General features: G+C 38.0%; 4 protein-coding genes across 4 annotated transcripts; all 4 read right to left on the minus strand.

The window, feature by feature from the left end:
- Positions 1 to 8,957: 8,957 nt before the first annotated feature.
- LOC146390103 (uncharacterized) lies at positions 8,958 to 12,398 on the minus strand. Its single transcript, XM_084920468.1, has 8 exons — positions 12,368 to 12,398; positions 12,086 to 12,130; positions 11,699 to 11,959; positions 11,372 to 11,617; positions 10,685 to 10,837; positions 10,471 to 10,510; positions 9,305 to 9,403; positions 8,958 to 9,003 (listed from the first exon to the last, which is right to left on the minus strand). Exons 1-8 carry the CDS (start codon positions 12,396 to 12,398, stop codon positions 8,958 to 8,960), a joined length of 921 nt encoding a protein of 306 aa, XP_084776594.1.
- A 12,708-nt stretch (positions 12,399 to 25,106) lies between these two features.
- On the minus strand, positions 25,107 to 28,418 carry LOC146390104 (uncharacterized). Its single transcript, XM_084918069.1, has 6 exons — positions 28,376 to 28,418; positions 27,908 to 28,168; positions 27,575 to 27,820; positions 27,013 to 27,162; positions 26,785 to 26,825; positions 25,107 to 25,172 (listed from the first exon to the last, which is right to left on the minus strand). The coding sequence occupies exons 1-6, from the start codon at positions 28,416 to 28,418 to the stop codon at positions 25,107 to 25,109; spliced, it is 807 nt and encodes a 268-aa protein (XP_084774195.1).
- Positions 28,419 to 40,733: 12,315 nt separating this feature from the next.
- LOC146390105 (uncharacterized) lies at positions 40,734 to 42,552 on the minus strand. The gene is made up of 6 exons (XM_084920483.1): positions 42,522 to 42,552; positions 42,246 to 42,290; positions 41,752 to 42,012; positions 41,419 to 41,664; positions 40,986 to 41,135; positions 40,734 to 40,783 (listed from the first exon to the last, which is right to left on the minus strand). The coding sequence occupies exons 1-6, from the start codon at positions 42,550 to 42,552 to the stop codon at positions 40,734 to 40,736; spliced, it is 783 nt and encodes a 260-aa protein (XP_084776609.1).
- A 3,706-nt stretch (positions 42,553 to 46,258) lies between these two features.
- LOC146390106 (uncharacterized) lies at positions 46,259 to 49,601 on the minus strand. The gene is made up of 7 exons (XM_084920493.1): positions 49,571 to 49,601; positions 49,314 to 49,358; positions 48,845 to 49,105; positions 48,491 to 48,736; positions 48,048 to 48,152; positions 47,827 to 47,883; positions 46,259 to 46,263 (listed from the first exon to the last, which is right to left on the minus strand). Exons 1-7 carry the CDS (start codon positions 49,599 to 49,601, stop codon positions 46,259 to 46,261), a joined length of 750 nt encoding a protein of 249 aa, XP_084776619.1.
- Positions 49,602 to 60,044: the final 10,443 nt, after the last annotated feature.

Consider the following 60,044-nt stretch of genomic DNA (forward strand, 5'->3'; position numbering starts at 1 on the left):
TTTTATGAAGAATGTTTAGCTGACATAGTCCATGTTACGGTGGCCCTGAGAGGCCAAACGGACTGCAACTTCAGAAAACACTTGCAAAAAGAAAAACACTTGCAAAAAGAAAAATGCTGCAAAAAGAAAAAAATGCTGCAAAAAGAAAAACACTTGCAAAAAGAAAAATGCTGCAAAAAGAAAAATTCTACAAAAAGAAAAACACTTGCAATAAGAAATATGCTGCAAAAAGAAAAATGCTGCAAAAGCACACACAACACAACGGAAATGTTTCTGGGGAGACAATAACCGGACGGACCAGTTGCACGAACCAAAACATGTATGTATGGCTGTATCCCAATTCAGGGGGTGTGTCCCAATTCAGGGTCTGCAGCCTTAAAGTACGCAGCCTTAACGGTCCTCAAGGGCCGCGTACTCAAAGACCGCTGAGGCCGGAAGTGCGAGGCTTGTAGGCTTGTGAAAGGGACGGTCTAGCCTCCTTCGCGCTGCCCAGGTTGCCTAGCAACCATGATACTAACAGCTGGAAACATTTCATACAGCTTTGTTTGACAGAAATGAAGGAGAACATATTTTGTACATTTGTTTCTACATGAGCTTTGTGTGATTTAATAAGTATCTGAGGCTGAGACCACAGGACTGTAAAACATGATTATTGGGCTTCATTTCTGTACTGAACAGTCATTTAAGATTAGCTAGTAAATAACAATTAGCTAATGTTGTTCATGAGACTAAAGTAATCTCACTTTGGTAATGTAAATATAATATGGCCAGTATTATATTATTCATTATTAGTTATTACAGCACTGAACATGAACTCTGTGCCAAACGCTGAGCTTCAGTAAAGATTCAAGTTGCATTTATTTATATTTCCTATCACCTTAAATCTTCACTTAAAGTATCTGTGACAGTGTATCTATAGATGTATTATACATAAGAGACAAATATTGTTCTTTTAATATGTTGGCATTACTAAGTTTGGCTCAATGCTTATATATGTGTGGAAAAAGCAAATGTACGAGCTGTGATAACTGTTTCTGATAGAATGAAGAGTAGACTGATATATTAAATATTCCTTTATTGGGTGAGAAAATCAGACCATGTCATAACTGCTTTAAGTCATACAGAATAGATATCAGAGCCTTAAACAGGCTGACTTCTGCTAAATGGGTCAAACTGGGCAGAAAGTATACAAACACATAACATCCTTATAGAATATGATGTAACACTATAGATCAACTTACCTCAGGATATATAAAGCATATAAACAATTACAGCAATATGATGCAACAAACACAGCAGTGCTACTAATCCAAAATACTCAAAGCTTCATAGAACTGAAACAAACATTTATTTTTAGCTCCATTCTGCTGCTGATACATACTTTAGGTTTCTGAATATTAAACTTGTTGCTGCCTTTCATAGTGTGTAACTTGAAGGCCCTGAGTACTTTCTCCCACACTGAAAACACTGGAATGATAACATTATTTGAACATTACCTAATAAGACTGATTCAGGACAGACAATTAGTTATGTTAAACGTTCCTAGCAGTCCTTCACAAACAGGGAACAGTCTGTCTATTCTCTCCATCTGTCAGCTGCTGCTGGCTCTTCCTCCTCCTCTTCCTCACACACTGCTGAGTTTGTCCTGGTGGATCATCAGGGGTGCAAAGCCTCACAGATGATGTGCAGCAGTGGGTCCCTCAGTCTGTCCTCACTCTGGACACTTGCAGTTGTCACACATGGAAATCAAATGTGTGATAAGCTGCAGGATTCAAACACAAGTGTAACTTATAAATACATGTTCATACTTTTATTCCACAATCAGAGAGAAAGAAACAGAGAGAGAGTGCAGGACAGACAGACAGGTGACAGTCTCAGGTGTATACACTGCTACAAACAGCACAAGAGAAGGAGGATTTAGTGTTTGTGTTATTACGAGTGCTAAACAAGAAGAGTTCCCAGATGGTACAGTGGACACATGTGTGACTCCTGTGATTAAAGCATCTTTCTTTCAGCTTAACGAGTGAACCGTCAGCTCGTTCAAACACACGTTAAAGTCCGTTTGGCTCGACACCACCGAACAGAGGCAGCAATATAACATAGCTAACATTAACAGTGCAGTGAATCTTGCTTGTGCCGTGATATTCAGGACTGCAAACCGAGCAGCATCACTGACTTTCAGCTTGTTGTGTTTGTGGATATATGACTGACTTTAATTATCCACAAAATCATCAGATTCTCTGTAAGATTAAGGTCAACTATCGAACAGCGTATAAAGTAAAGGCTTTAAAACAAAGTAAACGCTGAAAGTACAAACATCGCTAATGTCACATAACTTTGTCGACATGTGGCCAACAGTAATGTTTTAATGTTCTTCGTTATTAAACATTTGCACATAAATAAGTGACATAATATTCAGAACTTACTTTTGAAAGTTTACTCTTTGGCCGCTCCGCTTCCACTTCTTTGAAGTGTCTCCCAGTCCCAGTGCTTGTTAGCATGTTTTGGTTTGTGCAACTGGTCCGTCCGGTTATTGTCTCCCCAGAAACATTTCCGTTGTGTTGTGTGTGCTTTTGCAGCGTTTTTCTTTTTGCAGCATTTTTCTTTTGCAAGTGTTTTTCTTTTTGCAGCATTTTTCTTTTTGCAGCATTTTTCTTTTGCAAGTGTTTTTCTTTTTGCAGCATTTTTCTTTTTGCAAGTGTTTTCTGAATTTGCAGTCCGTTTGGCCTCTCAGGGCCACTGTACCATGTACATTATTCTCTGTGCAATTGAAGAATCAAAGCAATTTTTCTGATGAAATACAAAAAGTGCAACATTAAGACACCTTTCACATGCATATCTAGTTTTTTGTAGAAATTTGTGGGTTTTTTTTGTCAACTACTTCAAATTCAAATTTTTTGATGAAATTTGAATATGCAGCATAACAATTTACTTTCCATATTGTCATTCATGACAAAACATGATGAAGCTTCATAATGTCATAAAAAGACATGCAAACAGTGCAACAAAGGACTGAACAGAATTATGCAGACACAAGACAGTGCCTGCAATAGAAAATATCAATAATGACAGTGGGCTGTGCAACAATGACTGTAAAAAAGGCATTTGAGGTAATTGGAATGTATAAAGGTGTTTGTGTGTGTGTGTGCGCGCGTGCGCGCATGCACGCGCGTGTGTCAATTCAATCACTGAGTATTCAGGAGTCTGAAAGCTTGGGAGAGGAAACTGTTTCGCAGGCTAGCAGTGAGGGCCCAAATGCTCCAGTGCTCCAGAAGGCAGCAGGGTGAAGAGTGTGTGTGAGGGATGTGTTGGGTCCTCCACAATGCTGGTGGCTTTGTGGACCAAATTAGAGTCCAAAAGTTCGCAAAACTACAGATAACAATCCAGCTGAAGAGCAAAAACAATTAATCTTTCAACTTTGTTGGGTTTGCCGCTAGAGGTAGGCTACTATATTTGTTAAAGAAGGGTTGTTCATAACTTTAAGCAGCGAAGAAGGGGAGAAACTCCCATGAGCATCTTTAGCAGTGCCACGTTCAATTAACCCTATGTTTGGACTTGTCACTGTTGGCCATAACCAGTTGCGGAGCGGGGAGGTGGCTTACTGGGCTTAAGCCCGGGTTGTTTCTTTAGAAGCTTGGGGTCTTTTGGAGTGTAATTTTTTCATAGTTAGATGCCTGGCTGACAGAGTATAAAACAAAAACTACACACAATATTCGAAGCACATAGTGCACACTGTGGGAATTTAAGACTGTGCGTAAATCCCCCCCTAATATTGGTATAATCCGAGCTCAGGCACTAAGTTACTGAGCGAGGGGGCGGGGCAGCTGCTGCCTGCGAGTGCACTGTTGGAGAAGCGCAGCCAGGCAGACAGAGGAGAACTGAAGTTTGACCAGTTCAATACACAGCAGTATATTCAGTTTAAACCAGATACTTACATACACTTTATGGAAAACACAATAAAAAATTTTTTACTGTACAACACCATTTTAAAGTAAACTTGTTTTGTTTTGGTTAAATAAATATTGAAATATCTTTTGAATTAGTTAAATGTCAGAATAAAGAGAGACAGAGCTGTCTATTTTTTTTTATCACTTTCATCAAATTTAGGAGCACATATACACTAAGTTTATTGTTAATTAATAAGAAAACTCCAGACGATTCCATTCTGAGCTGAAGAAGCTTCTGATAGGTTAGTAGAGTCCATGTGAGTAAATTGGTGGCACACCTGTGGATGCATATAAGGCAAAACACAGAGCCTGTTTCTTTGAAATGGGAAAATCAAGAGATGTCAACCAAAACACCAGGAAAAGAACTGTGGAGCTCCATAAGTGTGGCTGAATTTTGAATACAATTTGGTGCCATTTATAATTCAGAAATACAGATAGTTTCTCTCTTTACTCTTAAAGTTAACAAATATGTTTTTTATATTTATCAACCTAAAAAAAATAAACATTTAGTCTGATTTGATGTAACAATTAAAAAAACGTTTGTGTTTTGATCTGAAGAGTGTGTAAATATCTGGTTTCAACTGTATATTTGAAGATGTCGGTGTTTGGCTTGATTGTCAGCACAAAGAGGGAGAGAGAGGAACAGAGAGGGAGGGAGGAACAGAGAGGGGACAAGAGCAGGTGAGACACACATGTTAGTCAAATGGTTGTTTACCAAAAGTATCACCGTATCATAGGTCCTCATGTATCTCGTACCTAGTGTTTCTTTTTAGGTTTGTTATTTTTCAAATTTCAAATTTCATACTAAGTTATGCAGGCTTGTTTGCACAACGAGGCTAAATAATTATATAAACTTTTCTGAATCTAAATAGTGTTCTTTGGTAGAATTAAAAAATAAGTGTAGTGCAGGTCTATGATGATTTTTAGTGCTACTATCATCTAGTCCTGATTCTGGTTCTGTCTTGGTAAAATCCTAAGTAGTCCTGATTTTGAACTGTTGTAGTCCTGTTTTAATTCCGGATCAGTTCTGGGTCTGGTTGAATTGGGGTTTAGTCCGCATGCCTTGATACTGCCCCGACTTTGTTCTGCCTTTCTACTTAATTAAAAAACTAGTTTAAGGTGTCCTGCATATGTGATACATATTTTTCCCTATATGAAGTCATTCTCTTTTGAACAAAACTCCAAACAGAGCCTATTAATCATTCAGTCATTTACACCCCCCCACCCCCAATCCCACATGCATACTACCCTTTAGGGCTAAGCCCCGGGTGTATCAAATGTCTGCCTCCGCCTCTGCCCATAACCCTAACCCTAACACATCAAAGGTTATTTATTGATCCTAATTACTACATTTCAAACAGTTTGGATCAACAGGTGCTCATACAACAAGTGGCACAGATTTCATTAATTTAATGTTACATAATATTTGACCAAAATATGTGGGTCTTGTGATTTGAATGTGTAGGTTAATTGCTTGACACAGTGATTCCATTATATAAAAAACTGAGGTGTAGGTTTATGTAGTGTATGTACAGTGGAACCCCGACTAACGAATTCCCCATTTAACGAAAGATTCAAGTTATGAAGGCACTTAACGGCAATATTTCTGTCCGTGTTACGGCAAAATGCCCGCGTAACGAAATCTGCTGGCTCTGATTGGCTGAGCCCAGAATGCCCACAATGCCTTCCGAATCATGTGACAACCCCTTGGCTTTCGTACTTTCGCTTCGCTGTTCCACTTGAACGATGTATTGTCGTTGCAGTTAGCAATTAGCCTATAGCCTATCGTTCACTCAAAAGGTGCGATGGGTGTTTCGACTTACGAAAAATTTCGACTTATGAAAGACCCTCGGGAACGAATTCATTTCGTAAATCGGGGTTCCACCGTATATATGATTACTAGGGGTGCAACGATACACAAAATTCACGGTTCGGTTCGATTTGATACTTTGGTGTCACGGTTCAATATTTTTTCGATACACAAAATTGTTCATGCCTTTTTAATTTGTCATTTATTAAAATTATAAATATATATTTTAACTCAAAAGTACAGTTTTTAAATTTAATGTTGCTGAAACAACAAAGTAATAAAAAAATAAATCTCTCTGATCGAGAAATCACTCATCTTTGGAAAAGAGAGTTTATTACAGAGAAATGTCTCTTTCCAAAATAAAAGCTATACTATAAGCTTCTTCTGGGCTATATTCTCAGCAGCATATTAAACATATCAGGTCCCCATAAGGAGAATCATGTGCTAACGGCTGTCTAAATGACTCGGGTAAAGTTTGTAGCATGCGTGGTTGTTGTTTTTGTCTGCTTCCACTTGTCTTTGCACTAGGATGCTGTCGGAGTAAATGTGCAGTCATATTCATTTTGTTCCCACTAGTGCTGTCAGCTTTAATCTCGTTGAAATGACGTTAACGCCACAACACGGCAAATCTCCGTTAACGAGCTGCCGCGGATCGGCCCCCGTGCGTGGGGCTGGACGGCCAACACGTTAACGAGCTAACTACGCTAACGCAGTAGTTCCCACCAATGTAATTGAGCATTGCGTGGCACATCCAGCATACTGTTTTACTTTTGTCCATGACGCGCTTACCTTCAGGGTCATACGTCACATGAAAACCAAAATAGTTCCAAAGGCCAGATCTGAATGAGGGTGGGGGAGGTTCAATTTGCCATGTTGCAAGGAGAGCTTAACTTCTGTCTCGCTAGCTTGCCCTGCGCTCAGTGAATCTGCGTTCGACTACTCCGCCTAGGCTGCACTGTCGAGCGCAGATCCACTGAGCGCTCAAAACAGACAGCATCGTCAGAAGGAAAGTTGATAAAATAAATTAAAAATTTTGTATTGTTCGATACATATGCGTACCGAACCGAAAGTACTGTATCGAACGGTTCAATGTCGATACGAGTATTGTTGCACCCCTAATGATATGTGAGTATATGTCCAGTGTATATAGGTTTATATGTAATAAAAAAATCCCCAAGAAATTACTTTTGATCAGTGGTTATGAGTGGCATTCACAGAGAGTTGGGGAATGGCTGCAGTCACAGCATTGTAAGATGGTGAAAGATGTACCCTTAGGCCCCCTCCTCGATTCAGAGATGGTCTTTCCCTTTTCATGTAAATGGCCTTCTCGACTCCGCGCTTAAACCAGTGTTCCTCCCTGTCCTCATCATTGAAAGAGTGTCGACTGGCCTGTATACAGGCCACTACAGGGTCCTGGCCTGACGAGTTAGCTCTTCTGCATTGTGCCATCTGCTTATCCAGAGGTTGTTTGATTTCCCTGATGTATCACGAATCATGGCAATGCTACTCTGTTTTTGTCAGGGGACCCAATCCTTGGAGTGGAACAGTTTTTGACGCAGCGTGTTTTGGGGTTTGAAAGTCAAACAGACATTGTGTTTAGAGAAAAGGATTCTTAACTGTTCTGATAGTCCTGACAGACAAGGGATCATTAAGGGTTTTTGAAGCAGTTGTCCTTCTTCTCTCCTGGATCACCTGGAGCTTTCTTTAGGTGCCTTCCCAGCTTTGACAAAAGTCCAGCTGGGATAACCACATTTACTCAGGGCCTTCTTGAGGTGATGTTCTTCTGCTTCCCTGGCTGCTGTGTCTGTGGGGATGGTGTCCGGGTTTATTATTGTAGCGTCCTGATGACACCCGGATTATGCTCCAGTGGATGATGAGAATCAGACCTTAAATACTGATCTGTATGCTTTGATTCCTGTAATCAACATTTAAATGTCCCCCATTACTGATGGAAATCACACAGTCTACGAAGGCTAACCTGACACTTTTCATATCTTCACTGGAGAATGTTGTGTTGGTCCACCGAGTTAATGTGATCAGCAAATTGTGGTACGTCCTGAGATTTGATTTTCACCGAGGTGTCATCCACATCTGAATCAATAAATCGTGGTGTTCCAGGGTAGATAACACAGCCGTCTTTCCCACACACGTTTCTGTCTTTAGTACTGACCCTTGTATGTAAAATATGTTGAATGAAAAGACATTCTCCGTATTTTGCTGTGTTTTCCAAAGCACAACAAGTAATTCAAACTATCATACAGTTCTAGCTGGACCACACTTAAAGTCAGTTAAAGTCATGCTCTGTTACAGTTCTTGGTCATTTTGACCCAGTATTTTGAGTTGGCTGTTTTGGTTTCTGTTTGTTTTTTTGAGCCCCTTTGTTCTGTGCCTACCCTGGACCCTCCTGTGGGTCCCCTCTGTCATGTCAGTCATAGTGTCTCCTCATGAGTCTGTTCAGCATACTTCCTGTTTTACTTTAGTAGTCTTCAGTCTGTGTGCGTAATGTTCTGTTTGCTCTCTCCGTCTCATCTATGTAATTAGTGCCATCCATGTCTCCCAGGTGTTTGCTCTTTACCCTGTTCCCCTTTTGTATTTAGTGTCTGCGTATGTTCCTGTTTGTTGTCACGTAGTCCCTCATACTAGTCTGTGTGTTATGTTTCATGCACCGATTCTAGCCATCAGTTTAGGTTTGTTTTGTCTAGTGTCCAGCAATAAAGCTGCCATTTCGAGTTTAAGTTTTGCCTCTTTGTTTGAGTCAGCATATTGGGTCCTTTTCCTGCCTGCCCAAAAACAGACCATAACATGCTCAGTATCTAACTTTGTAGTTATATTTCATTGCTGACCACAAACTCAGTGCGCCTGTTTTGGAAAAATGTAATGTGACACTTTGAAATTAGCGGTTGACCACAGTGGGCCCTTATAAAAGCTGCAGTACCTCTTTTATTGTAACAGCATTCATACATGTCTAAAAACGGAAAGAAGATCGACCAAGTTGGTTAAAGATAAACTTCTAATTATCAGGCAGGTGCCTTTGCTTGTATTCAAACTTGTAACAACATGGGATAGGCAACTAGCCGGATCTGATTGAACAAGAAAATAAGCTAAAACAGTTTATGGACTTGAACACCAAACTAAGATGATAATGTACAACTTTCTTAGCAACAAAAACAATATGTTAAAATGCTTCTTTGTTTTTGCTCTCATTCAGATGTGACTATTTTTTTCAGGTGGCTCTCTCTCAGCAACCTGTAAGACACAAAAAAGTGTAGAAGACACAATTAAAAACACGGAACAGACAAAAAATGACTATGGTGCATATTACACACCAATATTCACTTCTTTGGGTAGTTCCCAAACAAGCATGTTCAGTGTAACAAATTACTTTTCTTATTCTATGTAGTGAAATCAGCATTTTTACATATATACATCACCATAAATTGAATATTATGAAGTTGTCAGTTTTACCAATCCCAGACTTATACATCTCTATTATCCAACACATATTGTGTGAATGCATCACATAAGTTATCCCTGTTCCCAGTCTTACCTGTGGTTTAGTGGAAATGAGGGGATCCTCTGCTTTGGGTTTGCAGGGACCTGCTGAGGACATCTCTGTGCTGGTTCCAGCTTCTGCTTTGACACATGATGGAAATAAATGAATTGATAGCAAAAATACTTTACATAATTAAAAGAAGCACTTATTTGTCATTTCAAATTATTTTTCTGATGTCTCATTGCTATAAAGGAAATGGCTTTAAATCACAACCTTGTGGCTGAGTATCACCAAGGCCTACGCTGTGGCAACTAGGTTTAGAGGGCAATGTATCTTCAACTTGTAAGAAGGACAGTGGGATGAGGGAAATAATAACCACAGCAATATTAGTGATGATCCCTGTCTGTTATCCAATGTATTCATTAGGTTTACAATTTTTTGAAAATTGGAAATTCAGGGTTGGAAAGAAAATCAGTGTCGTTTCTACATGGGCCCACCATTATGCAAGGTAAGAAGTACTGAGTTAACTAAAAATTTAAATTTCTATTTGAATTTCTGATGTTTGTCTGGTAATTCCACTTTGAACACAAGAATATCAGATGCTCATAACAGCTTCTTGGTTTTTTAATGCTGCCTATGTACAAAACAAAGATATTACACTTTACACTTCTGAGTGATTTGTATTAGATTTAATGTACAAAATATACTCTTTCCCCCAAAAAGTCTGATATTTTTTAATGTCTTTTATTTTTATTTTGTTTTAAATTTATAACTACTCCATCATATATTTTTTGGTTTAATTGGTTGTCAAATGGTAAAATTCTTGGTTGTATTCTGCATTTTTTTTTTCTCCTGCAGTACAACACAGTGCAATGCTAGTCACTGAATGGTATCGTCGAATAGAGAAAGTAATATGATTCAACTCAATTTTGAAGCTGAATTCAAAACTGAAGTTGTCATTTATGTCACATGTAACTATTTTGAACTGTATGAAATACAGCATGTGTCTAAAAGAAGAGCTTTAAAATTATATTCTATGTGGTTTTCATTTGAGGCGTAAGTTTTGGAAGCTCAAATTATCACTCACATTTATACATAATACATATGCGTTGAATAAAGGTACAGACAACACCACATGAGAAAAGAAGGGTGAAACTTTTCTTCACAGAAGTAATTTTGTGATATTGTTTCTCAGTAAAATACCTCCTGTCTTTCTTACAGCAGCATATGTTTCTCTGTCTGCATCCACTGTGCCCGTCTCTATCAAGATACATAAAAAAAAGAAAAAGTTTTGTGTTTTGTTTTTTAAACACGATAAAAAATATAAGGATTTCTTGCTTCAAGTCTTTTAGTCCATGACATTCACTTTTATGTAAAAAGTTTCCACTTAATAATAAAAACAATAATGATAATAATAATAATAATTTTCATTACCTCTCTTCCAGTAACCTTTGCCAAAGTGATGCAGTCCCACTGCCACCAACAGAGCACTGACTAAAACGGTGGTAATGATGCAAGGTGTGGCAGCAGAGGAGGAATGGCACACGTTCTTGTCTAGATTACGTGTGTATTTTAAACTTTGAGAATCTAAATGATGGTTAGAACAGATAGGAAGGCTTAAATGAGACAAGAATGGTAAACGATCAAATGTTAATTTTAGCTTCTTCATAATGACGTTAAAAACCTTTCAAAACAACTTAAAGCTTCTAAAAACCTATGGAAAGTTTGGCACACCTGTTTTAGTTGTTTAAATTTGCAATTTAGATGTGCACACTGGAAACTTCAAAGTATTTCAAAAATTATCATACAAACAGATTTAACCTCTTTGTTTAAAGAGGTAATTCTTATACAGAGCTTTTCTACTCTTCTGGAGCTTTATACAATATGCCACATTCACTCTTTCACAATAGCAATTCCTCCTATGCTTTAAAGCTAACATTCACATTCAGTTTGATGCATCGGAGAGTTATCTTAAGCTTATGCAGACTGGGGGAGCCAGAAATTGAACCAACAACATTCTGATCAACAGATAACCTGCTCTACCTACTGTGCAACAGCCTCCCCCAAATCATATGTTATTTATGTAGAAACACATTATTTTAAAACATCTCAGTGTCTCACCTGTGACTTTCAGCCAGCTCTCTGGTGATTCTCCAACTCCTGAGATAATACATTTGTAAAATCCTTCATCTGATTTGAAAATCCTGTGGATGGTCATGTTTCCTGTGAAGCTTGTATGGATGAGACGTCCATTTTTGTAGAAATCAGTTTTGAAGTTGGAGGAAGAAATTTTCTTTCTGCAGCTCAGAGTCACAGTTTCTTCCATTAATACAGGAACAGCAGGACTCTCCAGGATCACAGGACCAGCTAAATGAGATGCATTTGACAATTAAATACATGAAATTAAATTCTATTAAAATAAATTTCATAAAATGTTTGTTTAAGTACCAGTAACAGAGAGGTTGATAATATTACTCCTTCTCCCTGCTTCAGGCTCATACCAGTACTCTCCACTGTTGTCTGTATAAACAATTTTAACACGGCAGGATGATCCTGTTGGTCTTGTCTCAGTAACTTCACTACATGATTTTATTGTCCCTCTGAATTTATGCACAACTTCACAGTAATCGACTCCTTCACAGTGAAATGTTAGTGATTCATATACAAAGAACTGCAATCTGTTTGGAATGATGTGAAGAGAAACTGCATCTGAAGAAAAAGAAAAAAGTAAAAAACTATCAGTTTAGAGTTTTACTAAACTCTACTACTAAAACCACCATAATGCATCTAAACAATGAATGAACTGATATAGATGATCAAACAGCTGGTACTCACCAACTTTCTGATCCTGTACAAACAGCAGAATCATGATGCTCATCACTGAAGTGAGAACAAAAAGAGCTACATAGTAACTATACACATACTGTATTATTTGCTAAATGTACTAAAAGCTTAAAAGTTAAATTAAAATAATAATTATTATTACATCTCATACATAGTCCACAAAATGCAAAACCCTTCTTAGTATAGTATAAAACAAAACAATCATATTTTTTATCAGCATGAATAACCCTAATTTTATTATTAGAATAACGTAGAAATAGAGAAAGTACTCACACAGTGTGAGGCAGAGAGCACTGACCTTCATGTCGTATTGCTGTATACAGAAGATTGAAGCTTAACTGAAATGAACAGGGGTGTCTCTTTCCTGATAAAAATATTTTAATTTTAATTAGTTTTTTGTCTGAATGCAATTATCTAGCATTACAAAAGCCGTTCTAAAGAAGCTGAGTTGCTTTTGTGTCAAGTCAAGCCTCACTGTTTCAGTTCACTGTCAGTGGGCAGAACAACAAACCAGTTCAGACTAATGCTGTGTTTGATGCAGCTTATAGACTGGTTCTTGTTTCCTGTGCTCAATTTGGTGGACGCTGCTGGGATATGGAACATTTGAAACCTCTTCTAGGGGTCCTCCGCCCCACTCAGGGAATCACCAGAGACACTGAAGATATTTTCAGTCAGTAACAGTAAATGTTACTATACACAAAGTAATGGTACTGGCAATAAGCAATAAAAACATCACTTTAATGGTAGTGTAACATTTCAACATTTATTTAATCTTTGTCACTGAAGTGTACTCAGTGGTGATGCTATTTGATAAGAGAAACTCATGTGTATGCCCCACAAAAACAGTCTTGAAAAAATATAGAATTTGCTTTTGTGTTACAAATACTAGCAAAAAATAATAGTGAGGAAAATATTGAAAGTCTTTTTTTAGTATCTTTTTGCAAAAGAGAAGAAAGTTAAGAAGATCAAAATGTAGGGAAAACAAATTCTGTTAGTCATAGTAACACAACAACTGAAAATATTGTGATTTAAAAAATGAAAAGTTAAAAAACAATAACTCAATTTGAAATTATTTAAATTGATCATATACAGTGACTGCTTTATTTGATACTTTAAATCTTGATAGTGTCATCTTGGACCAATTTTTGCCTCCAGAGCAGTTTTATACCTCGTGGTTCATGGTTCAAGAAACATTCCTCTGTTTTAGTATATGTTTCTATGTTTTAGTCCATATTGACATGATCAGTTAGGCACTGCTTGGGTTTTCAAGACTTAAACAAAAGATTTAAACAAGGGATTATGGCAGAATTCCATGTCAAAAAATGGCCTCCCTGTGGTTCATATCAATTTGCCACACATCTGTTCAGTTTGTTCAGAGCCCTGAACATTCCTGCATCTCGTGAACAGGGTGCTATATTCACGTGCTTCACATGCTGCTGCACACCTGGATGGATAAAACAGCAACCATTGCATCCTGCCTGTGTCCCAAAGCTAAAACAAAAAAAAAAAAAAACGGGAGATGAGGTCGTTCTTGGGGCTAGTTGTTACTACTCCTTTTTCATTCCTGCCTTTGACCAGTCCTTTAATTGGTCACAACCAAAAGGGTGCCCCAGATCTGGTCCAATGGATGGTACAGTGCCAGGTGGCATTAGTGTCAAGTCAAGTGGCTTTATTTTCATTCCAACCATGTCTTCACAGTGAAACAAGACAGTGTTCCTCCAAGACCATGGTGCTACATATGACATATAACATATGAAGGTATGCGTGAGTGTGTGTGTGAGTACAGCCACTGAGTGTTCAGGAGTCTGATGGCCTGGGTGACTAAACTGTTTCGCAGTCTGGTAGTGAGGGCCCGAATGTTCCGGTAGCACTTGCCAGAAGGCAGTGGGGTGAAGAGCGTGTGTTAGGGGTGTGTGGGGTTCTCCACAATGCTGGTGGCTTTGCGGATTCAGTGGGTTTCATTAAGGGTCTGGGATGGAGATGCTCCAATTATGTTCTCAGCTGTTCCTACTATCAGTTCTACGGTTTTGCAATCCGTTGTGGTGCAGTTACCTTACCAGACAGTGATGCGGCTGCTCAGGACACTCTCAATATTCCCTCCATAGAAGGTAGTGAGAATGGATGGTGAGCGATGGGCTTCCCTCAGTCTCTGCAGTCAGTAGAGATGCTGTTGGGTGTTCTTAGTTATGGAACTGGTGTTCAGGGACCAGGAGAGATTCTCCGCCAGGTGGAATCCAAAGAATTTGGTGCTCTTGATGACCTCCACAGAGGATACATCAATGCTAAGTAGACAGTGCTCTCTCCATGCTCTCCTGAAGTCAACAATAATCTCCTTTGTTTAGTCCACATTTATAGACAGGTTGCTGACTCTAAAATAGTCCGTTAGCTGTTGCATCTCCCCTTTGTATTCTGACTCATCATCCTTGCTGATGAGACCCACCACAGTTGTGTCAAACTTAATGAGGTGGTTCAAACTGGGCATTGCTGCACAGTTGTGAGTCAACAGAGTGAACAGCAGTGGGATGAGCACACAGACCTGAGGGGCTCCAGTGCTCAGTGTGGTGGTGTTGGAGATGCTGTTACTGATCCGGACTAAAGTGTCTCAGTCATAAAGTCCGGGATCCAATTGTAGAGAGAGGTGTTCAGGCCCAGTAGGCTCAGTTTTCTCATCAGATGCTGAGGAATGATTGCACTGAGTGCTCAATTGAAGTCTGTGAACAGCATTCATACATATGTGTCTTTATTGTCCAGGTGGGTGAGGGCAAAATGTAGGGTGGTGGCGATGGCATCATCTGCTGACCGGTTTGGGCGATAGGCGAACTGCAGTTGGTCCAGTGTGGGTGGCAGCCAGGTCTTAATGTGCTTCATGATGAGCCTCTCAAAGCACTTCATCATGATCGGTGTGAGTGCAAAGGATGGTAGTCGCCTCAGGCAGGACACTGAGGACTTCTTTGGTACAGGAATGATAGTGGTGACCGTGAGGCATGTTGGGACGACAGCAGTGCTCACGGAGAGGCTGAAGATGTCAGTGAGGACATCAGTCAGCTGGTCTGCGCGTTCTCTGAACAGTCTTCCAGGGATGTTATCTGGACCAGCAGCTTTCTGTGGGGTAACGAAGAGTTTTCCTTACATTAGCCGAGGTCAGACACAGAACCTGGTTGTTGTGAGACGGGGTGGACCTTCTCACCAAGGTCATTCTGAGCGTCAAACCATGCATTGAAGTTGTTCAACACATCTAGTAGGAAAGAGTCACCCTTGCAGGCAGGTGTCGTCTTCCTGTAGTTGGTGATGGCCTGGATGCCCTGCCACATGTGCCACGTATCACTGCTGTCCTGGAAGTTAATGTACATTCTTCTGCAATGTGTGCGCTTTGCTGCTCTGATGGCTCAAGATAGTTTGGCACTCGCTGTTCCCAGCCGCCTTGTTGCCTGCCAAAAAATGGCCATCATGCTACCCTTGAAATGATCTATGCACTGACTGAGGCATGTGTGTGGGAATGTATGTAAATGTTTGTACATACAGTAAGATTATTCTTATTAGTACTTTAAATATTTTATTTTATTGATTGCATTGACATTTTAAAAATTGTAAAAATTAAAATCATAGATTTTCAAAATCATTTTAAAACACATTTTAAAAAGATAAATAACTCAATGATTTTAAAAAGTCAAAGATTTAGTTCTGACATTAAAATTATATTAGCTATTGGATTAACTACTGGTTTAGCTATCTCATTTCTGAAATCCCAAAGCAATACAAACTAGCCATGTAGTGCGATGTAAAGAGCTCTCTGATTGGTTGCTCAGACACTGAGTAGCTGCCTGGATTTTCTACGCTGCCGTTTGTGGGCATAGCTTTGCCCTGAAGGGTGTGTGCTTGTACAATACACATTAAGCTCCTGAATTTACACTCAGGTCGATACAGATATGTTAAGAATGAAGGGACCCTACAGTGAAAAGGAGAACTGAACCACACCAACTTGGTAGGAGTACAGATCATCTGTGACCAGCTGCATCAGGGAGCGCATCGATGATTCTTTCAAGTTGCTAGCTAATGTGTCTCCTGTTGCTTAATCTCAATGCCACCGTTAAATAGCTTTTAATCACAATCAGGCTCACCCTGTGGGTGAGTATCAGCCTGGGCTGAGCAGTAGTAAATGGGTCTAGAAGAAAGTCTATATTCATTGGATGAATGAAAAACAGTGGGAGTGAAGGGACAGATAACCAAAGTAATATCAGAGTTTTCTTTACCTCTGTCACACTAACCTAAAATAATACTATTGTATATATATATATATACATATATATATATATATATATATATATATATATATATATATATATATATATATATATATATATATATATATATATATATATAATATAGTCACTGTTGGATACTGTAGTCACTGTCACTACCAACAGAGCACTACATAAAATAACGTTTGTGATCCAAGGTGTGGCAGCAGAGGAGGAATGGCTCACCATTTGTGACTGTCTGGATGTGAATTCACATTTTGAGTGTCTAAATGGACAGTTTGAAAAGAGAGAAGAGTTGATCTTCTCAAATCTTTGACTATACTGAAAGTAACTGAAATTTTACTGCTTCATATTCAAAGAACTGCAGTCTTTTTGAAACAGTATTACGAGAACCTGCATCTTTAGCAAAAGAAAAAAGTTTCTGACACTGTCTTTTTTTTTTAACAGAACAGTCCCAGTGGCAGCAGCAGCAAAGCAAGCATGCAACTAGAAGGACCTAAACCCCCTCAGGCGAGGTCTTATGTCAGTGTGAAAATAGCTGATTGAACAATAAATAAGCTCGTAGGTTTTTGAGATGTTTAATATCTTATGTAATCATGAAATATAAACCTTTACCTTTCTGACACTGTCAATGAAAACTGAAAATGTGTGAGCTTTATAAAGAGTTGAAGTATGATTGATGAGCTATGCACATACCAGTGATTTGGTCTGAGGGCCACTTCATGCTTTACATCTCTGCAAGGGTTAAAAAGTTATAAATTAATTAAATGTGCAATTAATTAAAAAAGGCCACATGCTCTACATACATTAATGCAAGTAGGCAAATAGAGTTGATTTTTTTTTAAGCTTTAATCTCAGCTGTTGGCAGTAGTCAAAAATAAAAATGTCCTTACAGCTAAGGGGTAACTTGTAATTATGTCTTAATGCATGCTCAATCATCCAGGTAAGTAGATCCCAAAAGGTGGACTCAGTTTATCTGGATGTAGCGTTTTCAGTGGGAGAAATGTTTCTTCACTCATCCAAGCAACTTCTTCAGTCTCAGCTGACTGCAGGTTTCCACCAAAATTATAAACAGTACAATGCACAATGCCTGAAACTAGCACCACTGGCAAACAATAGGCTGTGATGCCAGTTTCTTGATCATTAATATGTACATTTTCTTAACTACTGATCAACAATCACTGCTCAACGACCATTGGTCAGTGGCCATTTGTATCATTCACAGGGAGTTGGGGAATCCACAAAAATACATAGAACCAGCTGCTTAATGAACGGGTGAGACAAAAAATGTTTCCATCGATGTGCAGAGAGGAGCGTATCTCACAGAGACTTAAACTTCTAGATGAGAATATTTTTCAAAAGGTATTTGAATTGAGTGAGGAGGCTCATTTAGCAGTGCAGTCTAAGACCAGGCATCAAAGGATAGTTTGAATTACTTGTTGTGCTTTGGAAACCACAGCAAAATACAGAAAATGTCTCCTCATTCCACATATTTCACAAACAAGGGTCAGTACTAAAGGCAGAAACGTGTGTGCCACGGCTCCCAGTTTCACCCCTTCCGCCCACCTTTACATGGAAGAAGTGAAAAATACGGCTCTTTTAGCTACCCTGGAACACCACCAAGTCATCAGTTCAGGCATGTGGATGACACCTGGGTGAAAATCAAATCTTAGGACATACCACAATTTGCTGATCACATTAACTCGGTGGACCAACACAGCAAATTCTCCAGTGAAGATATGAAAAGTGGCAAGTTAGCCTTTGTAGATTTTAGAGTTATAATTACAAGTTACCCCTTAGCTGTAGAGACATTTTTATTTTTGACTACTGCCAACAGCTGAGATTAAAGCTTAAAAAAAATCAACTCTATTTGCCTACTTGCATTAATGTATGTAGAGCATGTGGCTTTTTTTTTAAAACTAATTATGCATTAATTAATTTATAAATGCATTAATTATATCTTTAAATTGAAGACACATTATATTTGCACAAAATTGCAAATATAGAGCTCCTGTTTTATGCTTTTCACAAATGAACAAATGTAAGGTAGAAATTCAGATCGTTTTCTTTGGCTTTATTTAAGATAAGTTTTAGAATGAAATAAGACACCACTTATTTTGTCTGTGTATACCCAGACAAAATAAGTGGTGTCTCTAATAGACTTTAACTTGAAGTCAGTTAAAGTCGTGCTCAGTATCAGACTTGGCAGTTATATTTCATTGCTGACCACAACCTCGGTGGGTCTGTTGTGTAATAAGTAATGTGACACTTTGGCATTAGCAGTTGACCACAATGGGTGCTTTTAAAAGCTGCAGCAGCACTTTTCTTTTAACAGCATACATACTTATTCATACATACATGTGTAAAAATGGAATGATCGAACACTTTGTTTAAACTTCAACTTCTAAATATCACGCTGGTACCTTTGCTTGTATTCAAGCAAAGGCTTACATATACTTATGACCACACAGTAATGGCAAATAGCTGTATCTGACAGAAAAAAAGAAAACATATAACAATTTATAGACATGTAGACAAACCTGAGATGACAATGTACAGCTTGGTTAATTACTAGAACAATATGTGATAAAACTGAGTTATATTTTTGTTTTCACTCTCCTTCAGATGTGATTATTTCTTCAGCTCTCTCTCTCTGCAACCTGTGAGACACACAAAAGAAGTGTAGAAGAAAAAATGTAAGATAGATGACAAGAAAACTCTTTATTGTCATTGCACAATCATACATAGTAGAATAGTACAATGAAACTGGAATACTGTCCCAAGTTGGCACTACATACAACATGGCACAACATGACACAACACAACGCAACACAACACAACACAACACAGTAACTTTATTTAAAAGAAGAAGAAGTGCATGTGTATTGTTGTGTATTATTATTGTTATTGTTGTTTCCTCCCCAAAACGTCCAGGGAGGTAGACAATCAGGTCAGCTGTTTGCATTGATTAGGAGTATTGCCCTGTTGTAAAAGCTGTACTTGAGTCTCTTCGTCTGAGACCTCAGCAGCCTTAATCTCCTGCCAGACAGCAGCAGCTTAAACCCGGTGTCCTGGGTGTGTACAGTCCAGTAGGATGCTGCGTGCCCTCTTGAGACAATTAGTGCTGTACAGGTCCTTCAGGTAGGGAAGAGGATTTCCAATTATTTTTGGGGGCCATATTAATGACTGTCTCAAGTGCTTTTTTGTGTGCTGGAGAACCACACACCGATGCAATATGTCAGCACACTTTCCATGGAGCAGCGGTAGAAGACGATCAGCAGCTCCTTCTTCAGGTCCATTTTTCTGAGGATTCTCAGAAAGTGGAGACACTGTTGGGCCTTCTTTAAAACCACTGAGGTGTTTGAGCTCCTTTGGAGGTCTGTGTCTATGTGCACACCCAGGAACTTAAAACTGGACACCCTTAACACACACTCTCTGTTGATGCTTAAAAGCTGCAGTGAATACTTCCACCTTCTGAAGTCGACTACCAGTTTTTTTTTCTTGGTGATATTGAGGTCCAGGTTGTTGTCTACACAACAGTCTGACAGTGTCTAACCTTCAGCTCTGTTTGCTGTCTCGTCTCCCCCAGAGATGATCCCCACCATGGTGGTATCAATTTAACGACTGTGTTGTCTGGGTGGGAATTAACACAGTCATGTGTGTACAGAGCATACAGTAGGGGACTTAGCCTTAACCCTGACTCTCCACAAGGTGGTGTACTGAGGGCTGGGGAAAGATGGGGCTCCTCTCTAACTCTCTCTACATAGTCTGAGAGGAAGTCTCTGAACCAGCGGCAGGTGGTAGAAGGTAAGACCAATATCCAGCAGTTTCACTATTAGTCTGTTCGGGAGTATCGTTTAAAAGCAGAGCTAAAGTCATCAAAGAGCAGCCTGGTGTAATGCCCCTGTTGTTTCAGGTGAGAGATGGTGGTGTACAATGGCATCTTCAGTTTATCTGTTAGCTTTGTATGCAAACTGGAGTGGGTCGAGTGTGGGTGGCAGGCAGGACGTGATGTGACGTCAGACCAGTTTCTCGAAACACTCTCGAAACTGGTAGGTAGTTGTTGAGGCTGCTAATGTTGGTCCTCTTTGGCTGCCTCTGGTCCCTTCACCGCAAAGTGTGCAAAGAATGGTTCAGCTCCTCCGCAAGCTTAGCGTTGCCATTTAGTCAACGTGGTATTGCAAGGTTTGTAGTTGGCAAAGTGCTGAAATCCCTGCCATACCTGTTGTGAGTTGTTGTTGCGGAAGTGGTCTTCAATACTCCTCTTGCACGCTGCCTTGGCCTCTCTGATACCTCTGTTCAGCTCAGATCTGGCTGCACTGAACTGCATACCATCACCCGATCTAAAAGCGGCGCCACGTTGCTTCAGCAGGACCTGGACCTTTTTATGAATATTATGTTCTGGCTGATCCCACTTGTGGTCAGACGCTTTAGGGGGCACTAATATGAATAGTAGCGGCCATCTGAGCATCCCTGAATCTAGTACCTGTTGTCATCTCCTTTTGGTCACCTGACCTCCCCCGGTGTTGCAGGTAGGAGCTGCATACATGTCAGGGCTGCCTTAGCCTGAGTTGGGAGTTCTGGTGTTGACCCACGGATTACCTTCCTTAAGCCCCCATCGTGGCTGATATGTGTTGATTTGGTGCAATGTGTACACTATCCTGCTCGGTGGTAAACCAATGTTGTTTATAGGTCGTAGCTGCAGAAGCCTCCTATGAGCAACTCTGTTCATAAACCGAGTGATTCAGATTAATTGGTACGTAACTCTGATCTGTCACAATCTGTCTTTTATTGCTTGTTTTTTTTATTTATGTATTGCAGGGAATGTGGACCTTAGCGGGCAGCCAGTAGCTTTACAGCGGGGCCGCTTTGGCTTTTCTAAGCTACGTTGACAGAGGTGCTGCTGCTTTGCCTTTCCCTGTCTGTTTCCGTTTGCGAGGCTTCTTTTTCTCTGCTGCTGCCAGCCTATTAGGAGGGGATGTCAGCTACATACACACCTCTCACGGGAGCTGGCTGGCGTGCATGTTAATGGACTTAATTATTCAATTAGAGTAATCAGGTGGACGACCATTTGGAGTAACTCCGTCTGCTCCACATCCAAGGTTTAATTTAGTTTGTTGTATGCCTGGCTCTCTTTTGTCTTGATTTGTAATTTTGTTTTTTTTGACACCACTGGTAGGATGCCCTTTTTCTAGCTGCGGATCACCAGTTTATTCCCGCAGTTGGGCTAACCCAAGTGTTTGCATATTAGTTTTTTTGGTTTTATTATAATTTTCTTTGTTTCTTTTATTCCGATGCAGAGGGCCTGACATGGAGGAGACTGAGGTGCCTTGGTGGTGGGATCCTTTGAGTATTACCATTGAGTTTCCATTGTTTTTTTTTATTGTTTCTCTGTGTGGCATCCCTGTCTCCACCACACTGGTAAGCATCCACTCTGAATACTTTTTAGAATACTTGTATATTGATATGTCTGCTTGTTCTTTTATAAGTTGTTTTACATAATTATTAATAAATTGTCAATCTGTTTTATCATTGAACCATGTCTCTGTAGTGAGTATAACGGGTCTGAGTGTCTTCCTGGTAACTAGTCTTACTTCTGTCCAGTATTCTCTGGGTGAAATTCCCAGGGTGGCGTTGTCTGTTAAACTGTGAAGAGTATTTATTCCATCTCCACCTCCTGCTGCCACAAACTTGGAGTTTGTCGACAGGATATACTCTTTAAAAACAGAGATTTTATTGTTTTATTGTTATCTGGTGTAAAATAAACTGTTTCTTTTAATTTGTTCTGTACAGGATAAAGGCAAAGCAGCAGCTAATTTGGTGTGGGATTCCACAGCTGTCTTACAGAGATGGAGGAAGAGTTGCAGGAACTCAGGGATTTGATTGCACAACTTAAAGCAGACAATGAGAGGCTGTGTCAGGAGAGGGCTGTTGGGTTAGGTACTAGTGCTACACCTTCTACTTCCACTATGTCATCTGTTAACCCTCCAATTGCTAGTGTATCTGTTGCAGAGAGACTAGTTTTTGTGCCCCATGACAGGAAATGCCCTATGTTTAGAGGAAAGTCAGGTAAAGGATTGAATGAATGGCTGGAGGAAATAGAAGCTTGTGCTAGGGCACATCATTTGTCTGTGGCTAATAAGAAGCATAGACACAAGCAATTCTGTCCTTCTGTCTATGGCATTCAGTATGGGATCCATAGCGGTCCTTCTGGAACAGCCCAGTCCACCCATCTGTCTGAGATGAGTAAGAGATGAAGGAATTGTTAAAGTGCCAGCAGGAGCAGCTTAATCACCTCACTCAGAGCATTGCTTGATTGCAGGCCCCCCATCAAACGACTTGTTCAGGACAGAGCGTTTCCATTATATGCAGATGCTGTCAGCAACCTGGACACTTTGCTTGAGAGTGTGATGGGGAATGTGTTCCTCGCACCCGACCTCCTTCACAGGCCCCTCTGCATAATCGCAGGCACTCGCAGGTGAGGTGTCTGTTGGCTCAAGGGACGTTTCCAATGGTCCAGAGGCAGGCTCCAAATTAGTTTCATCCTGTCCGCATATAGATGTGGATATGGGCGGTATAAAAGTACCTTGTTTGGTTGATACGGGGTCCATGGTGTCTACCATTACTGAAAGCTTTTTCCGCCAGCATTTTGAGTCCTGTGGTCAAGAGCGTCTCCAAGCTTGTTATTGGTTGCGGCTTAAAGCGGCTAATGGCTTGTCTCTTCCCTACCTTGGCTATATAGAGCTAGGTGTAGAGCTCTGTGGTAAGTTTATTCCACAGTATGGCATGTTGATCGTTAAAGATCCTCCAGGTGCATTAGGGATGAATGTTATTTGGAAATGTTACCACAAGCTTTTTGGGAAACATGGTGAAGCATTGTTTAGTCTGGGCTCTGTCACAGAGGCCCCTAAACCCCATGTCCATGCACTACAAAAGTGCCATGATGTTAGTAATAATAATAATAAATAATAATAAGATCAGTGATAATAGGATCAGATGGAAGGAATTGATTTGTCTAAACTGTCAGCAGAGGAACAGGAGTAGGTGAGGTCTCTCCTTAAGAAATACAGCTCGGTCTTTTCTGCTTACGAGACTGACTTGGGTTGCACTAACTTGATCTCCCATGACATGACTGCTTGGGGTGGCTGTGTCAGTGCACCCCCAGGCAGCTGTGGCTACAATGTAGCTTGCCATCACCAGTGTGTGAATGTGTGTGTGACTGAATGTAGTGTAACGCGCTTTGGGGTCCTTAGGGAGTAAGTAAAGCGCTACACAAATGCAGGAAATTTACCATTTGGAGATGATGTCCCCGTGAGGCAGCGTTATAGGCGCATCCCCCCTTCTGAATGTGAGGTTGTGAAAGAGCATATTAACCAGTTACTAGGGGCGCAGGTGATTAGAGAGAGTAGCAGCCCCTATGCTTCTCCCATTGTGCTCGTTAAGAAAAAGGATGGCAGCCCGCGCAAAACAAGGAAAGATGCATTCCACCTGCTGCACATTGAGGAATCCCTAGATGCTCTGACTGGTGCCTGTTGATTTTCCACCATGGATTTAGCCAGTGGCTACAATCAGGTCCCAGTTACAGAAGAGGATAGGCCCAAGACTGCGTTCTGCACTCCCTTTGGGTTATTTGAATGGAACCAAATGCCGTTTGGGCTCTTTAATGCGCCTAGCACCTTCCAGAGACTAATGCTATGCATTTTTGGTGATCAACAATGCCAGTCTCTGCTTCTCTATCTTGATGACATTGTAATCTTCTCATCAACAGTACAGCAATGTCTTGAGCGACTGTATGTAGTGCTAGGTCAGCTCCAGCTGGAGGTTTAAAAGTTTAAAAGCAAAGCTTGGTAAATCTGCCTTTTTCTAGCGGGCGGTTTGCTACTTGGGCCACGTCATCTCTGATCAGGGTGTTTCCACAGACCCTAGCAAGGTAGAAGCAGTGGCTAACTGCACCCCCCCTAAGACTGTTTCGGAACTGGAACTGCAAGCTCAATAGCCGAATCCAGAATTAATGACTGCCGCCAAGTCTCTGTACAATGCTGCTGTCCTGTACATACTTTTGTTGGTTATGGACCTGACGTTTGAGAGGAAGATACTTGGAAGCAGTGGCTTAAATCGTTGTTTTGTTAGCCATACTAGCAGGCTTACCCTGCAGACAAACTTTTGCCTTCTTTGTTTACATTTCTTCTTTGGCTTGCCGCTGGGAAGAACCAATCACGGAGACCCTGGAGTTCTTATTACTTCCTCCGGAATGCCGTGGAATTGGTGATATGCTATGCAATGAATATTACTTCAGACTAATTCCAAATTCAGAAGGTCTTGATGACTGTAAGTTGACTCTACTCAATGTATAGTAATAGAAAACACATGCACCCACACATATATCGGTATAAAAAGTAAAAAACAAAGCACCAAACGTGAGGAGCAGTGAGCCGCTGCATCTGTGCGCGCCACCATCTTTGCTCATACATGTAAAATATAGAATAGGAAAAAAAATGACTATGGTGCATATTCCACACCAATATTCACTTCTTTGAGGAGTTCCCAAAAAATATGTTCAGTGTGAAACATTAGTGAAATCAGAGTTTTACATATGCAAATCTAGGAGTGAGTGATATGTGTGAAAAAGTATAAATATTCCATGTATGAAGTTGTCAATTTTACCAATCCTTAACGGATGCCTTAATGCAGCACATAAGGCATCCATGTCCATAGTTTTACCTTTTGTTTAGTAGAATAGAAGGAATCCACTGCTACGGGTTGCTGGGGACCTGCTGAAGACATTGCTCTGCTGGTTCCTGCTTCTGCTTGGACGAATGCTACAATTAAATAAATTGGTAGACAAGAAATTTTACATAAAAAAAAACAATTTTTTTTTAGTTCATTAACAATTACTTGGTGATGTTTCTGATTGTCACGTTCCTAGGTCTGTGACCCAGTTTTTGATTTTGTAGTATTATATTTCTTAGTCTGTGGTTTCTTCTTGGTTCACGTTTGTTAGTATTTTGGTTTGGTTTGGTTTCTGTTTCTAGTTCTTAGGTTTTGGTTTCCTCTGCTCCTCATGTCACTCTGGTCCCTGTGCTCCCTCTGTTTTGTGTCGCTGAGTCTGTGTCTGTAAGTTCAGTCTGTGGGTTTCCTGTTTTACTTTAAAGGTCTGTGTCCTTTGCCCAAGTAGGTTCACCTGCGTCTATATTGTGTATTTGCCTTTGCTTCCTGTCGGTCCGTCTGTGTATTCATGCATTTCATTCTCCATGTTGCCCTGCATCTCTGCTCTCTGTCTCCTGCATTTCAGGTTTGTTAGTTTGGTTTGTTGTTCCTTAGTTTTTCCAGTTCAGGTTTCCCTTAGTTTCTGTTTATGCCATGCCCACTTCTGTTTGTGTCCTCACCTTTGTAAATAAACACTCACTCGCATCAAGCCGGTGCCTGCATTTTGGGTCCATCTCTCATCTCCGCACGGTTTGCATTGCAACCCATGACACTGATGTCTCAGTGCTATCATGGGCATGCCTTTTTATCACAATTAATATTACCTTGTAGTTGAGCGTCACCAAGGCCTAATTGTTAGTAAATACAGGTCAATGCATCTTCATATAGTAAGGAAGTAATAGTAATATGTTGCTATATTATTCATATAGTAATATAGTAATGAAGCAGGATAGTGGGGATAATAAGCACAGCAATATTAGTGATGATGATCCCTGTTTGTTTTTTAATGTATTCATTAACATTTTGGGAAAAACTGAAATTCAATTTTAGAAAGAAAATCGATGTCATTCCTAGATGGGCCCATTATGTAAGGCGATGGCATACGGAACACTGAGCTAACTAAAAACTTCCTTTACGAATTGAATTTTTGCTGCTTGCCTGATAATTTGACAACAATATCAGTTGTGCTAGTTTTGATCCTGCCTTTGCACAAAACCAAGATTTTACACTTTACAGTTCTGAACATTTTTTGTTAGATTTTTTAATGTCTTGTACTATACTACTCCATTATATATTACTTTGTTGTTTGTGTTGTCCAATGGTAAAATTCTTATTTTGCATTTTCTTCTCCTGCAGTAGTGTACTTTATGAGACAGTTAATGCTAGTCACTGAATGTTATTGTTAAAAAAAACAATTGGGTTACATTTAAAGTTAATTTTGAAACAGAATGCATGTCTGAAGATGAACTTCACATTTTGAGACGTATGAGACACAGTTCGTGTCTAAAAGAAGAGGTTTAAAATTGTATCTAAGTGGTTTCCATTTGGGGCGTAAGTTTTGGATGCTCAAATTATCACTCGCATCTATATATTACATACAAAAATATTACATACACGTCTAACAAAGATACAAACAACACCACAAGAGAAAACAAAAAAAAATCCTTTCGACAGAAGTAATTTTGTGCTACTGTTGTTGAGTAAAGAACCCTCCGTCTCTCTTACAGCAGCATATGTTGCTCTGCCTGCATCCACTGTGTCGGCCTCTATGAAGATTAAAGAAATAAATGACAAAATAATTTTTAATTTGCTTTTTAAACACATATAAAAGGTATAAATGGTTTTTTTTTGGTTCAAGCCAATTAGTTTATGACATTCACTTTTATTTTTTAAAAAGTTGTTTAAAGTTTTTTTAAAAAAAATAATAATAGAAATAATAATAATTGTCATTACCTCTCTTACAGCAAGCTTTACAAATGTGATATAGTCCCACTACCACCAACAGGGCACTAACTAAAATGGTAGAAATGATCCGTGTGGCAGCAGAGGAAAAATGGCACGCCTCTTCGTCTGGATTAGATTTCGAATTTTTATTTTGAGACTCTAAATGGTGGTTAGAAAAAACAGGAAGGTTTAAATGAGACAAGAATGGTAAACCATCAAAAGTTAATTTTCGCTTCTTCATAATGACATTAAAAATCTTTCCAATGAAATTAAAGCTTCTAAAACACCACACACCTGTTTTAGTTATTGAAATCTGCAATTTAGGTTTGGAAGCTGGAAAGTTATCAGTATTCAAAAAATTTACACACACACATTCACACCCATTCATACTCCGAAGCATGCATTGAAGATCTACTTAAAAACAGACTGTGGAAGGGAGGAATGAAACCACCAACCTTCCGACCAGCAGATAACCTGCTCTTACCTCCAGAGCAACAGCCCCCCCAAAATCAACTGTCATTCATATAATATGTATGTCTAAATCTTATCTTAAAACATCTCAGTGTCTCACCTGTGATGTTCAGCCAGCTCTCTGGTGATTCTCCAACTCCTGAGATGCTACACTTGTAATGTCCTTCATCTGACTTGGAAACTCTCTGGATGGTCATGTTTCCTGTGGAGGTTTTATGGATGGAACGTCTATTTTTGTAGAACTCAGCTTTGAAGTTGGAGGAAGGAATTTTGTTTCTACAGCTCAGAGTCACAGTTTCTTCCATCAACGCAGGAACAGCAGGACTCTCCAGGATCACAGGACCAGCTAAATGAGGTGCATTTGATAATTAAATACATGAAATTAAATTCTATTAAAATGAATGTCATAAAAGTTTTGTTTATTCAAATATACCAGTGACAGAGAGGCTGATAATGTTGCTTCTTCTCCGTCCTTCAGTCTCATACCAGTACTCTCCACTGTTGTCTGCATAAACAATTTGAATGGAGCAGGATGATCCTGTTGGTGTCCTCTTGTTAGTTTTACTACATGATTTTATTTTTCCTTTGAATTTATGCAAAACTTCACAATAATCGACTCCTTCACAGTGAAATGTTACTGATTCATATTCAAAGAACTGCAATCTGTTTGGAACAACACGAAGAGAAACTGCATCTGAAACAAAGAAAAAAGAAAGACTCAGTTTACTAAGTTTTACTACTAAAACTGCCATACTGCACTTAATCAGTGAACAAATAAAACAGTAAATAAAACAATAACAAATATCACAGAAACAGTTCTTTCTCTCAGTTTTTCTGCTAAATTCCTTATTTATCAAAAATGTGAACTTTGATATCAAAAAATCAAACCGTTAGTACTCACCAACTTTCTGATCCTGCACATCCAGATGAATCATGATGGCCATCACTGAAGAGAGATTAAAGAGGTACAGATTAACTAAAACATGTACTGTAAAATTTTTAAATGAACTAAAAGTTCAAAAGTATTATTACATCTTATAAGTCCACAAAAATACAATAGCCTACTTTTCTAACCTAAAATATAAAACAAAGTAAACTGTCATATTTTTAATCAGAATGAATAACCTATATTTTATAATAATGTAGAAATAGAGAAAGTACTCACACAGTTTGATGCGGAGAGCGCTGATCCCCATGTCGTCTTGATGTAGACTGAAGGCTTAACAGTCGTGAGCAGTGGTGTCTGTTTGCCACTAAAAGTATTTTAATATCAATTAAAAAGCATCTAGTTTTAGAAAAGCTGTTTCCAAAGAAGCTGAGTGTCTTTTGTGTCAAGTCAAGCCTCACTGTTTCAGTTCCCCGTCAGTGGGCGGAACAACAACCAGTTCAGACAAATGCTGTGTTTGATGCAGCTTGTAGACTGGTTCCTGTTTCCTGTGCTTGGTGAACTGTGCTTATTTATGTCACAGAACTACTGAACATTTAATCCTCTTCTAGGGGTACTAAGCCCACTCAGGGAAAGGCATTAAAGCTATTTTCTCTTACAGGACAGTAAATGGCATATATAATAATGCCACTCTGACATAATTCATTCTTATATTGATCTGCCCAGTGATTTGTTCATGTGTGATATTTGCCATATCTGCTTAAAATGTGTTGATCTAGTGTCAACAAGCAATAAAAACATCACTTTAATGGTAGTGTAAAACATGAACATTTATTTAGTCTTTGTCACTGAAGGGTACTCCATTGTGATGCTATATGATAAGAGAAAGTAATGACTATGGACTACATAAACAGTCTTAAAGAGATATAGAGTTGGTTGTGTGTTGCAAATGCTAATAAAAACTTGTAAAAAATGTTGAATGTTTTTATCTTTTTTAACACAAAAGAAAGTTAATCAGATAAAATGTGGGGGAAAGAAATTCTATTGAAGTATGTAATGCTGAAAATATTGTGATTTAAAAAAAATAAAAAAGTAAAAAATCATTAAATTTGAAATAACATCTATAAAACAATGCCTTTTTATGCCTAAATTTACTTTAAATGTTAATAGAGCCCTTTCCTCTTTAAAATATCTGCAATCTCCTCAGAAAACCAATGTATCTGAGAACAATACAGTTTGTCTATATAGAAGCTGAAACAAATGGCTTCATCATGCAACACACAGTGAGACTATCACATGGTGGCTTCTTCATTAGGTACTATACACTTTTCTAGTTACATGTTTGACCCACTTTTGCCAACAGAACAGTTTTATTCCATTCTGATTCTGTCACGAACAGGTTGCGCAGCAGGCGTAATTGGGGTCAAATGCAGACTTATAGGTAGGACATTAACAAAAAAGCACAGCTTTGTCTGCTAAATGGAAAAAAACAATAAAAAACTAGACTCGGAAATATAGGAACCAAACACACGGGGAGGCACACAGAGAAAAATACTGCCATGAAGGAGAATGTGACACAGGACAGAGGTAGACTCAGACCTAAATACACAAAAAGGTAACGAGGAAGGTAGAAACACACGGGCAACACAGCTGACACAAATTAGACCTGAGACGGTAAGGAAAGCAAAACTGAAAACACAAACCCAGGACACGGACTGTCAAAGTAAAACAGGAAACATGGTGAGACACAGACTGTGACAACCAGACATGCAGACATGAAACACATGACCGACTGGGGAGAACACAAGAGGGACACATGAACAGGGGAATAAAACATAGACACTCCTAAGAGGGCAAGGGAAAGTGAGAGGAGAACAGAAAGAAGAGGGAAAGGGCGAGGGAACCCGAGAGAGCATGAGAGGGAGAGAGAGACCTGACATGCTGGGAAATATGGACACACAAGATAGGCAGGGGGAACATGGAATGTCACACATGGGAAACCAGACAAAAGAACTCACACAAACACCTGCAAACACAGACGCACAGGAAGGGACACAGAAGACAAAGAGACAAGGGGAGCATTAGGGTTTTTTTTTCATATAAAGCAAACATCATTCTTTATCATTTTTTATATAACAACATCAAGTAAAACTTGCTTAACAGCGCCTACCCGGTACAAAGATAACAGCACACAGTTGTCATCAACAGTTTGTTATGCAACTGCAACATTCAGTTCTGTTACAAGGATTACAACAGTTAGAATCTCATAGAGAAACATAGCTGAGTGCATGCCAGAAAGCACTCAAATAGCTAACTAGTATTAGCTTAGCATGCTAACCAAAAATGCTACTCATGAATAAAGTTACTATTGATGCACGAAAATGCCTGTAACTTTCAGGGCACATGTTAGTACTGCTTACAATAAAAATACATATTGACAATTACCACTGTGAGAATGTTTTCACTAATATAGATACAAAATTGACAACAGCATTGCTCACGTGCACCTAACTCCAGTTTGGGATTATTTTCCTTTGCTCAGGAATGCACTGTGCAGCGATTTGGAACCTTAACAATGCAGTTGCGTTATTTGTCCTCCAGGTGGCTCTAACTATTCATAAAGCACATCAATTATGTAGAAATTCATTAAGCTTTTTTGTAACTCTGTTATACCTGCAGTGTTAGAGCTCTAATGGGTTGATATGGTACTATAAGGTTATTAATAATAATAATGGATTGGATTTATATAGCGCTTTTCAAGGCACCCAAAGTGCTTTACAATGCCACTATTCATTCACTCTCGCATTCACACACTGGTGGAGGCAAGCTACGGTTGTAGCCACAGCTGCCCTGGGGCAGACTGACAGAAGCGAGGCTGCCATATCGCGCCATCGGCCCCTCTGGCCAACACCAGTAGGGTAAAGAGTCTTGCCCAAGGACACAACAACCAGGACTGAGAGCCCGGGTATCGAACCGGCGACCTTCCGGTTATAGATACGCTTCCCAACCCCCTGAGCCACGGTCGATAAGATGGGGCCTGATTATTTAAGACCTCTAATGTGAGGAGCAGGATTTTGAATTCAATTCTCGATTTAACAGGGAGCCAATGAAGGGAACCCAATATAGGAGAAATATGCTCTTTCTTTCTAGTCCCTGTCAGTACTCTTTCTGCAGCATTTTGGATTAACTGAAGGCTTTTCAGGGAGTTTTTATAATATAATAATAATAATATTGTGTAAGTGTTAGACCCTGTAGGTAAATTACTCCTAAAGTTTTGTCTTTGGGATGAACCAGTTTTTGCCTTAGTGTACACATTCTCATTCTACTAAGACAGTTCTTCCTAGAGTGTCCACTGACATTTCGATACAAAGCGATGCAAGTGAATGTTGCATTTTGCTGATGTTGAACCTGACCTCTGTTAATCAACACATCTTGCTTGATAGGCTGAATATTTCAGTCCATTAAGAAAAAGTGTCTTCGGATCTGCTTTAGGGTGGTTTGCATGTTGTCTGCCTGAACAATGGTTTTCTGTTTATGAATGCAGGTCCTTATCCTCTTCTCATAGCTATGCCCAGAGGAGTTGAGCACTGCCTCCCTCACTCCTGACTTAGCTCCTGACTTCTGCTTTCACACAGTCTGATCAAACACAATTAGAAACTCAGATCATGTTCTTTGACTTTATTGAGGTTAAGTTTTAGAATGAAATAAGACACCACTTAATTTACTGTATGTTGGTAACAGACCACACTTAAAGTCAGTTAATGTCACGCTCACTACCAAACATGGCAGTAAACATGGCATTTCATTGCTGACCACAAAGTCGTCTGTTTTGGAAAAAAGTAATGTGACACTTTGGCATTAGCAGTTGACCTCAGTGGGTGCTTTTGAAAGCTGCAGCAGCTCTTTTATTGTAACAACATTCAAACATGTGTAAAAACAGAAAGAAGATCAAACAAGTTGGTTAAAGTTCAACTTCTAAATATCAGGCAGGTGTCTTTGCTTGTGTTCAGTCTTTATATGTATTTATAACCATGCGGGAATGGCAACTACAGCTGTATATGACTGAATAAAGAAAACCTATAACAGTTTGTAGACTTGTACATTTACAACTTGATTAATTACAAAAACAATATGTGATAAAACGGGGTTACATCTAAGTTTTTGCTGATTATGTCTTCGTTCAGCTCTCTCTCTGCAACCTGTAAGACACAAAAGAAGCAAAAAAGAATTACTATGGCGCATATTACACACCAATATTCACTTCTCTGAGTAGTTCCCAAACAAGCACGTTCAATTTAAAACATTCGTTTTACTTATTCTATGTCGTGAAATCAGCGTTTTTACATATACAAATCTGGGAGTGAGTGGTATGAAGTATAAATATTCCTTGTATGAAGTTGTCAATTTTACCAATCCCAAATTTATAGATCTATTGTGTGAACACAGCACACAAGTAATCCCTGTCCCTGGTCTAACCCACTGGATTATAGTATAGAAGGGGTCTTCTGCTATGGGTTGGCAGGGATCTGCCAAGGACATCTCTGTGCTGGTTCCTGCTTCTGCTTGGTCAGCAGATTAAATTAAATGACTTGGTTGCCAAAATATTTTACATAATAAAACATTTATTTGTCTTAGAACATTTTAAGTCACTTCTTGATGTTTCTGATGTCTCAACGCCATCATGGACATGCCTTTTAATCACAATTAGTCCTACCTTGTGGTTAAGCGTCACCAAGGCCTAAGCTATGGCAACTAGGTCTAGAGGGCAATACATCTTCACATAGTAATGAAGAAAGACAATGGGAGTTAGGGGAATAATAACCACCACAATGTGTTCATTAGGCTTCATTTAAAATTTTAGGAATAATCTGAAATTCAATGTTAGAAAGAAAATAAATGTCATTCCTACATGGGCCCATTATGTCAGCGATGGCATACGGAACACTTAGCTAACTAAAAACTTCATTTTCGAATTGAATTTTTGCTGCTTGCCTGATAATTTGACCACAATAACATCAGCTACTCTGGTTTTAATGCTGTCTCTGTACAAAACAAAGATATTACACTTTACAGTTCTGAATGTCTGAAGGTGAACTTCACATTTTGAGCTGCATGCGATACAGTATGTGTCTACAGTTATTGTTTTCCTGTGTGAGTACTTTATGCAGCTAACGCGATGCTAAAGAAAAATAGATTTCAAAGTAGCTGCATTGCATTCAAGGTCCCCCAGTCTTTTATATGAACTTTACCTAAACAATGAATAAAAACATTTGAGGAAATGAAAGCAAAATAACTGATTCAGCAGCAAAAGAAGATTAAAACTACGCTTCACATTTGATAAATATGGTCATGAATTCCCTCTGTTGCTTTTTTGCTTCCACCACGATAAAATCACACTTCCTCCACATCTCTCTCTCTCTCAGTGTGCTTCGAGACCAGTTTACCATCAAAAAATCTGTTTTCGCTTGCTTATTGCGCCCCAGTCCTCTGTTGCTTACAGTGATGTCGCCCTCTGTTCTTTTTTTAAATGATCTCTGACAAGAAAGCTTAATTACTGCTGTTCAACACAGAAGAAATTTAAACTTTCACAAATTTTGCCAAATTGCTAAATGCTTAGCTGTGTCTCTAATAAAACCTCTGTAACTTTGCCCTGCTGCATCATCGGGTAATGTTCATATGTTGATTCATGGTTTTCTTCAGTTTTAGATGTACTGCAGAATATTTTTAAGATTATCTGCTATAAAAAGACAGGCCAGGAAAATCTCCTTCATATTTTTTTCTCCTCAGTTACTTTGACACAAAGGCATCTGCTGTGATGCTTACACCTCTGATGAAGTCTCACACATGTCAGCTTTTTTTATACATAGATATAAAAATATGGACATGTGCTGATAAATGATCAGAAGTATAATATCTCTGACTGTCTGAGTCAAAATTGAATTGAATAAAATAGAATAGAATTGGGACCTTGTTAATCAGAGTTGAAACGCTTATTGAAATCAGTGAACGCAACATCATTTGTTGTTCTCTTCTCCTCATGCTGCACTACCAAGAGTAACCACTAGATAGCAGCAGGGGCAAGGTTTTTCCCTTAACTGCATAATGAGCTGTGATCATTCACAGATTATCAGTCATCAATAAAACAGCTAGAAAGAATAAACTGCTTTACTATTACTTAACACTTGTGTGGTGTTCATATTTATGCTAGTCAACCAGTACTGGTGCATCAGTTCTTTACTTGCTGGCCATTTCATAATGTTTATCAAGATTCAGTTCTCTGTCAAAGAGAATCAGAATCAGCATACTTTATTAATCCCTAAGGATATTATGAAAAAGGAAAAAGACAAACACATACAGAGTGTAGTCTTTTAACAATGGTGGCAAAGTTACTATTACTATCAGCATCAGGCCAACACCTCATTATGACTAACCCTTTAGTTAAAGAGAAGTCCTAACTACTAAAGAATTCCCAACTCTGACTCTTGTAAACTAATAATATAGTCACACAGCTGTAATGAAATTCTCTGCATTTAATTATTAGTTATTATTAATCTACAGCTCTCTTTTGCAGTGTTTTTTTCCTGCCCCCAAACAGTTGCGGCATATGGCCAGCCTTAATTGAGCCTAGTTGTGCCAGAGATTTCTTTCTGTTAAAAGGGAGTTTTTTTTATTTCAGGCGGTCACCAAAGCACTTGCTCATAAGAAGTCAGGTCCTTTTCAGAAATCTTCCTTTGTGTGCACTACTTTTTCCAGAGTTCTGCGCATCACGATATTATGAATTATAGTTTATATTTGAAACTGCTAGGATTTTTTTTATCATATATTTATTCCTTGAATGCACAAATACTGTCTCCCTTTTAAAATTAGGCGTTTTACAGACCGTGACCATTTAAAGGATTCCTGTGTTGTCATTTGAAACACAGAAACACAAACAGAAGAAAAAACAAATTGTTAATAAATAGGAAGTCTGGGATCATGTCTCCACAAAAACTCCACAAAGTATTTAATAGAGAAGATTCAAAGATTACACACAGATTATTTACCAATGTGCCTGTTATCTTCTGCTCCACCGCATCCTAAAGGTCGGTACTGGATTAACATCTGGTGACTGTGGAGGCCATTTCAATATAGTAAACTCCTATTCAAGAAACCAGTTTGAAATTATTTGAGCTTTGTGACATGGAAATTGCAGTAATAGAAGCAGGCATCAAAAGATGGTACATTGGTCATAAACACCGTCAGGAGCAATACTGTGGCATTTTGTTTAAACTACCCTCAGGTTTTACAAAATGCACAAAGAAGCATTCTCCTACACAATTTCAACAAGAGGTAACATTTCTCAAGTTTTCTATTGTCCAGTCTTGGTACACTTTATTATGGAATCAGAATCAGAATATTTTATTAATCCCCAAGGAAATTATGTTGAACACTCTTAAATCACTTTTCTTCCCTGTTGTTATTTTCAGTTTTTACTCCAGCAGGTCATCTTAATGTCTCCTTAAAACATTGCTTAGCACACTTCTATTAGCTCTAAACCAGAAGTGAAGATTTGAACTGTGGAAAAGTCACTATTAAAAGTGAAATAAAGAAAAAAAATAGAACCTTTCATGGCTTCATCATTCACAGCAACCCATCTAATGGAGGAAACTGAGGCTATAGTTCACACAGGCACATACAAATACGACAAACTCTTTCCTTTGATTATTTTTGAGTTCCAGTATAACACTTTTTCATGGTAGAAATGTAGAAATGAAACAAAAACCCAAACCTCACAGAAACTAAACCTAAAATAGAAACTGGAATGCTAGAAAACACTATCTGACATTTATTGGATACTAACATTACATAACCTAATGTAGAAATATGTTACACCAACGCTTAAATGTTTAAAACTCTAACAGCAGTAAATGTAATGTCAAATCCAAATATCAATGGAGAAAAATAGAGGCTTCAGTGCTAGGTAGCTGAGTAGCTTGATTTGGCTATATTCGCCAAGATGCAGCAATTTAATTTGCTGCAGTGACTCTCACAGTGCACAATTTAACTGAACTGATGCTTACCTCAGTGGTACCCACTTTGACTTATCTTACAAAGGACAAAAAGCTACTTAGAGAGTGGTTTGGTATTATTTCTCCAATTTCCCATTTCTTCAATAGGAAATGTGGACTGACTGATCAAGCCAATTAGAACACAGTTTGAGCAAAATTGCAATAGTTGCGTACTGTTTTATTATTATTATTATTATTATTATTATTATTATTATTGAGAATAATAATAATAATAATAACAATTTTTACAATTATAACTACAATTTCTCTTAAGGCGTAATAACATGATATACTATGACGTTTTTTGCTCACAGCAGACTAGAAACTATCTAAATGTGAATATTTAACCCAGTCCAAAAGCCACATTTGCACAGCAAACAAAATGTTCACTGCTGTTTTCAAGGAAAAGGATAAGTGTAAAACTTGATGATGATGCTGACCCGCTCATAATATAGTCTTCTTCTGGCTGTACAGTTTTTATGCTTCAAATGTTACTTGCTACTTAAATGGCAGTTCCTAATGATGGCCACTCATCATTAGGTGAGTCTCTTCTGCTTAATGGTGGACCATAGCCATTACTATATTCTCAAGTTGGAGATCGTGATCATTTGGATGAGGCCAACAAAAGGACACAAGGCGTGTTCTGAGAAATTGAGCTCTTTAATGCTTTTTAATTGCTTAACTGTATTTTACCCTTGTGTCTTCCTTTAGACATCTGAAGAGAAGGATTAAAGTGATTTGGAATAAAACCATTGTGGAGAACATTTCATTTGTATGGTCAGGATAGGACAACTAGGAGCAATCAGGTCGAGGCAATGGTACGCTTCATATTCCATAAATTGAACTTTTCTGATCGGTTGCTGTATCATGCATGCCATTTTAACTAAATGCTTCTTTAATTCTTTTTATCAAGAAAAGAACACAACAGAAAACAAGAAAAAGATTATTTAATAATATTGTGATAGTGGGTACCTCATTATGAAAAATCCATAATTTTTAAATACTGGTGAATCTTGTGCAATATAATTCATCCATAATGCTTGGAGTTATTTAGAGAAAAATAACCATTATTCTGGAATTGTATTTATTCATTAGAACTTTCTAAACTCCAAGAGGAGACACAAATCCCTTTGATGTTGAACCAGGAAGGGCATCTAAAAATCTGCACTGATAAAAGCTATTTTGGAGAGAGGTATATATAATCTATGCAAATCATATAAAATTTACTCTATTATTGCACTCAGTCAAGGAATTATAAAGTAATGGGTTAATTATACCATTTTCCTAACAGTAACAACATTACATTAAAAAATGCAGTAAAATATACCCCCAAACAATGAGTCTTATGTTTCCAATTGCGCATGCGCCAGACCGCGCTTTTTGACTGAGCGGGCAGTAAGCAAATTCTGGGTCCTTTTTCCAGCTTCCATCGAACCCGACCGAACCACGGAAGTGAAGGTAAGCTATTTACACAGGGTGAATAATATATAATAGCGCATGCAAATGGTAATTTTTGAAGTAATGACCTATTACACTTCACTTGTATTGCTTGCGTCTGTGTAATGCACCATTACTTGAAATAAAACTTTGAATCTGTCTGTTAACCGTCTAGATAACTGCCGGTAAGTTGCAATGAAATGTGTTCGTGGTGCACTTTTTATCAGTCAGCATGCATGACCAGTTCCGGACTGGCAATCAGAACGCTGAGGTTGTGTCCAAATTCATGGGCTGAATCCTCCTGAGGACCTGGCTTTCGCGGGCTACGTGGACCGGTCCTCAGAAGGTCGGGTAGGCCGGATGTAAACCTGTTTAACCAGAGTAGCGAAAGACCGCGGTGATCTGAAAATGATGTGCCGGGATTGTGCCGTTCTCGGCGGCTCTAGTAACCCTCGAGGTCTCGGCTAGCTATCGAGCTGGTGGGTAACAGACATCTCCGAATACGTCGAAGCACTTTTGCAAATATGCGATGTCTCGATAAACGGAGCAGATAGTTGCAGTTTACACACCCACATTCTCGCCTGAAGATATGTTAAAGGTTTATTTTGTGATGCAGAAAGACTAATAAGAGTAATTTTAAAACTTAGTAGCTGAATTCTGGGATATGGTGGGCCACGAAGGACACACCCAACCCATCCTTAAAATTCGAGAAAAAGGAGGACGCATTTGTCTGCTGCATTCGGAGGAGTCCATGAATTTGGACAGCCTTCGGCGCGTCGCTGTGGCGTAATTACAATCACTGTCTTTGTAGTAGTAGTTTGCGGTCTTTGCAAACTACTTTCCTGCCTTGATGGAAAAGAAAATGGACGTCAGACAATTTTTTTTTTTTTTTTTGAGAAATGAGAGGGGCAGTCCTTAAGTTGTGGTGGCTCTGCTTCTGGGTCAGCACATAAAACAGGTAAACAAACTTAAATCCTGTATGTCTTTGAGCTTCTATGCGGTACATTTTACTTTATAATGAATAGGTAATGTTTATCAACTGATAATAATTACATTTTATTAGTAATTATATAATTAATTTTACCTATTTTCAATGAGTAAGTAGCTGTTAAATATATACGTAAATATGGGGTAAATTTTACCCAATTTAATTAAGTATTTCATAGCTTTTTATTGAAGCTATTTTATACACAATATATTGACTTAAATCTACCCCAAAAAAGTCAGTGCAAATTGTTACCTCAGATTTATTGGGTAAATTCTATAGATGACTTCTTACAGTGTGGCAAATAAAACATGTTAGCGGAGTTCTCCGCTGTAATTACTCCTTGTGACAACGGGCTTTATTAGATTTTCCTAAATCATGTATTTTTGAGATAAATGAATAAATGACCCTAAAGTGATAGTAAAGAGTTTTTTTCTTTCTTTTTTCTTTTTTAATTTCACATTTTGCAAGGGATACTGTAAGGGCTGCCTTCTGTGACAGGGAGTGCTGCAGCACAATGATTCCTTTGGATTAAACCTTTTTAAACATCATACGCATTACCATCACATTTTAAAACATCTACATTTTTAAAGGTTAAAATTTATACTTTCAATGATTTTTGGATTAATGTATAAAGAGACTGTGGATTTTCCTTTTTTTAGAGATTTTGTAAATAGTTTCATCATTCTCTGTGTAAATAAGACCACTGAACTTGCATCCTGAGTTATGTGTTTGAAAGGTGCAGCAGCTTTTATTTTAACAGCATTAATACATGTGTAAAAACAGAAAGAAGATCCAACAAGTTGGTTAATCTTCTACGTATCGGGCAGGTGTCTTTGCTTGTGTTCAAACATTATATCTACTTATAACCTCGCGGGAATGGCAACTGGCTGTATCTTACTGAACAAAGAAAAGCTATAACATTTATAGACATGTACACCAAAGTAAGATGACATTGTACAGCTTGGTTAACAACAAAAACAACACGTGATAAAACTGGGTCACTTCTTTGTTTTCGCTCTTACTCAGATGTGATAATGTCTTCAGTCAGCTCTCTCTCTGCAACCTGTAAGACACACAAAATACTTGATAATCATAGGTTAATAAGACAGAAACAAAAACATAATAACGTGTTAATTTTCAAGTTATTACTACTCAATTACCAGTGTAATAACCTCTTAATGTCCAAGTAATGTCATGGTAGCAACAGTGGTACCAGTTGGGTAATAGTACACTGAGAGACAGTGATGCAGCTTCATAGAATAGAATAATGAAGAGGGACAGTGGGAGGGACTGGAATAACAACCACAGCAATATTAGTCGTGATGATCCCTGTCTGTTATTCAGTGTATTCGTTAGACTTTATTTAAACATTTAGGAAAATCTGACTTTCAGGGTTAGAAAGAAAATCGATTACATTTCTACTTCATTTCTACTTTGGCCTGTTTTCTAAGGTGGTGCTAAGGGAACACTGAGCTAACAAAAAAAAATTCTGCTGTTTGCCTGGTATTTCTACTTTGACCACAAGAATATCAGCTGCTTTTAAGAGCTTCTTGGTTTTAAAGATGCCTTTGTACAAAACTAAGATATTACATTTCTGACCTATTACCGAATGCATGTCTGAAGTTGTACTTCTCGCCACATGTAACTATTTTGAGCTGTATGAGATACAGTACATGTCTAAAAGAGGAGCTTTAAAATTGTATTCTATGTGGCTTTTTTTTGAGGTGGAAGTTTTGGAAGCTCAAATTATCACTCACATCTATACATTTATAAATATTAAACACACGTCTAACAAAGATACAGACAACACCACATGACAAAACAAAACCAATACTTTCCTTCACATAAGTAATTCTGTGATATTCTTGCTCATTAAAATACCTCCTGTCTATCTTACAACTTATTCTGCTCTTATGTTGCTTATATTGCCTGCATCCACCGTGCTGGCCTCTATGAAGATTAAAGAAATAAGTGAATTGTTTTTTCTTGTTTTTTTTTTAAAGACATTAAACAGATATAGATGATTTCTTAGATCAAGTTATTTAGTTTATGATATTCATTTTTATTTAAAAACTTTGGATAAGAAAATCAGACAATGTATCTGGCTGATGATTACATTTCCATGTGATAACAATAAAATACTTGTCATTACCTCTCTTCCAGCAAGCTTTGACAATGTGAAGCAGTCCCACTGCCACCAACAGAGCACTGACTAAAATGGTTGAAATGATCCGTATGGTAACAGAAGAGAAATGGCCCCCCTCTTTATCTGGATCAGTTGTGTAATTTATATTTTGAGAATCTAAATAATGGTTAAAAAGAAAAGAATGGTTTAACCATCAAATATTGATTTTAACTTCTTCATTGACATTAAGCATCTTGACAATCAACTTAAAAGCTCCTAAACCACCATGGAAAGTTTGGTGTACAAACTTAAATGTCCAATTTATGTTTCCACACTGAACATTTCTTTGTGTTAAAAATGCTAATACAAACAGATTCAACAGCTTTGCATGAAGAGCATCAGCTGTCATTCATATAAAAATTATACATCAACATTATTTTAAAACATCTCAGTGTCTCACCTGTGACATTCAGCCAGCTCTCTGGTGATTCTCCAGCTCCTGAGATGCTGCACTTGTAAAGTCCTTCATCTGACTTGGAAACTCTGTGGATGGTCATGTTTCCTGTGGAGCTTCTATGGATCTGACTTCCATATTTATAGAAATCAACTTTGAAGTTGGAGGAAGGAATTTTGCTTCTGCAGCTCAGAGTCACAGTTTCTTCCATCAACACAGGAACAGCAGGACTCTCCAGGATCACAGGACCAGCTAAATGAGATGCATTTGATAATTAAATACATGAAATTAAATTCTATTAAAATGAATGTCATAAAAGATTTGTTTATTCAAATATACCAGTGACAGAGAGGTTAATAATGTTGCTTCTTCTCCATCCTTCAGTCTCATACCAGTACTCTCCACTGTTGTCTGCATAAACAATTTGAATGGAGCAAGATGATCCTGTTGGTGTCCTCTTGTTAGTTTTACTACATGATTTTATTTTCCCTTTGAATTTATGCAAAACTTCACAATAATCGACTCCTTCACAATAAAATGTCACTGATTCATATTCAAAGAACTGCAATCTGTTTGGAACAACACAAAGAGAAACTGCATCTGAAACAAAGAAAAAAGAAAGACTAAAGAAAGTTTAGAGTTTTACCACTAAAATTGGCATACTGCACTTCAACAGTAAACAAATAAAACGGTAAATAAAACAGTAAAAAAAAAACATCACAAAAACATTTCTTTCTCCCACAATTTTTTTTTTTACTTTTCTCCAGTTGGTTAGCTCATCCATAATGTAATATTATAACTTTGATATACACAAGCAAAGAGCTGGTACTCACCAAATTCCTGATCCTGCACACCCAAGATAATCATGATGGCCATCACTAAAGAGAGATGAAAGAGCTTCTGAGTTACCAAAACGTGTGCTGTATAATTACTAACTATACTAAAGTACTATGACATCTCATACGCAGACCATAAAAATACATTAGCCTACTTTTTTTAACCTAAAATATAAATAAAACTGTCATATTTTTGATTGAAAATTACACTCCAAATTTTATAATAATGTAGAAATAGATTAGAAAAGTAGAAAGTAAACAGAAAGTACTCACACATTCTAATGTAGAGAGCTCTGATCTCCATGTTGTCTTGATGTAGATGGAAGACTTAACAATAGTGAGCAGGGGTATCTCTTTGCTACTAAAAGTATTTTAATATTAATTAAAATGTTTTAGGACTTTATTCCTGTAATCTAGTTTTACAATAGAAGTGTTGGTAAATATGCTCAGTGTCTTTTGCATCAAGTCAAGCCTCACTGTTTCAGTTCACTGTCAGTGGGTGGAACAACAAACCAGATCAGATTAATGCTGTGTTTGATGCAGCTTGTTGACAGATTCATGTTTCCTGTGCTCAGTTTGGTGAACTGTGCAGAAATATGTCACAAATGTAGAAATATCTTCTAGGGCTTCTCAGCCCACTCAGGGAATCTACTGACAAACATATTTTTTATTTGGCATTTATTAATTTGTTTAGGTTCCTCAGCGTGAAACTTTTTAAACAACACAGTAGTTTAACAACATTACAAACTTAAACAGAATCACAAAGTAACGTTTTCTTCAATGCAATCATTAACATTAACACAACCTTATTACCATGAGATCCAAAGTAATGATTTGGCTGGTGTGCAAACCACTATCTAAATACTGATATGCGATAGATAGATAGATCTAGTGTACTTTACTTTGTTAGACGAGTTCTATTTAAGTGAGTCAGTAAATCTGGTAGTAACCACGCTTGGGTGTGACTTGTGAAACCAAAAACTTATTTAAACTTAATGAGTCATTTCTTGTCAAATATTTTTTTAAACATTGTGTTTTGTCTGGTACTAGATCATATTTCAGTTAGAGGCATGCTTGTTATGCTGACCTCAAACGTGATGTGTCTGGGGAAAAAAGTAAACCAACAGTTTTAGATTAGTGGTTGACCACAGTGAGTATCAGCATGTACAAGCTGTAACAACTCATTTCTTGTAAACAGGATCAATACATTTCAAAAGACAGCAGATGGACTAAGTCAGGTGTTTTTATTGGCATTCAAACCTCATATGTACTTATAAATATGTGGGTTTTGCAGCCAGCTGTGTCTAACTGACAAGAGACAAGATATTCTAAATTATACACATGCAAACCAAACCCAACTCCCAAATGTTCAATTACAAAAACAATATGTAAGTAATCTGGATTACTTTATTCTTCTCAATCTCACTGAGATGTAATTATATTTTCAGTCAGTTCACTCTGCAACCTGTAAGATAGTATCTGGTATCTGCTTGCACCTCCAGAGAGTCCCAGTGCTATGGAAAACATCATGCCTGGTCCCAGTGCCTAAGAAGTATCATCCAGTGGCATTAAATGACTACAGGCCTGTAGCACTAACTTCTCATAATATGAAGGTTATGGAGAGACTTATCCTGGAACACTTCAGACCCCTGGTGAGCAAGTCACAAGAGCCTCTGCAGTTTGCATACCAGGCCCACTTGGGGGTGGACAACACAGTGATACATCTGCTGCAGAGAGTGTATTCCTCCCTCCACAGACCCCAAACCACAGTCCGGATGATGTTCTTTGACCTCTCCAGTGCCTTTAACACAATCTAGCCCGGGCTCTGAGATTGTTGTTGGATGACATGCAGGTGGAGGCTCCACCAGTCCAGACTACCTGACAGGCAGACCACAATTTGTGAGACTGCAGAGCTTTGTGTCAGAGAGTCTGAACAGCAACACAGGAGCAACCCAGGGAACTGTTCTGTCCCCTTCAATATCTTCAACATCTATACCGCCAAATTCAAGTATATCACAGAAACCTGTCTCCTCCAGAAATTCTCTGATTATTGGAAAAGTGTGGGGATGGGAAGGGAAGAGGAGTACGGAGTACAGAGGACTGATTGATCGCTTCATGAGGTGGTGTGAGGTGAATCACCTGCAGCTGAATGTGGCCAAAACAAAGGAGCTGGTGGTGGACTTTGGCAGAAACAGATCCCAACCCTCCCCTGTCTGCATTGGTGGGACTAATGTGAAAATAGTCACAGCCTGCAAGTATCTGGGAGTTCATCTGGATCACAAGCTATATTTGCTGTGGCGTGCTGGGGTGCAGGCATCAAAGCAAAGGACCCAAACAGACTGAACAAAGTCATTGTGAAGGCTGAGTCTGTTGTTGGCATGAAGTTCGCCACCCTGGAGGAGGTGATCAGTGATAGAATGCTCCCACCCCCTCCATAACACACTGGACAATCCGAAGAGCAGTTTCAGCAACAGGTTCCTTCAACCTCGCTATCTGTTGGAAGGTCATCCCTTCCTGCTGCTATCTGACTCTTTCCGCACATATGTGGAAAAGAATTAATTACACCTCAATGCACCCTGTCACTTCTCTATATTTATCTATCTTAATATTTACCTATCATCACTCTGTTTCTACACTCATTTTCTTGACTGCTTCTTGTTTGTTGTATATTTGCTGCTATGACAACTCAATTCCCCTCTGGGATTAATAAAGTTTCTCTGATTCGGAATTTATTGCAGTGAGAGAAAACTTTTGAACATTTGGTTTGTCGTTTTCACTGAGTAGCAGATTCCTTGTGTATTACTGTGTGTATACTTCATGGTGCTCCTATGTGATCAAGATGGTTTCGAAAGGTTTGTCATACCTGCTCAATATTTTGAATTGTATGTCCATTTCTGTCTTCATCTCAGTGCTTTGAAAATTTAGCACCATCTTCAGATTTTGGGGGTTCAAGCAATAGTCAGCAGGAGTGGACCTCCTTAGTTTCTTCTGTTTCCTGTCCTGCACAGGAGCATTTCAAGCATGTTTCTTATAAGGTGAAATTGGAGATATGTGCATCCCTATATTTCATATCATTATTTGTCACCGATTGCAAACTAAAGGTATATCTTCGGAAAGGGCCTGCATTTAGAGCTAGTAAATCTCTGTCTGTGCTGTTTCATGGTGATTTTTCAAACATCAAAGGTCACAAAGGTCACTAAATAGGTCGGTAAGTTGTACCTCTAGAGCCTTACAATCCAATTACAATAATTTATTTATTAAGAGGCTTAACATTGTAAGGTAACACCCTACAAATATAAAGAACTTTCCTCCTTCTCATCTTCAACTGGACTGCAGGCCATCAGCGATATTTTCTTTTTGTATCTGTTTCAATTCTACATCTCCCCATATTTATGTGCTTGCTCAAATCATGTTTGACCTCCCTCACGACTTCTGCTTTCACACAGTCTGACCAAAAAATGTAGAAATTCACATAATTATTTTGGCTTTATTTGAAGAGAAGTTGCAGCATGAAGTCACCACTTATTTTGTCTCAGTTCTAGACCACACTTAAAGTCAGTTAAAGTCATCCTCAGTATCAAACTTGGCTGTTATATTTCATTGCTGACCACAAACTCGGGTCATCTGTTTTCAAATAAAGTAATGTGACATTTTGACTTTAGCAGTTGACCAGAGTGGGCGTCTATGAAAGCTGCAGCAGCACTTTTATTGTAACAGCATTCATACATGTGTAAAAACAGAAAGATCAAGCAAGTTGGTTAAAGTTCAACTTCTACATATCAGGCAGGCGCTTGTGCTTGTGTTCAGTCTTTATATAGACTTATAACCACATGGGAATGGCAACTAGCTGCATCTGACTGAGTAAAAAAAGTTATAACGGTTTACAGACATGTACACGAAACTAAGATGACAATGTACAATTTGGTTAACAACAAAAACAATATGTGATAAAATCTCGTTGTTTTCGCTCTTACTCGGATGTGATTAAGTCTTCAGACAGGTCTCTCTCTTCAACCTGACACACAAAAGAAGTGTAGAGGGGGAAAAAAACTGAATTGAAAACAAAATTACTATAATGGTGCATATTTCACAGCAATATCCACTTCATAGAGTAGTTCCCAAATAAGCACGGTAGATGTAAAACATTAGGTTTCTGTTTCTATATCCTCCTGAGAATTGAAGAAAAAGAGAATCTTCCCATTAAAGTTTTTTTTATGATTCCCTGCATCTTTGGAGCTAAAAGAGACCACCCAAACACATGAGATATCAGCGAAAAGCCCTGAAAGTCCTGTTTAGTAGATCAAGACCTAGACCAAAAAAACCCAAAAAATGTTCATTACAGAGGACATAAATGCAAAGGCTGGTTCTCTGGAAGATATAATGAAATCAGCATTTTTACATACACAAATCTGGGAGTGAGTGAGTCGAATGCATGAAAAAGTATACATATTACATGTAAGAAATTGTCTATTTTACCAACCCAAAACTATGCATCACACATTGTGTGAATGCAGCACATAAGGCGTCCCTGTCCCCAGTCTTACCTACTGTATTACAGAATAGAAGGGATCCACTGCAATGGGTTGGCAAGGACCTGCTGAGGACATCACTCTGCTGGGTCCTGCTTCTGCTTTGACAAGAGATTAAATTAAATGGGTAGCACTTTCTATTAGAAGTAAAGGTTTAATAGTATGGTAACAACAATAACATAATTTAGGAATTTCTAAGTTATGACCATGCAGTTACCAAAGTAATAGTCACTTAAGAGCATGGTAACAATAGTCATTACAGATTAATAATATTACACTTAAATGTATGTATAATATGGATAATAAGGGCCCCAAAACTGGAGGTAATAATGTGGAACTTCCGCTTGTTAATAAAACGCTTATTGTAGAGTAACAAGAAAGACACAAGAACATAAAATTTCTAAGTTATTACGACTCAAATACCTGTGGTATTTTCTTTGTAATAAGCAGGGAATCTAATCTTACATATTTATTGTATTGTAGCTTATTTTGTTCTAATCTAAAATATATATTAAAACTTTACAGTTTTTAACTATTTGTATTAGGTTTAGTGTACAGTATATACTCTACCCCCTAAGAATCTCAGATATCATTTGAAGGTATTTTATTTATTTTCAAATTTTTGATGACTCAATGACAAAACAAGGAAATCATATATTTCTTTGTTTTATGGGTTGTCAAATTGTAAAACTGACATTTTTTTTCTCCTGAAGAATACTTTGTGAGACAATTAATGCTAGTCACTGAATATTATTGTTTGAAAGAGAAAGTAATTGGGTTCAATTTAAAGTTGATTTTGAAACTGAATGCATGTCTGAAGTTGTATCTAATGCCACATGTACCTATATTGAGATACAGTACGTGTCTAAAAGATGAGCTTTAAAATTGTATTCTATGCGGTTTTCATTGGAGGCTTTTGGAAGCTCAAATTATCACTTGCATCCATACATTTATAAATATCACATACACATCTAACAAAGATGCAAAAAACAAAACCAATCCATTTCTTCAGAAAAGTAATTTTGTGCTACTGTTGCAAAGTAAAATACCTCTTGTCTTTCTTACAGCAGAATATGTTGCTCTGCCTGCTTCCACTGTGCCAGCCTCTACGGAGATTAAAGAAATAAATATTTTAGTAATTATTTTGAATAGAAAATCAGACAATGTATCTGTCTGACAGACTAATTTTCAATATAAATATAATAATAATAACAACAACAACAACAACAATAACAATAATAATAATTTTCATTACTTCTCTTCCAGTAACCTTTGCCAAAGTGATACAGTCCCACTGCCACCAACAGAGCACTGACTAAAATGGTTAAAATGATCCAAGGTGTGGCAGCAGAGGAGGAATGGCTCACTTCTTTGTCTGGATTAATCGTGTAATTTACATTTTGAGAATCTAAATGATGGTTAGAAAAGACAGGAAGATTTAAATGAGACAACTATCAAACGTTAATTTTAGCTTCTTCATAATGACATGAAATATCTTTCCAACCAACTTAAAACTTCTAAAACACTATGGAAGTTTGGCACACCTGTTTTAGTTGTTTAAATTTCAAATTTAGGTTTGCACACTGGAAACTTCTCAGTATTTCAAAGATGCTAATACAAACGGATTTACCAGTTTTACATAAAGAGCATCAGCTGTCATTTATATCACAATTATACATAAAAACCTTATTTTAAAACATCTCAGTGTCTCACCTGTGACTTTCAGCCAGCTCTTTGGTGATTCTCCAACTCCTGAGATGCTACACTTGTAAAGTCCTTCATCTGACTTGGAAACTCTCTGGATGGTCATGCTTCCTGTGGAGCTTCTGTGGGTGAAAAATCCATCTTTGTAGAAATCAGCTTTGAAGTTGGAGGAAGGAATTTTGTTCCTGCAGCTCAGAGTCACAGTTTCTTCCATCAACACAGGAACAGCAGGACTGTCCAGGATCACAGGACCAGCTAAATGAGATGCATTTGATAATTAAATACTAGAAATTAAATTTAATTAAAACTTATTATAAAAAAAGTTCTTTAATTTTTGTTTAATGTTTGTTTCTTCAAAGGTACCAGTGACAGAGAGGTTGATAATGTTGCTTCTTCTCCGTCCTTCAGTCTCATACCAGTACTCTCCACTGTTGTCTGCATAAACAATTTGAATGGAGCAGGATGATCCTGTTGGTGTCCTCTTGTTAGTTTTACTACATGATTCCACTTTCCCTTTGAATTTATGCAAAACTTCACAATAATCGACTCCTTCACAATAAAATGTCACTGATTCATATTCAAAGAACTGCAATCTGTTTGGAACAACACGAAGAGAAACTGCATCTGAAACAAAGAAAAAAGAAAGACTCAGTTTAAAGTTTACTACTAAATCTGGCATCCCACACATCAACAGTGAATGAATAAAACAGTAAATAAAACAATAACAAATATCACAGAAACATTTTTTTCTCTCACAAGTTATTTTTTTTCTGCTAAATTCCTTGTCCAAAATGTGAACTTTGATATGGACAAGCAAACAGCTGGTACTCACCAACTTTCTCATCCTGTACACCCAAGATAATCATGATGGTCATCACTGAACAGAGATAAAAGAGGTACAGAGTAACTAAAACATGTACTGTAAAATTGCTAAATGTACTAAAAGTTTAAAAGTATTATTACATCTCATATGTCCACAAAAATACTACTTTTCTAGCCTAAAATATAAAACAAAGCAAACTGTCATATTTTTAATCAGAATGAATAACCTACATTTTATAATAATGTAGAAATAGAGAAAGTACTCACACAGTCTGATGCTGAGAGCTCTGATCTCCATGTCGTCTTGATGTAGACTGAGGAGTGACGTTTAACAGCAGTGAGCAGGGGTGTTTCTTAGCTACCAAAAGTATTTTAATATTATTTAAATACTTTTAGGACTTAATGCAGTAATCTAGTAATACAAAAACTGTTTCCAAAGAAGCTGAGTGGTTTTTGCGTCAAGTCAACCCTCACTGTTTCAGTTCACTGTCAGTGGGTGGAACAGCAAACCAGTTCAGACTAATGCTGTGTTTGATGCAGCTTGTTGACTGGTTCATGTTTCCTGTGCTCAGTTTGGTGGACGCTGTTGAGATATGTCTCAAAAGTAGTGAACATTTTAAACCTCTTCTAGGGGTCATGTCTGAAGTCAAGTCACTGAAGTTATTTTCAGTTACAGGACAGTAAATGCTATTATAGATAAAGTAATGCCATTCTGTAATTCAAACATAGTAGATATTTATCTGCCCAATGATTTAACTCAGATATACTCCAAAAATGTCAGGGAGAGAATCTGTTCATGTCTGATAATTGCCATTTCTGCTTAAAATTTGTATTTCTGATCTCAATACATGATAAAAACATTACTTTAATTTAGTGTAACTTTTGAACATTTATTTCCATCTTTGTCACTGAGTGCACTCCATGGTGATGCTCTAGGATAAGAGAAACAGATGCCTCTGGCCTAAAAAATGATCCAAGAAATAGAGGTTGCTTTTGTGTTGGGATGGTAATAAAAGAAAAGTATTGATGAAAATATTTAATGTCTTTATCATTTTGCAAAACAAGAGAAAGTTAATGAGATAAAATTTGAGGGGATAAAATTTGTATTGAGGTCTTAGTAACACTACGGGTCTCCCATCAAAATTGAAAGAGAAAAACAACTTTGCAGATGTGCAAAAATACTGAGATTTAAAATGCGAAACATAAAGCTCCTGGACCTTTTAGGTACTGTTCCTTTTTAATGACACTGGATTTAATCAACGGCGACCAGCAGATTCCCTTGTCTGCAGAGTCCAAGGGAAATAAAATGGCCTCCCTATGGTTTGTACCAATTTGTCTCACTTCCGTTGTTTGGAGTCACAACCACCTTCCAGTGCCTCATGGACAGGATACTCCGTCCACATGCAGCATATGCTGATGACCACCTGGACAACATTATTATCTACAGCAACACATGGGCAGAGCATGTGCAGCGAGTGGCCGTCGACCTGGAATCCTTGATGCAGGTGGGGCTCACGGCCAACCCAAAGAAGTGTGCGGTTGGATGGATGGACAAAACAGCAGCCATCGCATCTTGCCCACACCCACACAAACAAACAAAAACATCAACAACAACAAAACCGAACAAAGAACAAAAAGGTTTTTGGAGTTGGTTTTTACTACTCCTTGTTGGTGCCTGTGCAGAAAGGGTGCCCCAGATCTGTTCCAGTGGATGGTGCAGTACCCGGGAGCATTCGTGAAGGAGACGAAGACTCTCTGTGGGGAGCCCCAGCTCCACACACCTGCTAGGCCATTTTATCCCAGGATTTAAGGGGGATGACCACCCAGTCGTATGCATGCACGGATTTTCAATAGGAACAAGGTAAGTTGGCTTTGGGAAGTTTATTCTTAAAGTTGAGTAAACGTCTGCAGCACATTTCACCAGCTGCAACATTTTCTCCAAGGAATGCAATGTATTAAAGTTACTTATAGTCTGACACTGAATATTTATGGATGGTATTTTATTGCTGTTAAGAGTATTAAACAATAAAATCACCTGTATCTGAATAGTCAGATGTATTCATCTATTAAAATAATTTAAAATCCCCAAATATTGTTTCCTTGTTGTAAACATACAAGTGATAGAGTTGATGCTGTTGCTTCTGTTCCCTCCTTCAGTCTAAAACCAGTACTCTCCACTCTCAACTGTATAAATATTCTTGAAGATCAGCCACAAGAGGCATTCTCACCAGTGGCATAAGCTGGGCTGCTGCCTAGATCAGGGTAACAATTTCGCCTAGGAGATGCAAAAACATCTCCTCGTGATGGACCAGCAGCGCCTCCTGTGCTGCCAGGGCTCACTGGGTCGGGTCCTGGTCTTGGTCTGCTGAGTCCATATTCTGGCTGGAATGTTCTGTCATGGCTAACGGACGGACTCAGACAGAGTTCTTGCCAGCAACACACAGGAATCAAAGGGAGGGTCCGTAACAAGGTCCAGGGAAATCTATATACAGAGAGCATAGGTTACTCCAACAGGCGAGTACACAAAGGGAGATTTCTTAGAAAGAGCTAAGAGTAGGACCACGGGAGGTTCAACGTTCCAGTGGTGAACTGCGTTAAATAGTTACAGACAAACCCGGACAGATCATCAGGTGGTGGCAATCATCACAGGTGCGTGTGCCAAGATCAAGAGCCCTTAACGAGCTCCGCCCAGCCAGGCAGGAGAGAGAGAGAGAGAGAGAAAAGCAAAATGTAAACAAAACCTGTAGCCAGTGTGAGCCAGCCAGAGAGGCACAGAGAGGCGAGACCTCATATGTACTTTTAACCATCTGGGTCTGGCAGCCAGTTGTTTCTAACTGACAAGACACAAGTTATTGCAATTTATGAACATGCAAACCAAGACCAAGTGACAAATGTTCAATAACAAAAACAATATGTAATACATCTAGATTACTTTATTCTTCTCATACTCATTGAGATGTAATTATGTCTTCAGTCAGTTCACTCTGCAACATGTAAGGTATTATGGTATAGAATAAAAATAAACAGCATTTAAAAGAACAAACACACATAGAAACAATTTTGTTTTCTTAATATTATATTCCAATATTATCTTCAAAAAGTAGTTCGCAAACAGGTATGACCATTTTAAAGTACTCTTCTTATAGTCTGAATTCCATAAGAATGCATTTGGAAAACCTGCTTAAGATTTGTTGAATTTATAGTTATAACTATTCAAAACACAATTTTAATGTAGTGTAATCAAACCTTTGATCTTTTGGTTTGTCTTTTTCATTGAAGCAAGCAAGCAGATTCTCTGTTTGCTACTGTTTCTGTACTGCATGGTGCTGCTATGTGATCAAGATGGTCTCGGAAGGTTTGTCATATATCAGTTTTATTTATACAGCACAAAATTGCAATGACAGTCGCCTCAAGGCGCTTTTTATTGTAAGCTAGACCCTGCAATATGTCACCTCTTTTAAGATGAAATTGGAAATACATGCATCCCTATATTTCATGTCATTATAGCAGCATTACCCTGGACTCAATACAGTAACACTTTCCATTGTTCACTGATCGTGAACTAAAGGTGGATCTTCGAAAAGGGCCTGCATTAAGAACTAGTAAATCTCTATCTATGCTGTTTCATGGTGATATTTCATCACTAAATAGGTTGGTAGGTGGTGTCCAACAGCTTTACAAACTTCATTTCAAGTCACCCTAAGAGGCTTAATATTATAAGATAACACCCAGTGTTGGGAAGGTTACTTTTAAAATGTATTCCACTACAGATTACAGAATACATGCCCCAACATGTATTTTGTAACGGATTCCGTTACGTTACTCAATGAGAGTAACGTATTCTGAATACCTTGGAATACTTAATATATTATCATGCTTTTTACAACTACATTAATGTACTATTGCTGTGTGATTTATTACTATTATTGAAGGTTACTCACCATACCAATATGAACTCGATTTTTAAATCTTAATATAAAATGAGTAACAGTAGGGTGGACATTAGGTAAGGCTGCACTTTTTGCAGTGATCTCTTATAGAAAACTATTCCGCGCGTATATAAAACAGGTCCGCGGCTCCGAACCGTAGTAAAGGGACCTCTGGCTAATATGTCAGGTTTCGTTTTGGGCTCTTAGCCGAAAACTAGCGTTACTTTGTTGTCTGGGTCAACTTTGCTAGCGAGAGACGTTGAAAGGCTGCTCCAACTGAACTTATTGTTTCTGAGGAAAACACGAACACAGTGTACAGTCGAGTCATTTAGTTTACTTACAACTGGGCTCGTCAGGCACTCTTCTTGGCTGCAGTGGTTTTTATTATATTTACATGCTTCCAGCTCCCGTTTCTGCTCGATGACAACTCGTACTTTTCCACTCTCCTTTTTCTCCCTCACTCACGCTCACAGACACATAACAGGTATGGCAGTTCATTCTCCCTGCAGCACGGACTAAACTGCCCATGAGGCTACATTCTTTAGGGCTATGCCTGTAACACTCTGCCTATTGTGTTCATATTAAATCATTTTTTGAATAATAATTTTTAAAAATATTTCTTCACGTCATTATGCGGGCCGCAATTAGAAGTGACATGGGCCGCGAGATTGAGACACAGACGTTAGAGCCTCTTAATGTGTGTTTTGTTTGTGTTTCCACCAGTGTGGAATTACCAAAAATAGAGAGGGCATAGCCTAACATATGAAACAGGAAAAGACCGCCGTGTAATCCATTTCTTTCAACAAAGTAACTGTATTCTGAATATCACCTTTTTAAATGGTAATTGTAACAGGATACAGTTACTCATATTTTGTATTTAGTATTAGACTAGTATTAGATGTATTAGACTCCCCAACACTGATAACAGCCTACAATTATAAACTACTTTCCTCCTTCTTGTCTTCAAATGGACTGCGGGTCATCAGCAGCCTTTTATTTTTGCATCTGTTTCAATTCTGCATCACCCTGTATCCATGTGCTTGCTTAAATCATGTTTTCGTGATCTGTGGTTCAGCCTGTTTCTACGTGACACAAGTCTAAACTCTTGACAAGTCGGCATATAGCTGGTGGTAGTATGAAAGTCTTCCTTCTTACTCTGCCTAATTATGGTCTCTGTGCTCTTTCCTGGCCTACAGTAGACTGAGCCTTAATGCAGGGTCTTCTCTCGCTTGTTCCTTTACCAGTCTTTTTGCAGGCCTCTGCTTTCTGTTGAGTCGTCAGTTTTCATCCTTTGCAATTTTCTTCTTCTCTCCTGGCTCCTTGCCACCTCTAAGCCTTATTGCTGACACTGTTGCTCTGCTGTGATTCATCACCTCCAAGCCTATGAAGGCTCTACTTCTTTCCTTTAGCTCCACATCTTTTTTCAATTTTTCTGCACCTTTCTGGCCTCCGTCGGCCTTCGAGCCTCATTCTCTATTCTGCTGCTTTTCCTTGGTTTCTCACATGACACAGTGCTTATGCATGTTATGTCTTGCTTTTGCCATGCATTACTGCTAACATTCATATGCTCCATTCCCTGTAGGTCAGAACTCTTGCCATGGTAAGATAGCTTTTCTTTTCTTTGGGGTCCTTCTCTAATATCTCCAGTGCTGAGGATCCATTCCGCGGACCATCTGAGTCTAACGGCCAAATACCTCTGTCTATATTCTGTACATATCTAAATTTTGTACATCAATAAATCATGTTAATTTCTTTCTAATGATCTCTCTTTATTCACAAATATTCTCATGTAACACTGTGTAAAACTGGTTCATTGCACTGGGAGAGGAAATTCTGCTGAAATAACTCATTATTTAGCCCCTCATAATATCACCTACTGTAACCTATTGAGGCCAAGCCCATAGGAGTTGAACACTTCCTCCCTCACTCAGCTCCTGATTTCTGCTTTTCACACAGTCTGTCCAAACGTAAAGTAGAAATTCAGCTTTATTGAAGTGAAGCTCCAGCATGAAATAAAACACCACTTATGTTGTCTGTGTACTAGACCACACTTAAAGTCAGTTAAAGTCATTCTCAGTATCAAACTTTGCAGTTATATGTTATTTCTGAAAACAAACTCAGTGCATCTGTATTGGAAAAAAAAGTAATGTGACCCTTTGACATTAGCAGGTGACCACAGTGGGTGTCTTTGAAAAATGAAGAAGCTCTTTTATTGTAACAGCATTCATGCATGTGTAAAAACAGAATGAAGATCAAACAAGTTGGTTAAAGTTCAACTTCTAAATAAGAAGCAGGTGTCTGTGCTTGGTTCAGTCTATATATGTATTTATAACCATGCGGGAATGGCAACTAGCTGTATCTGACGGAAAAAAGAAAACCTATAACAGTTTATAGACATGTACACCAAACCCAGATGACAACGTACAATGTGCTTAATAACAAAAACAATACGTGATAAAACTGGGTTACTTCTTTGTTTTCATTCTCACATAGATGTGATTATGTCTTTAGACAGCTTTCTCTCTGCAACCTGTAAGACACACAAAATAAGTGTAGACTTTTTTTTAAAGAATAGAAAATAAAATTACTATAATGGTGCATAAAGCACACAAGTATTCACCTTTTAGAGTAGTTCTCAAAGGAGCATGTTAGATATAAAAAAGTTTTTCTTATTCTATGTAGTGAAATTAGCATTTTTACATACCAAATCCAGGAGTGAGTGATACATATTACAAAGTATACATATGCCATGTATGACGTTGTCTAATTTACCAATCCCAAACTTATCGATCTCTATTATCCATCGCAGATTTGTGAATGCCGCTCATGAGGCATCCCTGTCCCCAGTCTTACCTACTGTATTACAGAATAGAAAGGATCCACTGCGATGGGTTGGCAAGGACCTGCTGAGGACATCTCTCTGCTGGTTCCTGCTTCTGCTTCAACAACAGATGAAAAACAAAGTTGGTAGCCAAAAGTTTTTTACATAATAAAAAACACGTATTTCTTTTAGATCAAATTACTGTTTCTGATATCTCAGTGCCATCATGGAAATCCCTTTGAATCACAATGAGTCTTACCCTGTGGTTGAGTGTCACTGAGGCCTAAGCTGTAGTAAAAAGGTCTAGACTGTGATGAGCTTTATCTTGTGATGGAGAGGGACAGTGGGAGTGAGGGGAATAATAACCACATCAATATTAGTGATGATATCTGTGTCTGTTATTCAATGAATTCATGATTATTGATTTAATTCATAGTTGGAAAATTATATCAGTGTCATTCCTACACCTGCCCATTATGTAAAGTGTGCTAAAAGAACTTTTCAACTGAGTTTCTGCTGTTTTACCTGATTTGACCATGTCAGCTGCTCTTAATAGCTTCTTGTTGTTTTCCTACTTTTGTACTAAAAAAGTTATTACACTTTACAATTCTGAGAAAATCTAGTTGTACTAGATTTACTATTTTATACAACATATACTCTATCCCACAAAAATGTTAAATATATTTTTGAATTGTATTTCATTCATTTATTCTCTAATTTTTGACCTCTCTATCTTATAATCCAGAGTAGAATGCTTTGTGAGACAATTAATGTTATTCACTGATGTCAATATTATGGTTCAGGTGTTCAATCGTTCAGTTACTTTCAAAATGGGAATTAATTGGGTTTAATTTAAAGTTTATATTGGAACTGAACGCATGTATGAATTCCACATGTCCCCTTTGATTTTGATCTATATAAGATACAGTAGATGTCTAAAAGATGAGCTAAAATTGTGTTATATGTGGTTTTAATGTGAGGTGTACATTTTGGAAGCTCAAATGATCACTTGCATCTATACATTTATAGCTATCACACAGAAGTTAACAGGCAAAGAAAGATACAGACAACAACACACAAGAAAACAAATGGAAGTAATGTTGTGCTACTGTTTCTCAGTGAAATGCCTTCAGTCTTTCTGTTTTTTCTTACAACAGCATATGTTGCTCTGTCTGCATTCATTGCGCCAACATCTATGAAGATGAGAAAAGCAAATAAAAAAAGAGAAACAAGTTAAACAGGCACAGACAGTTTCTCAGTTTAAACCATTTAGCTTATAACATTCACTTTTATTTAAAAGCTTTGGATAATAAAATCTGATGATAGAGAAGCTGACAGAGAATTACTTTTTAGGTATTATAATAATAATAATAGTAATAATAATATTTATGTAATTTTCTTTACCCCTCTTCCAGTAATCTTTCCTAAAGTGATGCAGTCCCACTATCAGTACTTTGGCCAGAAGAATATCAGCACCTCTTAACAAATTGTTGCTTTTACCTTTGTACTAAACTAAGATATTGCACTTTACAGATCGGATCTATTTGTATTAGATTTATTGTACAATAAATACTCTACACGCCAAGAATATCAGATATATTTTGAAAGTATTTTATCTATTTTCATATTTTTGACCTCTCCATCATACATTTCTTTATTTTATGGGTTTGTCAAATGGTAAAATTCTTAGTTGTATTCTGCATTTTTTTTTCTTTATTCAATAGAACACTTTGTGAAACAATTAATGCTACTCACTGAATATTACTGTTAAAAAAGGAAGTAATTGGGTTAAATTTAAAAGTTAATTTTGAATGTATGTCTGAAGTTGTACTTCATGCCACATGTAACTACACATGTGGCAGTTTGAGCTGTATGAGATACAGTACGTGTCTAAAAGAGGAGCTTTAAAGTTATATTATATGTGGATTTTATTTGACACACAAGTTTTAGAAACTCAAGTTGTCACTCACATCTTTACATTTATAAATAATATAAGAGATAAGAGATAAGATAAAACTTTATTAATCCCTCGGGTGGGTTCCTCTGGGAAATTCGGTTCCAAATAAGCACAGCACCGACAGAAGTTATAGAGTTACAGAATATTATATATATATATATATATATATACACACATATATAAATACAAAGACATATATAGATAAAAATATACAAAGGGGATAAATAGAATAAATAGGAATAAAATAAAAATAAAAATACAAGTGGATTGCACATTTCAAGTATGGAGTCTATTGCACCGTTGACTATTAACAAAAAGTATTGCACAAAAGGTAATTGCACAGTGAAGTGAAGAGGCACTACAGCTTAGTTGTTCCCCCCTCCTTTGTCCTCCTGTTTCCCCTCCCTCTCCCCTCCAGAGAGGAGTTAAACATACACATATATACACATCTAACAAAGCTACAGACAACACCATATAAGAAAACAAAAGCAATCCTTTTTACAGAAGTAATTTTGTGCTTCTGTTGGTCAGTAAAATACCCCTCTCTCTTACAGCAGCATATGTTACTCTGCCTGCATCCACTGTGCCGGCCTCTATGAAGATTAAAGAAATAAACGAAAAAAAAAAGGTTTTTTTGTTTTGTTAGTTTTTGTTTTTTGTTTTTCGTTTTATATACACATGGGTAGGCGTATAGACAATTCCTTAGTTCAAGTCAATTAGCTTATAATGTTCACTTTTATTAAAAAAACTTTGTATAAGAAAATCAGACAATGTATCTAGCCGACAGACCTCTTTATTCATTCCATGATTTATTCCAAAATCTTTGTACTTTGCACCATAAATAGAAATATTTCATGGAAACTGATTCAGAAAAAGCAGCATTTTTATTTTATTTTTCACATGTTAACCTTTCAAATATCTTCCGCAGAAATAAATAGCTGTTAAACTGAGCTTCCTGCTTGAAAATGAAACACCCGAAAAGAACAGAGTATTTGCCTGCTATAACAAACTCCATGTAAATAATCTTGGTGTCAAAATAAAGCTAAAACTTGTGAGATTTCTTCAGAGATGTAAATATTACAGCAGATGTTTCTGGGACAATGTTGCTGAGGCTGGAACATAGTAAAAGTAAGTATATTTTAAACTCTTCTAATTTATTTTTGGATTTTATTGCATAAACCACTTCAGTAGACAAAAAACTCCAGAAAACCAGGAACTAACATATGGACATTATATAAAGATGCTGCTGAAGTGAAACAGTAAAAGGTGATACAACTTTTAATGAGCTCATTGCCAGGGATGTTGCCATTTGGAGCATTTTGACACAAAATGTTTGTTTAAATTTCTTAGGTATTGAACGGCAGAAGTGATTGACCTTTATATTTATGCCTAAAATGGTTGGGGTTTTTTAAATATTTTTTGAAGAATTACCCACACACTCAGGTACATTGGATCTTTCTGCCTTTTAGAAAACACACTTTTAGAAAATAGCCGCGGCCATTTAATTCTGAGGGACCATAACTTTGGCTTCTGTTGTCTGATTTTAAAAGGCTGTAGGGTGGGCCCACTACCATGGCTAAGCAACCACAGGTTTAAGCCACAGGTTTTGAGTATTTTCTTCTCCAATGTTAAATCCATAGACAAAAACAAAATCAACAAAATGATATTGCAGACTGCAGCCAACAAGTGTGTACAGGACAGCAGCATTATACTGCTCATGGAAACTTGGCTGCAGCCATCAATTCTGGACTTGTCTATTGAGTTAGTATGTCATATGGTCCACCATTATGACGGGAAAGACAAAGGAGGGGGTTTATGCATCTATATCAATTTGACTGTGAAATGCAGACCCATCTACATACCTCACAAGTTTACTGTCGTCATTGTAATGGCTGTATATCAGGAGTCCCCAATCCCAGTCCACGAGGGCCGGTATCCCTGCAGGTTTTAGATCTCACCCTGGGTCAACACACCTGAATCACATGATTAGTTCATTACCAGGCCTCTGGAGAACGTCAAGACATGTTGAGAAGT

Source organism: Perissodus microlepis, chromosome 3 (assembly GCF_051167445.1).
Source record: "Perissodus microlepis isolate ML-2025 ecotype Zambia chromosome 3, ASM5116744v1, whole genome shotgun sequence".
In the NCBI taxonomy this organism is placed as follows: Eukaryota; Metazoa; Chordata; class Actinopteri; order Cichliformes; family Cichlidae; genus Perissodus; species Perissodus microlepis.

Bases quoted from the DNA above. Each gene is read 5' to 3' on its own strand.
- LOC146390103 (XM_084920468.1), bottom strand. From the start codon at position 12,398: ATGAAGGTCAGTGCTCTCTGCCTCACACTGT. The intron at 9,404-10,470 runs TGTAAGAAAGAC...CATTTATTTCCA, and splicing joins GACAGAGAAACATATGCTGC to TCATGTGTCAAAGCAGAAGC. The intron at 9,004-9,304 runs GTAAGACTGGGA...TGTGTCTTACAG, and splicing joins TCATTTCCACTAAACCACAG to GTTGCTGAGAGAGAGCCACC.
- LOC146390106 (XM_084920493.1), bottom strand. From the start codon at position 49,601: ATGGAGATCAGAGCTCTCAGCATCAGACTGT. The intron at 48,737-48,844 runs GTACCTTTGAAG...CATCTCATTTAG, and splicing joins TATCAACCTCTCTGTCACTG to CTGGTCCTGTGATCCTGGAC. The intron at 48,153-48,490 runs GTGAGACACTGA...CGATTAATCCAG, and splicing joins GAGCTGGCTGAAAGTCACAG to ACAAAGAAGTGAGCCATTCC.
- LOC146390105 (XM_084920483.1), bottom strand. From the start codon at position 42,552: ATGGAGATCAGAGCTCTCTACATTAGAATGT. The intron at 42,291-42,521 runs GTGAGTACTTTC...ATCTCTCTTTAG, and splicing joins AGCTCTCTACATTAGAATGT to TGATGGCCATCATGATTATC. The intron at 41,136-41,418 runs GTGAGACACTGA...ACCATTATTTAG, and splicing joins GAGCTGGCTGAATGTCACAG to ATTCTCAAAATATAAATTAC.
- LOC146390104 (XM_084918069.1), bottom strand. From the start codon at position 28,418: ATGGCCATCATGATTCATCTGGATGTGCAGGATCAGAAAGTTG. The intron at 28,169-28,375 runs GTGAGTACTAAC...TCTTTGTTTCAG, and splicing joins TGTGCAGGATCAGAAAGTTG to ATGCAGTTTCTCTTCGTGTT. The intron at 25,173-26,784 runs GTAAGAGAGACG...ATTTAATTGTAG, and splicing joins GCAGAGCAACATATGCTGCT to CATTCGTCCAAGCAGAAGCA.